This window comes from Chlamydotis macqueenii, chromosome 13 (genome assembly GCF_036417535.1).
Source record: "Chlamydotis macqueenii isolate bChlMac1 chromosome 13, bChlMac1.mat, whole genome shotgun sequence".
NCBI lineage: Eukaryota > Metazoa > Chordata > Aves > Otidiformes > Otididae > Chlamydotis > Chlamydotis macqueenii.
This window is the reverse complement of record NC_141568.1, coordinates 4,105,915-4,178,003: the sequence shown is the minus strand read 5'-3', so window position 1 is coordinate 4,178,003 and position 72,089 is coordinate 4,105,915.

The window sequence follows — 72,089 nt, the reverse complement described above, 5'->3', positions numbered from 1 at the left end:
AGTCCCAAGTGGAAAAAGTATTTAATGGTGGTTAAATATTGTACTGTTGTATATACTACCTGAAAAATGAGCATCACTAACATAGCAGTCAGAGCCCTTTGAAAATGTCTTTCCGGGCAGAATTGTGCAGGTTTACTGACATATATTTTGTCATGCCAGCTCTAATTAAGCCTGTCTAATCACTTCTCCTACAAGAGTTTCAGACTGAGCATATAAGTCCTTGAGGACATTATCTGCTGTAGGTGTATAAATGTCCTGTATAATAGCTGGGAAGAAAGGTCTGTAGGGAAAGTTAATAGTTTTTCTTAGACTATATGACATAATTGGGAAAACAGACAAGCTTTTGGACACATAGGACTTTTGCTAAATATAAATGAAAAATTATTTTACTGTACATCAAAAAAAAAAAAAGTCCATTTTTTTTCTTACTCACCTGTCTCAGTTGGTCAGATAAAAGTATTACAAACCTTTCCCATCCTACGCCCTTCTATCTTTGAAATCGTTGCTACATCTAAAGCATATCCAATAAAGAAAAGTAGCTATCTGATGAACAGAATTCTCTTTGGTTGGATCTACAGCAAATGAAAAAGGAACTAAAGGAAATTAAACAGCTTCTACTCACATAACATTTTGCCCTGGGAAATCTTCAGTTCTTTTCTGCAGGATGTGACAGCTCTGGCAAGCAATACATCTCCCCAAAATTGCCATAAATTGGTGATGAGGGCACATTGCTGTGAAACGCTAGATGTTAGGTGCTAGATGCTTATATACTCCTAAAAAAAAAAGAAAGAAACAGTGTTTATTTTTTTTCACTTTGAATCACCCTCTCCTTTATCCACTGGTATTTTTTATACTGTTTCACCTATAGGTATGCTCTGAGGACACCTGCAATTCAGCTCTTGCTCAGCCTTGCCAAGAATGATGGTCTTCCAGGCACATCTTAAAACCAAAACAAAACAAAAAAAAAAAAAAAAAAAACCAAAACTGTCAGTGCTTGGGGAATATTAACCCATAAAGAGGTGGCAGCTGAAGACTGCAGCAGTTGAGAAGTATCTGTCTTTACTGTCTTCACATACCTTGGGTTCAGGTATATAACAGCTATGAAAATATGACATCACTTTCCATGGATCTGCACAAGATGACAGAATTATCCTCTATGGAACCCTGCTTTTAAGTGCAAGTGGTATTGAGTTTGAGGTACAAGTTATGAAGAATAAGCTTATTATCTTTTACTTGCTGTTTTTCACAGTAATGCTGCCACCACGCCTCACCATCTCACCAAGTCTAGAATTCCAATTTGCATTCATTTGATCAGTTGAAGTGGTCAAACCAGCGTTAAAAGTACAGTACTTAATGTAAGAAATATGGGGAGGAGGAACCAGGGTCCAAAATAAACTCCACTTTACAAATTTACATGCTAATTTGAAAAAGGCCATAACCCTATTCTCAAGGGTTCGATTGGGAACAAGACTGGGCTGCAGGTAGAACTTAATTACCATGTGGCTTTAAACAATTATTGCTTGAAAGGTTGGTGCCAGAATCACAGTTAGGTTCCTACATTATACTAAAAAAAAAAAAAAAAAAAAACCAAAAACAAAAAAAACACCCCAAAAACTAACACACACAAAACCACCACAAAATCCTCCACACAAAAAAAAACCAGAACACAAAAAATCCCCACCAAAACCCACACACAAAGAACTACAATAATGTCTGTAAAATGCACACATTTTCTAGCAAAAGGCTTTTGTTGTACACAGTTACTATAATTTAGTCTGTGTCACTACTTGAATGTAGCCATTGTAACCGTTTTGCTGTGGCCTTGCCTTTTCTAATTTAAATACCTTTGTTGGAACTTTAATTTGTCGGGGAAAAAAATAGAATATTTGCAAAATACAGAGTATTCTGATCAAACAGACAACAAAGCCAAAGCTTACGAATTCTAATCATATTCAGCATTGGTGTTCCTTTGTTTTAAATGTAGAAACATAACGAAACAATTCCATAACATAAAGCTTGATGAAAGTGGCAATTAAAAAGGAATCAATCTGATACATCCTGTTCTTTACATTTCCATGCTCTGTAAAATGTGAATCTCTATCTCCACTGCTAAAGCTTTCCTTTCCCATCCTGATTAGGCAAATATTGAAAACAATAACCATTTTTCACTAAAGTGAGCCTTTGGTATGGAGTATAAAGAGTGCACTATGGATACTACATTTTCCACAGAAGACTGGCTTCCATGGGAGTTTTTGCCATTAGCGTATTTCATGTCACTCCATCATACTGTCTTTCACTCAAATCCTACATTTGTTGGAGCAGATGGAAAGTTAGTTTAAATTAATTGAAAGCATGCTGTGCACAGCTTGTGGTACCAAGAACATATAAAGAAGAAAGGAAGATACATCAATTTCCTTTCTAACATACCTATTATTGTGATAAGAGATCTCTCAAGAAATCATCAAGATACTACGCTTCTTTTTTTTCCTTTTTTTTTTTTTTGAGAAAGCAATATTGCTTTGATTTTAACAAGAGGAGGAGGATGTAGTGAAATTAGCTAGATATACATCAGTTAAAAAATAAATTCTGCCTGAGATGGATCATAACAACATGACACAGAGAAAGCTAGTACTAATTGTTCTGTTTCTAGAAATATTGGCAAGTTTGAAGGCTAATTACCTCCTCAGCTATTTCAGTTAATACTGCTTCTTGTATCTGGATCCTCCGCTTTTCTTCTGTCATCACTGGAAATCCAATTGTCTTCTCTGTTCTCTGAACAAACAGCCAAATACATTATTAATGCCTGCATCATTTGTTTACCTGAAACTGAGATGGGCAAACTCATTTGCTTCCTTAGTGTCCAGTCTTCAGTGCCTTTACAGGTAAAACCAGCTTCAAAACTATCACAGTATAAATCATTCAATGAGCAGTGGCTTTTTGACCAAGCAATAATGGAAAGTTTTATTAATTTGGTCTTGTTTCGGTTTTTTGTTGTTTTGTTTTTGGGTTGTTTTTTTTTTTTAACAAAGTATTCCAAGTACTTGTTTCACAGTGGTGTAAAAAGTGAGGGTGGGAGGGAGCAGGTACCGGGAGGGGGAAATGTTTCTAAGACAGATGGCATCTGTTTGGTTTGTATGCTATGTTCTGCTAAAAAGGCTGCAGTGGGGCAGATGGGAGGAAGGCTTTGTATTTACATCTACGTGGCCCCAGCCAAGGTGAGACCCTTTGGCATGAACAGGAGTTGTTACATCTTATAAAGCAACTGAAAGTGCAGAAATCAATAAGGAAAAGCAGATTCTGGAGCATAAGGTGAAAAAAAACAGGCAGAAAACAAAAAACCTACCACATGAGTCTCTTGGTCTTCGCAGTGAGCAGATACAGAGCCAAGCTCTAGAAGTGATGGAAAGAAGGGCCATGTCCCATAGGGACTTGAAGTAGAACTGGCTGCAAACAAGAAATGCACTGAAATTTGTTGGACTGAGAAAGACCTCAAGGGTCCTGCACTAAAATGACAGATCTCTCTCCATTTTTACCTGTCTTGCAGAGTTTTCTGTTTCAAACACTGCTTTGTTCTTAGTTTGCATTCAGATAAGACTTGGCTGTTGAGTTTTAGATCCCTTTTGCTAACCTTCGTGTCTCAATGCTGACCACAGTTTCCTTCTCTTCTCCAAAAAGGTCAAAAGGGAAGAAGAGGAGGGAAAACATTCTTTCCATTTGCTCTTTCAGTCTTGAAGAACTCCAAGGCTGAAGTGGAGCATAATTAAAACAATACATTTAGCTTTTAGAAAAGGCAAACGTTTCTCTGGAAAAGTTCAAAGAAACCAAATACATTTTTGCCCAAATTAGTAAGGTTATTTTATATTTACCTTTAGGGGAAAGGTTATCTTATATTGGGGCATTTCTCCCCTCCCCATTCTGACTATAAATATTTAAACTTGTATTGTTGGGGACCTTATTTCTGCTATTCACTGAACACATTTGACCATCTCTAGTCCTTACAGATCAAATAAAAAAAGATAAAATAATGCAAACCTTTCCCAATCCTACCTGTCTGGCTTCATCTTCCTTCATTCCAGGGAGCCTTCAGACATTGCAGCTGAGCCTATCTTCCTTTTATCGTGAACTGATGACATCGCTTATCCTCCATAAGTGTTTACTTCTTGTATTAGATGTCCCTGAAATTGAATTACTCTCTTGTAAGACTTCAGAATTTTTTTGCCTTATTTGCTTTATTTCTTCCACAATTATCTCTATACCTCCTTGCTCTTCCAGAGACTTTTATTTAAATCCTTTTCTTATTATTTTTATCCACTTCCAGTTTTGTCCTTTAAACCACAGTGCCTGCAGAATTTGCTTTTCACTTTTTTTTTCCCTACATTGTACAGATTCTTTATGACCACCCAAACCAGCATCTCTTCCTTTGTTCCTAAAAGGCCTTATCCCAAGCTGTATTGCAAGTCTTTCTTTGTCCTATTTAATTCACAGCAAAATTATGCTTCTTCCTACATCCCAGACTCCTTGATTCATAAGCAAGTTGCATAAGCGTAACGCAAGGGAAAATTTGGCTCTGAGCTCTCTGAAGCACATGACAGATGTCTTAGTTCATATTAACAAAGCTCTTTGGAAATTCAGAGGATTGTACAGGTGATCTTTGTTTGGTTAATAATTTACAATACCAACAGGACAGAAATGAAAATTGGAGAATGACAATCTCAAGGCAGCTGTATGCCTGTCAAATACGTAAATTTTTTACCCTTCTTTCTCTGTTTGGGCACTACTTAACCCCATGCTGAGTTGCCTTTCTAGAACACAACCCCTACAACGTTCATGAATAATTAGATAGTCATAAAGAAACAAGGAAGGAGTGAGAATTAACTTCCCACCTCCTAGTGTCACTTGAAGATTAATTTCCCTAGAAACTAATTAGCTGACATACCACAAGCACAGAACCCCAGATGAAATGGACGGAAAAAAAACCAACCCAAACCTTAAAAAAGAAATTTTCCATCTTAGAATCTATATACAAGCAAGCTTAGTGCTTCTGGAAAGTCTACTGGATTACATCCCCAAAATTGTACTTTTTTTCTAAACAGTAAATGAAACCATGATGCAAGCTGGGATGAAATCCTTCAGCCCTTTCACTGACATCTGCAAGAAAAGTACACGTCATAACTTGAAACTTCTTTCTGAAGATAAAAGTGTAATCTATTTTGAATATTACAGGGGTTTAGATAGCTGTGGGCATGTGGAGCCGTTTCACTGAGTTTACCACTTAATGCCAGGGAGAGCTTAATAGCAGCCAAGTCATTAGTTAGCGCTAGTTATTAGGAAGAGTAAGTGAAGTCAGCAGCTCTATCACAAAGCCAATGACATAATTAACACCTTAGTTTGGAGGCAATTCTTTCCCCATCAGGGAGAGAAAAATTAGGCAACAGGGAAGTTCCTGCATAGAAGGGTTTATTCCTAAGGCTATGAACCAGTGCTGGGCACAAATGCCAAATTTGCTGAAAGTTGAAAGGAAAGAAGAACGAGGAGAATCCAAAACACTAATTAGGAGAATCAGAGTTTTATGGCTGGCTGAGTTTTTAATAGTTATTGGAGGGTAAGCCAAGACTAACAGTCTAAGATAGACCCTAGTTAAGTGGTGGTGAGTGATTCTGACATTTCTCAATATAAATTCATCAAATCTTTTAATAAGAAAACCTCTGTATTACCACTCCTGCGTTGACTCAAATAATTATATGTCAACCATCCACAATAAAGGAAGCGCAGTCTTTCCTTGAACAGTCCAAAAAGACAGAGAATCTAGAGCTTCCTTATGTACAGTGTTTGTCCTATGGTTAAAAATTTTTATTTTATTTCTAATTTCTCTGTGTTTAACTAGCAGCTAGTTCCTCTTATCTCTTTTCTTATCAAAAGCACCTTTTTGTACCTGCTGAGATTTTCCCCCACTAAATTATTTCTACATGGTAACTGAACTTGTGGTTAGTCATCTTTACATGCTACTTATCAATTCTATTTCTCTCCAGACCTCAAAAATCATTTTATAGCATCTTTTTTTTTCCTGCTATCTCTAAACTTGTCACAAACCTAAAGAAACAGTAAAGACACCAGAACTAAACTGGATTCTTTGATTTTAATCTCAGCAGTGCTGAATTCCAGAGACAATCCAGCTCCATCCAAGGCAGAATTCCCCATATACAGCTATGCAAAGATGACTTTGTTGTGGTCAAGTGCAGCCAAGCCTCCAAATTCAAAGAGTGAACCTATGAGAGAACAAGCTCAGTAATAGCAAATTAGATATTTACCATTGATTTTATTTTTCTCTGGAGCTATTAGGAGAACATGTAATGTGTTTAGGTGCCTTCTGGTAAAATATTAACAGTGGAAACACAGGGAGTGAACTGCCATCTTGCAGCCAGTTGGCACTCAACAGCCCACCAGTAGTCCATGGAGTGAAATTTTGGAACCTCTGTTCTGTACAATGGCTGTTATGTGTTAGCTCTATGGTCATGTGAGGTCTTTCCAGCAGAGAAGAGGCTGATGCAATTCAACATCAGAACTACAGTAAGGTGAATGATGAAAATCTATAAATGCTGCTGCCTTACCCAAAGAGATCAGAGATTTCAAATCCTGTCAAATTTTGCAGTTGCCAGGGTAACAGGTTTGTGTTTCTAATTGCCCCTGAGAGCCTGGGAGATTGTACAATATGCAATCATCTTCCACTCTCTCCCTAAACCATCTAGTTCTGGATCCACGCAACTGGTGTCATCTGTGAAATCAGCGGGACTTCCTGCCAAATACGGTAAGAATTTTCATGTCAGACGTCCATAAGTAAAGTTAAGAACAAATGTTCAGTTAAATAATGCATTAAGTCCTTCTCTTTGGATATGAGCCCTGCACAAATGATTTATCTTTCTGTTTATTAAAAAATGCTGGAAGCTTTAGCATGCATCCCCTGTGTGTGGGGCTCAAACATTACGAGCTTTGTCTGCATATTATGTTAATTGAATCTATCTCATCTTTATGAACTATACCACATGCATCCAAGGACAGGTGCAATCAGCAATTTTAAATTTCCTTTTTTAAAAAAAGAAAAATAATAATAAAAGAGAACAACATAAAAGAGGAAAGACTGCTGTGAAACTGCCACTAATGAAACAAAGGTGAGACTACTACAATGGGAAGCTATCACGAAAATATATTTACCTACTTCTTTGAAGGCAGTTACCTTCCTGTTTTTCCTCAAGAAAATTACAGCAACTTGCTGTCAGTGAGGTTGTTATATCTGAACAAACTTGGCAAAATCACGAGCAGAGATAAGCTTCTCCCTTTTCACAGATGAAACTCTTTTCTTTCTCTATCTGTCGCTCTTTCTCTCTCAGTTTTTTATTATTTTTTTCCTCAAAAAGAAATTCAGAGAATTAAAAACATTTTCGGAGACCTGAACTCTGGAAAGGGACCGTGTTGCCTTGCAGGTTCAATGCTACCCAGATCAGCCTGTACCTAACCACAAAAGAGATCTAGCTGAACAGTCAGTCCACAGCCTGGACAGGACAGGACACCAAAGCCTCAGATGACCACATCATCATCGACGGTAAAATGGCATCATGAAAAGACTTACCATAAAAACAGAGATGTTACAGACTACTCCTACATATCATTGAATTTCTGCAAACATAGAGCATTCTTGAGGACTTCAACAAATATTCTCCACAGACATTTTCTCTCTTTGAACCTCTTATATTTGTCTTCCTGTAAACAGGTAGCTGAGTGTTAGAAAGATCATTGCAAACAAAGGGTCACGTTCTGGAAAAAATTCACCTCTTGCCTGTTTTGTGTTTTGTTTCTATCAGCTTTAAAAAGTAAAAGTAATAAAAAGGGAATAGAAATGCTCTGAGAGCAATGGGCACTTCAGTTTGTTGGTATAAACTAAATTTCACCTTCAAGATGAAAAATAAAGGGTACAAAACATGAGATCTTATGAATCACCTTTAGCCATTTTGGGAGGAAAAATAACAACAGGTGATTGAGCATCCAGTCGAAATAATTTGAAACTGGAGTGCCATGTGCCTATAACAGCTCACTCATAAATGACCTGCAAATCAAAATTTACCAGCAAAAAATAATAGCTAATAGTTCGAGTATTTAAAGTATCTAACCCAACTAAAGTCTGTCTTTGGATCTGCCACTAACTCATGTGTGCAACGTTATTCTAGTTTCATTATTAAATAGATCTTTTTTTCTTAAAAAAAAAAAATCTCAACCAATTTACACACAGAGGGAGAAGAAGGGGAAGTAAAGTTGTTTAATATATCATTCATTAGAAATTACTCCAACAGCTTTATATTCAGCCTAGTAGTATCTTTGCTTCAGGCAGAGATAGCCTTCACTAAGTCTTTCCAAATTAGGGGTGATATAATACCTTCTCTGATATTGGCGATACAGTCCTGCACGGCACATGCAAATGAAAATGGCGCAGTGCTACACAAGGTACTCTATAAAAATCCAACGTACGGAAATAAGGCTAGAGCACTTATCTTCCAGGAACAGAGACTAATCTTTGGGGGAATTATCTCAGGCCATTGCAGTCAGGGTGCTCTGCTGCTGAGTTACGTCAGTAACAATAATTCATTTTTTAATGGCTGGAGACCTACACTGTAATTCCGCACTCAAGTCTATCCTAAAATTTATTAAGGAAGTTTCAGCGTGTTGGAGCTATATATCTAGATGAGATCTAATCTTCATTAACTCTTAGGAGGTGTAGCTGCAGGAGTGCATTGATGCTAAACCCTCAAAGCACTGGAGGAGACTCACTCCACGCGTGCACTTACCTGGCCCGGCGTCCTTATCCTGCCACACGCGTTGGTGTCAAACTTCAGACAATTGAGGAGAAACTGCAGAGGCACGGTGGACATACTCAGGCCTTTCAAGGACAAGCTCTATCCCACTCCTATCAGAAGACAGCTCATGGTTATAAATGAACATTAAAAGGAAATATATAAATATATTTATTATATTATATATATAGTATAATATTATATATATAAAATATATAATTTTATATATATAATAACACCTCTCTTTACTGAGGTGCTCAGAAAAGCCTCATAAACCCTAACCACTTCTAGGTGAGTTCATGCAAGCTCGTTAAAAAGAGATGGTACATGTTTGCAGTAGCAGGAGACATTAAAGAAGGACTCAGGAAAGCCCTTCTAGTTGTTACATTCAAAAACTTGCTATGGGCAAAAAGGAAAAACACTTCCTACAAGGATGCAAGAATACAGTAATTTATTGCTATGCCAATTAAAATCAAGAAAAAGACATTATTAGCCCAGTTAAAATGTCACCTGCACAACAATACAAGCTGTTCAATTAAAGGAGAAAGAATTAGTCATGTAATTAAAATTGTAATACGTACAGTATGCTACCTAACACTTGTCCCTGTTATTTGAGGTTCCCCCCGCTCAGGGGTTACCACCCACGGTTTCCCAGTGCTGCTAGACACACATGCCTCGGGGACGAATTTGGGGTTGAGATGTGGTGTTAGCACCCCACGCTCCTGCCAGGAGGTCAGTGTTGATGGTGCTGCTTTGGGGTTGGCTGATAGTAATTTTGATTTTGTAAACTGACAACATTTTTCTCTCCTGATAATCAGCAATTTCGTGTTATACCACAATTTTTTGCTCACTGGAGGCTCTTTGCTAGGCTTTTGCCACGTGTGTATCACTCAGCGTTACCAGACATGCTGTAGGTAAGCATTACATCACAAAATTCAAAGAAACAAGTCCAAATAACTGCAAGGATGAAGGTTAGCGAACAAGACGCATTGTTAAGCAATAACCATGTCACCTTTTGTTTTTGCTACTAGACTTTAGCTACCCAACTGCTCTGCAGCTAAGGCAAGCAAGTCCTTGGGCTAAAATGAAGCAGCACAGCATATAATCTGTCACTACCAGCAATAACGCCATATATAATGGGCTACAAGGATACAGAGCATGGTGCCACCAGCCTCTTCGGTTCATTTTGTCTATCTGATCTCAGACTACAAGGCCTAGCATCCCCCTCCCTGCCAGTCCTGTACGCGGATTTGGCCTCAGCAACAGGTCTACAAAAGACCAAATGTCAGGGGTGTCTGTCACTACCATCTCCAACTGAAAAAAAAAACAAACTGCAGACTGCAAACAGCCTAACCCACCTAATTTTAAGTACAGTCTAACGCAAACGCTAATTTACACACGCTAATGACAAAACAGCCTTTCCAATTTTAATAATGCTATTTTGACGCTCTTACCTGACTCGGAGAGGGGCAGCCCGAGGATAACTTTATCACAAAGGAGCAGATGGTGGTTAATGATGGGGCTCAGACTCTGGGTTCAAGGTGAATAAAACGTGGTATTTCCCAGCAGCGATTAATGAGGTAAAACGCACCTAATTTGGAGATGCTGCAGACAAGAGTGGCTAAAACTCGAGCCTGACAGAGGGCAAGCACCACTGCAAGCAGCCTTGTCTCTATCTCCAAAATGCTGTTAGGCCTTGAAAAAGAACCAACCCTTGTGTCTAGAGGCACCCAAGATGACTATTTACTTATTTTTACATTTGGCTACGTAACTTGCTATCCATGCTGTCATCCCCTACAGTTACACATTTTACATGTCGATGTGTGCATTAGTCTGTTTGGGTTTATAAAGGATGCATAAGTGCAGGTAAAAATGGTTCAGCAATTACCTGCCAGCACTTAAACACTTAAGCCACAGAATCTCACAACTTGCTTAACATGTTAGCACTATTTTCCAGTGAACGTGGATAATCAACGGAGAGCTGTTATTATAAGCCTTTCTATGCCTCTGGTCCCTTTCAGAAAAGTATCTAAGAGGCATTCATCACAGCTTAACTTCAAAAACTAAAAACTCAGAATTTAATCTAAGCTAATTATCTGGTCTTCCTTTCCAGTCAGTGTGAGTCACTTCATCTAATTTATTTTAGGACAGGACAAACTTCCCTTTGGAGTGGCCAGTTTCTTACTGTTGACTATATTAGACTAGCTGCCCAGCTTATTGATGGCTATAGCAAAAATATTTCCAGAAGAAATACATCCCATCACTGCAAAATGTTAGATCATTGCTCTCTGCATCCATTACCACCTGCTGCAACACGGGAAATCTCCTTAGCAGTGTCTATGTACTTTGTGGAAACACTTCAACGTACCATCTAACCTCTTGTGTTAATGTTGGCAACCAAACACTATACCCTTCATGATATTAACTGGAATATTTTCTACCTGTGTGGGAATCACAAGTGAACCAGACCCCAATTCTGCTGCTGTATGTAAGACAGAAGGGCAGGAAAACCCCAGTGTTACCACAGCCAAACCAGACACAATGACATACCAGGTACTGAAATAATCACAGCTTAGCTACAATTCAAGGGATGAAACAAACCAACATCAATGCTGTGAAACTAGGTTGAAAAACATCTCAAATATTTGTAGCTCTTGAATTCCTTTAATATCTTGAGAGTCCTCACACCAGTTACCTCACCCTAATCTCATCTGTCCAGTAATATGCTTGTCATCATATCTCCTCGCTGTTCTGATTGTCTCCATTAAAAAATAATAATTAAATTTAAAAAAAAATATATATCAGTCATTAAATTTTACTGTCCTTTTGTCAAAGAGTAGCCCAACGTGTTTGGGCAAGATTATCAGACAGAAAATGTTTTTCATAAGACTGATTTTTCAGAATAGTACTCTGGGGTAAAGGAAAGCTCCTCTAGTGTCTCCCAAAAGTAGCGAAGGGTTTCTGCATGCTTCTGCGGGCTGAGCCCACTGTTTATGGCAGCCCACTGAATAACCTTGTTGGGCTCTGCACTAACAGTAATTTAGATAATCTACACCAACAGCTTACACAGGGAAAACTTTGCCCCCCTCCATGTTTCTTTTTATTGCATCACTGTGCATAATTTTGATGGGAAAACATCTTCTTTCCATTATTAAGCATTTATACGTATTTACAGATGTATGGTTTTTAAAAGACAACAGCTATTGTCTGTGTTTACTTTCTAGAAAACTTCAAGAGAAAATTCTCTGTTCCTATCTCCCTGGCTTTCAAACTGGAGATGCCCAGAAAAAAAAAAAAAAAAAAAAAAAAAAACAAAAAAAACCAAACACACACACACAAACAAACATTTGCTTCAAAGCCTTGCTTGGTGTCTCAGTACCAACACCTGCAGCTGGTGACTGTATGTAGCTAACATGCTCCAATTTCTTCAGAACTTGCAGTTATTCTGCTATCAGAGGATTCCAAAGCTGGACGACTGATGTCTTCATTTTAACCATCTATTTCTGTGAGATGGATACTGCTTTTGCTCCTCTTAATGTAATATGATGCAACTGTTAAGTGCATTTTAAAATCTAGCAAGGTTTCTTTGAATTCTCTTCAGAAGCAGAATTTTCTGTATGTTTATTCAAATTTTTATAGGATATTTGTTATGCATGACTGATTAATAGGCCCCAAGCTATACTCAACTTGCTACCCACAGTAAATTGTTCTTTCTGTTGTCTGTGTCATTTTCTTTAGAATATCAAGCTGGTTTATAATTAAAAAGAGTCCCTTGAAGGTCTTGTTTCAATAAACAATCATTTCTTCCACTGTGTGAAGTTCCTGTGCTAATAAACAATTTATCAGCATATATTATTTTTCTTGTCTCCATAACTAATGTTTTACGGAAGACCCACTAAGGCAAAACTTAAGATGTGATGCTGACTACACATTCAGATTCAAAACTTCAGCATGTGTTGCATAGCTCAGTACTCGATCTGGCCTTAATCTGCATATTGTGAGAGTTATCGAAGATTAATTGCTCACAGTAGTGTTTAGACGCTTTCATATGTCACCCAGAAGATGGCTGAAGAGTTACTTATCTCCAGCAGCTTTATCCTTAATTACCTTTCTCTCTGATAATTCCAAATTTGGGATTCAGTGCACAGTGAAAATCTCCTGTATTAATTAGAGATTGTAACTTTGTTATACAATGTGTTTTCCATGATAAACGGCTTTTCCTTGAATACTGAGTGTTTTGTGAAAATGGCAACATTTTTCATAGTTTTGCAATGCTGCCAGAAACTTTTTCCAGATTTTTAACTTTGCAGAGCATAGTACAGTGACACTGGGACTTACGCATGAGTATATGTCTATTTTTTCAGTCACTGATAACACTGATTATAATTTCATTTTTCTGGGGAAAAAAAAAGCGCAATTTATTAAAAATATTTACTTAAAGTGATAAAATATACTTTAAAATGTGCAAAAGTAGGAAATCATATCAATTTCAGATCCTGAACAGTGTCTATGAAAGTTTTTTAATCACTATTTTAATGAGCCACCTTTGGCAGTAAGACTAAATTTCTAATTATTTGATCATAACAGTTCTTTGATTTGGGTGTGTTTGTATTCCAGGATGTCTTATTTTTCTTTTCAGATGTACTTTCAGTACGATTTTAGACAGATTGTTTACCTGATAGAGGATGTCATAGATCTTCTGAAGCACTGGAGGTACAGCGATTTATATCAGATGTGAATTTGCCCCAAATACATCAGTTTTTTCACAGTTAAGAGTTTTCTCTAAGTAAAAAAAAAATACATTTAGATATTACAATCCTCATATCAGTACTTTTTCAAATTACTTTGGATACTTACCTGTTGTCACCTATAAATGCCACACACTTCCTATTTTCTACTGGTAACCATACTCTTTGTTGATGTAATTCTTTGTTGTAAAATTCTGCACTTGCTACATTTTCACTTTCTTCAACTACATTAAGCAACCAACAATTCTGTGGCCTACTTCAATATAAATAGTCATACGATAAATTTTTTTTAGTTCCATATGCATGTATACTTTCCAGACATATCAAAGAGATAACACAGAACTATGAGTGTTAAAAAATATCCTTCAAAGAGCACATGTGAATGCTCCATCACCTACAAAATTATTTTGTTCATTTCATCCTCCTCTGCCTTCACAACTCTGATTTTTTACAGTGACATGTTGGCTTTTCATTTCACAGAAATCACAGAAGCGTAGAATGGTTTGGGTTGGAAGGGACCTTAAAGATCATCCAGTTCCAGCCCTCCTTCCCTGGGCAGGGACACTTTCCCCTAGAAGGTGGAAGCATCCTTTGGTTTGGTGCAGTTCGATAGACGGGGTGGCTTTTTTTAAACTGTTGATTCCACTTCAGAGTTGCCTTTTAGCAATCCTCATTCCTTGTATCAAGATTCACTACTTCAGAGAATCCTGTCACTCCTGCTTCAAGTTCCTAATAAAGTAAAAATGTTCTCACAAACAGCCCGAAGGCTTTCTGCAGTGTCTTTGAGAGGAGAATTAGGAGGATGATGAGAGTTAACCTGCCTGGTGACACAGGTATTGTGCAGAGCAAAACCACATAGAAGGGCAGACGGTGCTTTGATGCTGGCAAATCCTCCCCCTGCTCCAGATTTCGGTTACTTTATTTTACTCTCCCCTCATTCCAAACTCATTACAAAGATACGCTGATAAATTTGCACCTAATTTCCTGAAAAGCTTATCCACTCATTCTCTGGCCTTTTTTATTACAGCTTGATTTTGTTCATAATAGAGCAGCCTTTTCATAAATTCCCTAGTCCACAGCCAGCATCTGAAAGCATATGCAATGCTATAACACACTCACCTCTGATCACCTGGTATATATTTTAGCAGCTGCTGAACACATCCAATAGGATAATGGGATTTTGTTTTTCCCCCTCCCAGGAGTTGCATAATTATATTCCTCCTCTCTACACCTTTAATGACACTCAGTTTTCACTGTGTTTCAGTGTAACGTGCAACTTTCATCTTTTTTTTTTTTTTTGTGAACCAGATCACATTAGAATTGTTATCCATTTTCCATCTCCACCCAGGAGATGCTATAGCACTTCCTCCAAGGGTACGAGTTGCCTTAAAATATTTGGCACTACCCCACTAGTTAATAACCAGACCTCACTCTTTCAGGTATTGTTGCCTTTAGAGCCATAATCACGTAATTCATATCTGTGCCCACAGTGTGACATGCTGTCATCAACCCTTTATTTTCTCCTTTTTGATTTGCAGGTTGGTTCCTTGCCTTGTTTTTCACCAGAGGGCTTTGGCAGTAAGACTAAATTTCTAATTATTTGATCATAACAGTTCTTTGATTTGGGTGTGTTTGTATACCAGGATGTCTTATTTTTCTTTTCAAATGTACTTTCAGTACGATTTTAGACAGATTGTTTACCTGATAGAGGATGTCATAGATCTTCTGAAGCACTGGAGGTACAGCGATTTATATCAGATGTGAATTTGCCCCAAATACATCAGGTTTTTTTCACAGTTTTCACAGTTAAGAGCTTTCTCTAAGTAAAAAAAAATATATTTAGATATTACAATCCTCATATCAGTACTTTTTCAAATTACTTTGGATACTTACCTGTTGTCACCTATAAATGCCACACACTTCCTATTTTCTATTGGTAACCATACTCTTTGTTGATGTAATTCTTTGTTATAAAATTCTGCACTTGCTACATTTTAACTTTCTTCGATTACACTAAACAGCCAACAATTCTGACATGTACAAAGGAGGGCATCTGGTATGGAGGCATGGATTGTCTTCTCTACTGACAGCGGTTAAATAAGGCAGGGCTTTTCAGATTAGTAACACAAGATGCGTGACAGGAGCACACAGAAATGCAGATGGTTCAGGAAAGTTGAATAGAAGACAATTGTTCTTTCTGGGACCCCAAGAAATAGAGGGAACCTTAGCAAACACAATGCTCAGACCGCAAACATTGCTCTGCCCTGGACAGTGATCCCCCACCACTGGGGAAGGGCCACCCGCTCCACGGCCATGTCGGCAGAGCACAGCTTGGACTAGACATCATGCTCCTCTGATTCAGCCCAGCAGCACCACCAGCCTCTCCCTTTTGTCCGACCAGGTGACATGCTTCAACTTCTGCATTTTTTTACTCTACAGTCCTGCTCTACCTAAGAAGGAATAGCCCCTTCTTGCAAACTCTAACACAAATCTCCAGTGGGAGGCTGCATTTCTGGGACTTGTGTGCTGCGTTCAACTCTGCCTGGTGCCCTCCTTCGTCCACCAGATCACTTATTCCAAAACACATAGACCTTTGACATGACATCTCTCCTTCCTGTGCTCATCTCATATTAGCCACCTTTCCTAAAAAGCTCACCACAACCACTCCTGATCTTTCAGTGGTGTTCATCCATGCCAACCCCAAAAGGGCATGCTATTAGCATGATAAACATGTCCCTGCAAACAAGCCAGAAGCATCATGCAAATACAAGTGCAGAGTTCAGACAATGCGAGTCTCCAAAGCTGAGCTTTTCTTGTTAGAAGACGTATGATGCATATTTCTAGAGTAAATCTGGGAGGATGCTCTTAGATGGTCCTCTACTCTGCTAACAGTAAAACCATACGTGATGTCATGAAGTAGAAGAACAGAAACACTTGACATAACTAAATTAATCCCTTCTGCATTTAAACAAAAAATCAATAGGAGACCATAGGTAAGAGAGTAAGTGGACAATTTAGATACATTGCTCTCTTCTTCCAAAATTCTTTTGAAGGTTACCTCTTTTTTTTTTTTTTAATAGGGATTTTTGAAGATATATAGTATATTCCCTCTAAACCACAGTGGCCTTCAACTGATAAATGCAGTGTACTGTAAGTGAAAAAAAAAAAAAAAAAAAAAAAAGAAGAGAATAGCAAAGGTCTTAGAATTCTTAACAGCTATCAAAAAAAAAAACAATAAAAACCTAAAAACCAACCAGCTATGTTTTAGAAGAATGAGTCTGTCTACTGCACCTACATGAAACAGGTTGGAAAATAGAGAGCAGCTATTTACTTCACCTTGTCTAGAAAGTGAGTCATAAAAAAAACCCCAAAAAACCACCACCACCAAAAAAAAACCCCACACAAAACCAAAAAAAACAAACACCAAAATCAAAACAAAACCCATCCAAATCAGTAGTTTAGTGTTCTCAGTGTAAGAACAAAGCAGAATTTCAGTGGTAAATTCACTAGAATGTATTTGGGTTACAAATACACTAGCTACAGAATTATTTTCTTCCTCTGAATCACAGAGAGCCAAATCACTTATCACAGAGTGTTATATTACGTAAGAGACGAGGACTGAAAAACCTGGCAATTTCTGGTCTCTGGTCTGATGCTGAGTACATTGGCAGCCATCTTCCAACTAGAATATTAAAGGAGATTTATAACAACACGCTGCCAAAGAAGGGTTGTACCAGCTGTCCAGTGCAAAGCTCTAATGAATTTTTCTTTCAGTGACTAAACTACAACTCAGGAACATTGAGAGCTCACGTGCAGTCAACTGCCATGAGCTACAGCAGTATCCCAAGTAAAATCTGTTTCTACATAGATTGCAGTCTTCGCACCATCATAAGCAACTCTCAATTTTGGTAAGTGTGCACATATACATATTTATTTTTTTAAAAAATACACATATATGCAGGCATAAGCAACACACACTTTGATGCCCTGGTAGAAGGAAATCCCAATGTTAGTATTTTTTAGCAACTTCACACAGTAAAACTTCCTTTTTCTGTTTAAGACAAAAAAAAAAAAAAAAAAAAAGAGGGAGAGACAGTTCAACTAACATAAAAATTACCTTAAAAAAAAAAAAAAAAAATCAGTGATTTAAATCAAGAGATCGACTTCTTATTACTCTTTCACACTTTAGGTTGTGGGTTTTTTTTTTTTTTCTTTCTCACCCCTCCCTTTAATTTTTCACCTTTGTTCTCAGGTTCTTTGTTCTCTTTTAATTATAATCCTGCTAAGCCTGGACATCTCTGTCTACTCTGCTCCAGTCACCCCTTGAATGCTAAGGAGGAAAAGAGAGCAAGCAGTTTGTCTCATATGCTCTCAAATGCTAATATCAGAGAAGTGCTGAACCAAATGCCAATATCAGACAAGTGCTGAATCAAATGCCAGTCATGCCACAGCAGTAACTCTAAGCCCAAATGGGATGATTAACTCGGTTCCTATAAGCAGGTTTGCTTTCAAAGAAGAGGGGAGGCCCCAGAAGGGTAAGAAGGGCAAATATCATACCTAACTTCACAAAGAGGTGAAAAGGAAGATAGACAACTGGGGATGAGCTAGTTTGACTTCAGTGCCCAGAAAAATACTAGAACAAATTATCAGAGAATTAATTTGTCAGTGCCTGGTGAATAAATAAGTGACAACGAATGGCTGACATTCTATCATGTCAAACTTAACTGGTTTCCATCTCTGGCAAGGTAACTTGCCTAATGGATCGAGCAGTAGATGTCATACATCTTAAATTTAGTAAGGCTGGTGATCAATAACTCCTACACAGCAGCACAGATTACTGAAGCTGTTGTTGAAGGGTTTATGCTGTAAATATTGCTTGATGTGCACCTGGACATGCCACTGTTCAGCATCCAGGTGCCACCTTCACCAGGTGCCTGCAAGAGGAGCTCCTCAGGGAAGAGCGCTTTAGGGGAACACACAGAGCACCAAACTCTTCTGGTGGGCCATAGATGGCCCATATGTATTTTCCCATCCCACATTCAGTAACTACGAGGAAGGAGGATGTTAGCTGGAGTTGTCCTCCAAGAGCAGCCACATGTTAAGTGAGCCATACAGGGCCTATCTGGGTATAAACTGTAAAAAATGACACAAAGTTAGACAGGCAACTAATAAGAACTAGGGAGAAAACGGTTATCAGTGAGTTAATGAAATAGAAAAATACTCCAAAGTTTATCAAATTTGTAAAAAAGACGAAAGCAAATAGCTTCATTTTGGAAGGAAAATTCAAACGCATAACACAAGAAGTTGAGTAGGCAGGAGAAATTCAGGAAAGGATGTCAGAGAGGGCCACAAGCAGAACAAATTCATACTGTGCTGTAATTTTCACTCCTCAGGGTCAATGCTCTGAGAGGATCTGGAGCCACGCTCTTTTCCTACATCATGCCCCTAGTCCTCCAGCCCAGAATGACAACTTTTACTTATGGATCATTTACTGAGGAAAATGTAATTGCTGGCTGTCAGGATGCAGATGAACAGTAGTTTCGACAACCTGAAGTTCTGGACTTTCTTTCCTGCAGGAGCAATAATGGGGAATTTGGCACCTCAGACCTCAGTTGCTCCTATTTAATGAAACACTTCTCCTGTAATCCTGGGAAAAAGGGTTTTCCCTCTGTGATAATTTGAACATCTACTATAGAGGCTTTGGGAGACTTGATTCAGAATTATATAAATAAATTAATTCGTTTGCTTAGTTAGGTATACCATGTTGAATGTTATGCCATAAGTACCACCTCAGTAGTCTACCTTTCCTTCTGTTGTTTTATAGCAGACTATAAACTACTTGAGGCGGGGCCCGACTCATGATCTGATGTTGCTATGTCTGTCACTGTGGAACACTGCCCATGACTAGCACATTAAGTTGCTACTCCAATACAAACAATAAAGTAACTATCATAATTTGTCTACCAAAACGCTTTCAGCCATTAGACAGAAGAGCTGATGCAACACAACACTGATGAATCTAAATGAGGCATTTTTGTAATCACCTTGCTGCTATAACTCTCGCAGATTAAGCTCAGTACTGCCATATTTAATTCCCAACAATGAAAGGAAAAACTAAAATCCCAAATACTGCTGTCATTGGAACAAAACAAATCACTCACTCTTATTAAAGTTCTTCAAACTATTCCCAAAGTTAAACTGAGCACGGCCGTTGTGCTAAGAGAAGGATTTGACTCACGGCATGGTATGATGCCAGCGTATTTATGCATTCATTTCCAGAGTGTAGCAGGTTTTGTGATTTGTAAGCTTTTTATTCCCCATAAAGATGCAACTTAATGTGCCTCTGTAATGCTTTTCACTTAACTTATACTGAGATAGCTCAGAGTGTATCTAAAATGTTACATAAGCATTTCCAAGTTCTTATTCTATTCCCTCCCCTTGGCATTTAGCAAATGGCATTTTTGTTTATGTGAGTCACATTCTTCCTAACTACAGAGTCTTTTCACAAAAATCAAATTAATCTTATACAAAAATCAGATTCTTAGTATGAATATGTCCAACTTCATTGAACTTTTTATTGCTTTATGCTCATAGGGCAAGACAGTGAAATATAACTGAAATGTCAAATGAAATGTATGGCAAAGCTATTAGGAAGAAACTTTTAGCATTTGTTACAGATTAATATGTTAATTACAGTACGTATTGTGGGAAAAGATTAAGTATCAGCAAAGTAAATTTATTTTTAACCAGCTTTGTTCCTCACACTTCATAAATTAACCAGTGGAATACGTAATCGAGAAGAATTCAGACACTGAGATCGCTAGAAATTATGCAAAACTCCAAAGCATACAAGGTTGCAATACAGATAACGTCTTCACTTTAAAATAAGCACTTCATCAAAGAGAATTATGCTTCCTCTCAAATACCTGCTTTCATACACTACATGCAGGTACCTCTAAAGTACTTTGCCACAATGACAATGCCAAAACTGATCCAAATTTTAAACTCTATTTTTGTCATGCAACATGTTAAGAAAGACTCAATGTTAATTCTAAGCAAAACAATGCAGACGCCCATCTGACATTTAAAAAAAAATTGCTGAGAGAAATAGCTGTGCTTGTAAAAAAATAACAAAAGACTACAACGTAATTCAACACTGAATCTTTAAACAGAAGAGCCCATGCCGTGAGATGTTGATGGTGCATGAACTCCTCATTCATTCTTGAATTGGTATCTATATGCAAGCTGAAAAGAACTTCCAAAACAGGTCCACCCGTCAAGAATAATCCTACGTTGATTGATATTATTAGTGTTCAGGTAACAAACCAATAGCAAATTCCAAACTCATTAATCCCATGATTGATAATTACTCTTGTGAAAAATGATGCCCCTATCATTCTGAGGGTTCAGAAGACCACTTGTAACCTTTTTGTGAAAAGCTCCTCATTAGATTCCCTGTAAAAGATTAATTCTGCTTTATTTTGGGGACAAACTTGTAACCGAAACTTGCAGGTCTGATATCTGTAGGCATACCAAGATGATGAGACTAGACAGGAATATTGTTTTACTACTACTTGGGATCAAAATCAGTAATCTGAGTTCTAAGATGCTACTAGGTCATCCCTCTCTCAGTAAGGCCTTCCATATGCAAAGTGGGTATATTGTCACTACTTTTGTTAATTCTACTAACTGTTTGTTAGATCTCTGGGTAGAATCAGGATCCCTTCGCGCTCTGTGCTGTTTTAGCACATAAAACAACCATCACAATTTTAACAAAATAGAAGAATCTTTCCCCATTTTACAAAAAAAAAACAAAAAAAAAAACCAAAAAAAAAAACCCAAAAAAAAGAACAGAAAAGTCCAAGAGACATTCTGCTTCATCTTGTCTGTTCCTGCGAAAGATGCAGAAAGAGACAAACATTGCTGATAAGTAATGTTATTGCAATTGCAACTCAAGAGGTGCAACTGTCCCTTGATAGGAAAATAGGTAATGGCTTTAAACTGAAAGAGAGTAGCTTTAGATTACACGTAAGGCAGAAATTCTTTACTGTGAGAGTGGTGAGACACTTGAACAGGTTGTCCGGAGAAGTTGTGGATGCCTCCTCCCTGGAAGTGTTCAAGGCCAGGCTGGATGGGGGTCTGAGCAACCTGGTCTAGCAGAAGGTGTCCCTGCCCACAGCAGGAAGGTTGGAACGAGACGATCTTTAAGGTTTCTTCCGACTCAAACCATTCTATGATCCTATTAATTACCATTCATTAAAGCATTGTTAGACCATCATAAAAGAGAGAAGACATCTGGTTTAATATTCATTAAATTAATAGGAAAGAGTCAAAAACTTAAAAAAAAAAAAACCACAACTTTAGTGCAGGCTCACAGAAGTCTTGCCGATGGCACTCCCTTTGGTACATCATCTCCCCACTGCTTTGCTTCTCTTCAGATAGCCCCTTTGTAACACGCTGCTCTCACAAATGATCTATATCCTCATTGGACTTCTGCAAGGCTGACAATCAAATCTGTTCTTGGCTGCTTCAGCTGCAGCCTCTGGAGTTTCAAATTGCTGAATAACTCTCAACGTATCTCAAAAACCATTAAAGATCAGCCCCCTTTGCTTATTGCAAGCATATCAGGAGTTACTCATTCTTAAAGTCTATAAACCTAATGGTTTTCTCAGACACACGGCTAGTCTCTACTGCACCTGTAGGAATTGAGATGTATGGTGGTCATTCTCTACAGTTGGCCCTTTCATAAAGTGTTATGAGAAAATTCAAGTCGCTCTATGTGGAATGTAAGCAAGGGCAAGCAGGTTGTTAAGAAGTAGGACTGCCAAGTGCAGTTGGAAGAGCAACTGTTACATCTTCATTAAAACATATTTTCAGCTTTCATTTCCAACTCACTCATGTGTTTAAGGAGCCTTTGACTGATCCTCCCTTCCACTGAAAGCAGGCAAGACTACAAACAACTTCCGTAAGTTGCTCATATCCTCATAGATTTTTAATTGAAATGCAACTCCCACAGCTCCTCATTAGTTCACTGAATGTTGTATTAGTTTAATTTACTGAAGGGGTTTTTTTTGCACCTGCCTCACACATTTACCCCATTAAGCATGTGCAGATTATGAGATAACTGCTCAATTAAACTAAACTATTGTTCAAATTGAATATTTCATTATATTAACAAGGTAAAAAGCTACTTGGCATGTATTAGCAAATACGTCTTGCTTCACTGAAACATTTTCAGATTAAACTGTGACACTCGGATACTTCAGTCTGCTACAGTCAATGGAAAAAAAAACTCCAATCCACTCCAACAGCCTTTGGATAAACTTTTAAATTAGGTGACGTTTCTGTAAGAGTACTTCTCTAAGGAAAGCTTGTTAAAGAATGGATTCATATTAATCTGGTAACCTTTGTCTTTGCCTGGTTTCCTATACCCAAAGCTCTACAGATGCACCCAAAATTCAAAGCAGAACTCATCAAAACTGAAGAGTTTTGCCCTGTTTCATTCCTTGGGTTTTGTTTGAAACTCAGCACCACTTTGTCGACTTTAATGAACCTTTTGGTTCAGAGGCAAACTCAGGTTGACTCACCCATTACATGCTTCAGCTAGAGTATCTCCGAGCGCGCTATTCTTGGCAAGAAGGGAAGCTCATTTTCCTGCAGGAAAGCGGGAAAGTGGTAGGGAGTATAGTTTAAATTGTGGTAGATTTTTCTTATTCTCTGATGGTTAAATTCTGTCATCCTCATTCACACTGAACAGTGGCTTAATTTGAACTTAGCCAGGTGATTCAATTGGGAAGCATTTGCAAGTAAAATATTATTCTATACAATTACTGTATTGCAGCAAGGTCAGGAAGCCTCATCACGAACAGCTCCCCAGTACAGTAATTCCAGTCCTAGAGAGTTTTAAAAGACAACAGCTGAACAAAGAAGTTAGAGGTATGCATATAGTCATCGTGCAACACGCAACCTCACTCAGCTCCTACGCTCATCTACGCAGCCAACAACTCAATCAGACATCGTGTAGTTATCCCACAGCTGAGTCAGAGCAAAAGCTGATGTTCAGCATAATGGGTACCTGCCATGGCACACCAGATGCCACATTTCTGTAGAGACTGGGAGGAAATCTGTCCTATAAGCATTATTTCCTCGATGCTGCCTCACTCCTGGTTGGCCTATGAGGCTGGATTATATTTCATCACCATCTAATAGTACATCCTAAACCTTAGACCCTCATTACGCACTCTCACTTAAGTTGACATTATTTAATCATCTGTCTTGTTTTAAAAGGTACTTCACTAAATCAGTGCAAAAATCCTATGTAGCCCATTATGGTTTCACGAGGTGCCATACAGCAGTTATGAAACAGGTACATCTTCTTCACTGATTATCCCATATAACTTTGCACTCGCACAGGATGAATGAATGACACAGGGGAACAGAGTAACCCACCTCACTGTAGCTTCATTTAATTCCTCAGCAAAGCAGATCTGCACCCCAGCCTTTTACTTTTTGGATACTCCTATCCAACCCAGCACAAACCACAGTAGGGTAGAAGCAGAGATACACTGGCTAATGAGTCCACTCTAAAGGTGGGGGGGGTGGGGAGGGGGAACCACACACCACAATAAAAAACCGAACTCTGTTTTGATAAAGCAAACAAACAAGCTAAATCACTATCTCAATTAAATATTTTGCCAAATCTGACATAGAATGCACATCATGCACCAAATGTTGATCCAACATCATGCACCAAATCTGACTGGTTCTTAGGAAAAAAAAAAAAAAAAACAGGATTCACCAGTCTGTAGAAAGGACCCTTCTTCAGCTGCCTGATGCAGTGCCTTCTCTCACACTATTTGCTCTTGTTGCCAAGTGACTAGCATTACCAGCTAGCTTGCAGCAACAGATTTAAGATCGTCTTGATTTTACGGTTTTGCTGGATTGCTGAAAATTAATTGTAAGAATTACAGGGTAAATTAAATACATCAATATGAAAGTTTACTGGTAAAATGAGAGAGACACTGTAACGTGCTACTGTACTTAACTAAATGGAATAAGGTCTGAATAGCTGTTGCTATCTTTCTCTTGGTGAAACAAAAAAAACTTCCCAATTATTATCAACAGAATGTGTCCCATTAAAGACAAGGAGGCTATCAGCATAGACAAAATTAGCAGGATTTGTCTCCCAAACGACAGGCTGATTAAAGAGCTTTCCCTTGAGGGACGGCAGTGTACAATTTTATCTATCTATCAGCAGACCTGTGAAGGGGCATAACTAGTTAGTGGGCTGAAATAATTGAACGCGGTGATGCGCTAGTTACAAAAAAGCCTCTCTTCTGCACTGACAAAACCAAACTTACAAAGCCCTTCTTCATTCAAGCATCATGACTAAAGCCTTACACAGGCACATATCTGCTCTTGTCCATAAATCCACAACAATTCCGGTGCCGCTGAGGTTACAGACATGGCAGCTTGGGGAGCTGTCCTCAAGGAACTGCTTCAGTAAGCCTCTGCAGCTGAATACACTGGTTTAATGTACTGCTGGTCCAAAATTATTACACTATCACTGCAGATTTTCCTTAGCCTCTGATGATCCATGAGCACACCTGAAAGCAGGTAATTAAGAATCTAAATTGGAATTTTTATTTCTGACAGTTAATTTCAGTCCAAGTTGATATAGGATGTGTTGGAGAGCTAAAAATTAAAAATAAACAGTCCTTGTGAGTGAGCTAGCAGAAAATCTCTAACTGAATTTTTGAGGATGGCATTGTTGCAACTTGTACAGAAATCCCTGTTAAAACTGCTAAAAAAATAAAACAAAAAAAAAAAAACAAAGGAAAAAAGTCAGACCTAGCATTAGCAATGCTAAAAATGCAATTATTACTCAACAAGCATGTCTGTTCATGTTACTATTCTTCACCTTGGCCTTCCTCTTTATTAATCCATCTCTTCTTATCACTGTCACACTGCAAAGTCTGCAAGTCACTTATCGTATGTTTGTCCAGAACATAACGAAGTGAACTGCAGATCTGTCATCTTCCAGTAATGTAATGCAGACAATAGAAGTAATAAGGAATAAAATTCCATCAGGAGTGACTGCAGTACACAATTAGAGACACAACAACATATCCCCTTGCACCAAAGTTACCTGCAGTAACACAGAAACCACCAGCAAATTTCATTGCTGGATATACGCTTTGTATATACGGAGAATATCCCTGAGGTTACTGCCAATAAACCTTGCCATTCAAATAAGTATGATGTTTTAACTGTGATAACATTAAGAATTAATTCAGCCACAGCTCAGAAGCAAGTATAAAACTTACCAAAAGAAAAAAATGCTTCTTTTTAAAAATGGACTATATTATTGCAAATCACCAAAGAGAATAATATATTGAAATTCATGTACCCAAAATACATTGAAGTAGTGCTAGAAAAGTGTTAACGTGGAATCCTCCTACTTAAGTAATTTTTTTTTTTTTAACCTAGAAATGGCATTTTTTCTTTGAAACCTGACTATTGCCACTGTCTTAGCCAGTGGGTCTTGTGGGAAAGAAAGCATGAAGCAGTGGCCAAGGGCCCTTCAGATTTAGAAAGAATAAAACCAGAAGAAACAGGATTTATCATTTTAAAGTTAAAGATGCTTCACAGTCTTTTCTTTGCAAAAATTTTAAACTTATGACAACCAAGGAGAGCTTGCAAAATTGCACCCCTTGCTGCAGTTCAGCTGGCATCAGGACAAAAAGATATAGGGAACTGGACCCCAGTTTCTACAGCTCAAAGAAAAAAGAGCCGTAAGACTTTGGTCTCAAAGACACAAAGTCAGACCTAGACATGAATGCACAAGCACACAACCCTTCTGGAGTAAGGATCGATACAATGGATATACGAAAGTAACCATAACACATGGCTTTTGATGGAAGCTAGGAATTTATCGATTGAGTGCTTCCTTCAAAATTCACTCACACAGCTCCTGTACTGTTTTTGTGGTCTGAACCCATTGTGGTTTAGGAATCTGGGTCTCAAAATGCATTTTTCAGCCTACAGTGCAGAAGTGGGCTCTAGAATCAGGTCCCTGACAAACAAGGCCAGAGAAACTCCCAAATGCAAAACCACCTCAGTTTCATACTTGCATATAATTAACTGCTTTCTCAGATCTATGTTTGTCTGGCGTTTCACCACATGCAACACGATCTGTTAACTGCTGATTTTTTTTTTTTTTTTTTTTTTTTTTTTTACACAAGCAAAATATTTGACCTTTAGTATAACATTTTTAGTGTTAATGGATCTTGGTAAATTTTTTTCAAACCATTTAAGAAAGCAAGCTGGTTTTGGGATGTCAGCATCCCAAGCCCCTCATTTACATGCATTTGTTTTATAAGAACACTCTCATCACCTACGGATCCACAACTCTGATCTTGTGGATCTTTCAGAAATGGGGAACAAAGGTTTGTTACTATTCAGAGTGGGCCAAATCTGGGTAAATCTTTCAGTTTCACACTGTAATACGAAAATTCCCAGGGGACTTGGTTATCAGCTTCAGAGAGAGCAACATGAGGCGTTTGGACAGGTCTTACACCCAAGTTGTATACCAGGACTTACCATGGTAGCCTTACAGCTATAAAATACATTACCACACACGTGATGTCCTACATACAAGATAGATATAATACAGTCATCAGAACTGTTTTATAAAGCACAGAGATGCAGTGTGAAAGATAGTAGGGACAACTCGCTGGGTTTTTTTTGTTTGGTTGTGGGGTTTTTTTTAAGTATCTAACTTCACTAAACTGAGAAGCTTAATAACAAACTTAGCTAATAAAAAAACTATTTTGGAATTCAGCGAACAGAAAAGCCTTCAAAGGTAAATGCTATTTTCAAATGTTTACAAGTTCTTCGGAAAATACTTTCTCCCTCCCGCTGTTTCAAGAACACGTGTACGTCCAGCTCCCACAGACAAATACCACACGAGGTTCAGAATATTCATGATGAGATAAGGATATTTTTGTACTTTCTTAAAAGGATGTTCCTTTCTAACACTTAGATTTCTACTACCTTGTCAATTCCTCTGTATTTTACCACAGAAGAGAGTGGCGGCAAACAACAAAAAAAGGCAGGATCAACACAAAGAAAGCCAGGTGCATGGGACTAGGAATCTCATTAAGACAACCAGAGTCAAGGGAAGAAACAGAGAGCAATTAAATTAACACCACATACTTATAATACAGTACTTTGTAAGAATGCTAGCCAGGACCTGTGTTTTGTCCAACCTAAAATTATAGACATGGCAGGAGGAGATCACATTCTGCTCTGGTCTCCATGAGATACAAAATTGGCCTAAAAAGATGAAAAGCCTTGCAAACAGAAAGAAAAGCGGACATTTTATTGCTGTTACTGAGATCTAAAAGGCAACAGCTGTTCCTCCTTTCTATGCGCTTCTCTATCAACTCTTCCAAGCTGGAATCAGAAAACGAAGGGCCACATTCCTTGGAGACTAAATGCTTCTGTCCATTTCAGTTGTCTCTAGTGTGCCACTCGTCTTTACTACTGATGCCTTTCCAGGGGCACATCTGGGCCAAAGCAGGTAGTAGCAAAAAATCTCATAAGAAAGCTGGGAGCTTCTTGCAAGTTTTCCAGCCCAGTCTGGCAGATGAAAGATGATTATCGGAAACTCAAAAGAGTTGGATGCTTTCTGAAGCTTATCTGAGCCAAACAGAACCTCAGGCCCTTCTGAGGTTTGTCCTGCGTTGGTTTGAATAGGCTTCAGGCAGTCATTGTATCGTATTTTGAAAGTGATTTTCTTTGTTGTGCTCAGAGCGGCAGCCAACGGAGTAAGGAGACGGCACTTCTACGCCATATCACCCATGCTCATATGTTTCCATTTGCAGCCTCTGCTGCGTGATCCTCTGCAATGGAATCCATACAGATACGAAAATTAGATGTGACACTGGGGAATATATTCAAATAAAACAGAGGCTACTAGAGAAATTATTAGAAGAGTACCAGAGATAGGATTTCTCTGCTAAAGGCTAAATAATGTTAATTTCCTAGAAACTGATCCAACCTTTATACTCAGTGGCTCAGCACTGCAGGCAGCCCATCTGTTTGCTGCGTGAAGGTCCTGGGTTTGGGAAGGACTTGGCATTCTTCCTTGTGTGGTCAGCAGGGTGTCTAGAAACTGATGCTTCGCTTCATGTGGCAAACCACAGGGTTCCAAGAATAATGATGTCTGAAATACTATCCAGAGAATAAACAAATAAATTTTTACTTTCTTCCCCCTTGTGACAAACCCTAACCTGCAAAATTTAGGATGGCTCTTTTATGATTTATAGATTCTAGCCTGGTATCTTATCAGAAAATAAGATATATGAGTGTGTGTACAACTTGCTTTTTCTTCCATCAAATAGTTTTTAAGTGTGCCCATCAAGTTTCAATCAAATTTGATGGGAGAAAGGTCTCAAAGACACAAAATTCCTGCAAGCTTTATGAAAAGAGGAAGCACATAAAGAAGGAGAGAGGTTGTGTAGGTTATCCATTGAGAAAAAGGCTTCACTATGAGACAGACCTTTACTGGATGCTAGGCTTCTCTCACCACCAATGAGAGGAAAACCTTGACAGCACCATTCAAAAGACCCCAAGACTGCTCAAAGTGGGCTCTGCTGGCTGATCTGGGGTGCAGCCACAATGCAAGCTTTTTTAAATAAATAAATAAATAAGAATTCTACACCAATGACCCGTAGACTCAGACACATGGAAATACAGGCTTCATTAACTTCTCTACCCACAGGGTTACCTACTAAAGTTACTTGGACCAAACTTTTGCAAACAGCAATTTGAGTAATAAAGTGTGGAATGCTGGCTCTCAGCCTCTGCCAGCACATCACTTCCCAGAGCTTCTCTTTCTCTCGTCCTATTTACTGAAGACAGCATTGAAGTGACTGCTCTAAGGGACTGAGTAGTAGATGAATTCCCATTTCTCAAATAGATGGTGTCTTGGATAAAGTTTTGATTTTATGCAACTTCACTAGATACATAAAAGCCACCAATCCCTCATAAGCTCTCTTAGACACGTAGATGCTGCCCAGTGAAGTTCTGATTCATCTTTCATCACGTTAGCAATATCCTACAGCTATACTCTTGCTCCATCTCAATGTATAAACATTGGAAAAGTTATACAAAAGCATCAGTTCAACAAAAAAGGATGAGTTGCTCTGTGAAAGCTAGTAGGTCCAGCTCATAGTGCCAGATGCTGGGTGTTCTGGCTCTGTGTTGTAGCTTACGCTGTGGGAATAGGTAAGGCTGATAGGATTCAGCCTAACTGGTAATCTTGCCCTCTTCTCTGTCCTGTATTCCCCGCTTGAACCCAGTCCTCGTTGTTCCCTGCCTTGTACAGAACAGCCTGTCAGGCACGCTAACGAAATATTTGATATTTCTTGGAGCAAGCTACTCTGTGCCACATAGCCAGAAAGCAGCAGAGCAGCATCAGACCTGCTGATTCTAGCTAGCAAGGTAAAAAAAAAAAAAAATGCCTTTTTACCTTTTGCCAAAAATGTCTTTTTGGCATGCCTATCCTCATTCTTAAATCAGCCCTTCTGAAGGAATAATTGGAGTCTGAGAAACAGAGCATGGACCCATGCAAAGGCTGGCAGGCTATTTTGAAATCCCCCTGAGCAGGGCAGACCAGCTGCCTTTAGTACAGAAACCTCAATCAACTAGGTTTCTCTTGAAATGGAGCCAAATAATAACAGTGATACAGCAGCCTCTCCTCATCTTTTTTTATCAATGCCAAAATAACTGAGAGGGAGAGAAAAGTTACATAACAGTGAATAAAAATGGATTTTCTTTTTAGCCATATTCTCCATTAATGTGGGAGGCTGGAGCCAAAGTTCAGAGGGCAAAGATACAATTCCTTCTGCTTCTTTAACAAATGCAGTTAGAAAAACGAATAGAACAGGGAAAATGCATTCCCAGTCTGGAACGTGGGTAGATCCTCTCTCTGCTCAGCAGGAGGGCTGCTAACGCTTGGACAGAAGCCCTGATCGGCTAAAGGAAGCCAACTGCCACAATCATTAACCTTCACTCACTTAAGAAGATGGCACAAAATCCAGCCCTCTCCATTCAAGGTCTGTCATCCTCCAGTTGAAAGACAGGTTGTCAGCATAAAAGGGAGGGTGTGTGCATCTTGAAAGAAAGTGAATTTCTGTTATTGCAAGAGCCCAGAAGGCTGAGAAAGAGAAGGCTAGATGAAGCTCAGACAGCATCCAACCGGCATCCCTATTGCTGTCCCCTGCCCCGTGCCACAGCTGCATTGGATCATATGGAAGATTTGGAGATTGAAAGCTTGAAATGGGACATGATGGGAGAAAGACTGAGTAGCAGTTTCCTTGAGAAGTCTGACTGTTTAAGTATACAAAACATACTATATACTCTGGCATCTTCTACTGATAAGTGGTTACAAGGACAGTGACGACCATATCTGTAAAAGGCACGAGACTTGTCAGCTGTCAGTGTATAGTATTTGTGCTATTATTTCCTCCTCATATCAAGTAGCTAGGAGGCAACTATTTGATTGTGGTCACTATTTACAGAAGTGTGTGAAATGGAGGTAGGATGTAACAGAATTTTCAGTTCACTATCCATTCCCAAAGCCCAGCCAGTTAAAAACAACTTTATTTTTACACTACCCTGACATCTAGTTCCCTAGCACAGCACATACGTTACTCCGGCAAGAAGCTGATAGGAAATTTGTACACCGGTGCATGAAATGAAGATGAAACAAGGCTGAAATTCATCCAGCAAAACAGGATTCAACTCAAGGGCTCATGGATACACGTAAAGGTGGATTTGGCGCTTTGGCTCACAGAGAAACATAGATCACACGTAATTAAAATCTGCACAAGTGAATTTATGCCTGTCAACACCAAAGCATCACCATCACCAGATTCTCCACTTCTTTGAAGAGAACAAAAGGTTCCCTTTGACTAAAGCTTCCCTGGAGCAGTGGCTGTTGTGTTGAAAGCTTGTGTAACACTGGCTGCTATGAAGCACATCATCGGTTTTAAAAGGTATTGAGTTTGGGTATTTTTATATAACAGTTAAAGCACAACTATAGTCAGTGTCTCTGGTTGTAATTGCTATTATCACTGAGAATACTAGGATCAGAGATCATGAGTAGATGAAAGGAAATCGTAAAGTCTTGGTGGAAGCTTCTGAAACCCTGCAAGGACTTGCTAGGTTACCGCTGCTGGCTGTACACGGGCCAAGAATTGCTCTTCAGAACTGAAATGGACCATTCAGCACAGAGGCACTGGAGGCACTACACACAAGCAGTACTCCTAGCAGCAACTAACATCAGAGGCTACGTACAATTGGAGCTTGCAGAATAATTTTTTTGAAAGAAAAGTTCATTTCAGACTGATAATCAATAATATATTTGTTGTGCTTTTTTAAATTCCATCACTTTGGTTTTCATAATATGTTAAGTGTGCTTTGACCTTTCTACTTACTTTGTTCTGTTTGTGGGCATCTGAACAGTCAGTGCTATCAAAAGCAGCTTTTGCAAGGGTCATGTTCAGAAATAAAATCACAAAGTTTTGGAGAATGATAGGCTTTACTACCTCTGTGCCACCACCCCACAGCAATTTATCCATCTTCCTGTCTTATCCTAGCTCCTGAAATACATGAAGCACAGCCTAGAATTGCATTTTAGCAGCAGGTTGGAGTAATAGATACTACAAGGAATAGTGACATTCCTGATGCGTGATGTGCTGTGCACCACAGGGAGTTGAAATCTCACTTTGTATGCCTTATGGCAAGCCATAAATTCCTGATTTTATGTGCTGATGTAAAAACGTGTTTAACAAATCCATTGGAGCAGACTGCCTGGATCAATGTTATGACAGGCACAGAGAATCCCAGTGGCATTCCTGTGAGAAAATATCTGAACTTCTTGATTCAGAGGTATATATTAATGTAATATGTTCATGAGAACACGTTAGAATAAAGGAATTTCTGTTTCCGTCTGCAGCGACTCAGTATTGTAGCCATACAGAAGCTGAACTCAGCTCTAAAAGGGCACATGCTGTTTCCATCACAGTGCCCTGAACACAGTTGTGGGCAGCTAGTGACATGTAACAGCACTCTCCTCAAACTCATTATGTTCTATATAATTACTGTTATTTTTTGTGTTGGTCTTGCCACATGACAGCATACTTCTAAAAGTGGAAGTCATCACTGTTCTTGGATGCTCAGAGAGACAAGGAAAAAAATATAGGTGAAATATATTGATAGTTGAGACACAACTAAGCAGGAATCATCTTGAATCATAACTAAGTAGCGCACTAGAATTTTACCATCTCATGTACAAAGAAATATTATGAAAATCATTTCACTATGGTGAATTCAAATGTACGCATCACTGCATGCACCAAAGCGGGTCTTTGTCATCAAGGGCCTTAGAAAGATAAGGAAAACATGAGGAATAGACATGCAATGATAGCTACACGTACCGAATATGTATATTATTGTATCACTTGATGGAGGATATTATTAAAACGTAGTTAGCTACAGTCCAAGTATTCAGGCCTCATTCCATAAATTTTACAATTCCTTTCTGTTCACAAACTTCAACTGACAGCTGATAATCTAAAGTACACAAGGATACTGCAAAAATTATCAGCTTTGAGATATTCGAAGGAAACATACACAGTATTAATCATTAATCACTCAACAACCAGCCCACAGAAACATGTAGCTTAGACAAGAACAACAAAAACTACTCAAATTAGCTCAGTATTACAGAGGTTGTAGGAAAGTGATGGGAGTTGGAGGACAGTCCCAAATGCATGCAGGGCATCTGTGAATTAAATACACATGCCTTTTTGCAGTCGCTGCAATGGAAAGTAGTATGATCTTTATCCGAGTGTTCAACATTTCTCAGCTTAGAAAAATCTTGAAAGCTCTGGTTTTATGGTGGATTTAGCTCTCAGGAAAGAGGCTCGGAGAGAACTTTCATCTTTGACGGAAATCCTGCAATGATGTGACCTTGCCATTTATAAAGGCACAGAGCACGTTAGAAGGAGAACTGCCATTCCTGTAGAAGAGGCTATGAGCATGGAACGGAACAAGCCTCTCAAAGGTTTGAGTGCAGGAGGTAAAAGTATTTCCTCAGAGTAGATCATCTTGACCAAAAGCAATGCAAAGTTAAAAGGCGTGACTTTTGTCAACCGTATGAAAGTCAGGTAGGATTTTCTGCCTGAGAGAGCATTCACATCATCCAAGCAACTTTCAGATGTATTGCATTTACTACCAGGAGATTACCCATCTGAGCAAGCAGTTCCTTGTTTCAGACGTCATTTGGCTCAGCACATAAAACATTAAGTGAGGCCAAGACTCAACATAGAAATTAATGTACAATCCAGGGATAATCGTGTGCTGATGGCTTGCAATGAAATCTGTTACTAACTGAGAACATTGGTATTATCGATGAAACAAAATGCTCTCCCCAACATTATTTAACCATTCTCCCCAACACCAGCCAAGCTCATCCTTCGCCTGACAAGAATTAACATCTTAAATTAATCCAAATCTTTGCCCAATTATACTGTTGCTTGAATCATTAGGGTTCTGATGAACTGGAAAACTGCACTCTGGAAGCCTAAAGTTTCCCAACTGCAGGCTCTCAAACACCTCAACAGGAGTAGGAATAAAAAAAAAAAAAAAAAAAAAAAGACATTAAAAGTTATGTATGGCAGTAATACAGTGCATTGCAGTTTGGAAGCTTCCGGTCAGCAGATCTCCTCCAGAAACAAAGATAGATAGCTGTGATAAACAAATTTCTCTCCTGCTTTGCTGTCTTCAAGTACAGGAGATGAATCCACGTGCACAACTTGCTTAACGATACCTGCCAGTCTACCAAACAGAACAGACAACTTCCAGTGCTTTTATTTTGTGCTAATGTATTCCCATTTCTCTCGCAAAGCAATTTATTCAGCATGAACAATTTGAATAATATTCAGTACGTGTTCTGTGCTACACAAGCCTTTTCATATGTAATCAATGTTTTATTAATTTTTTAACATTAAATTACTTTTCTTGTGAAATAAAATATTATATTTTCCAGTTCATGGATGCAAATCTACATATAAATAATGTAAATAATGTTAAAAAAAATCAACAAATACCAGTTTACCACAAAATAAATTACTTATTTCCCTAGAGAATGTTTAATCTCAATTATTGCTCATGGAAAGCACATATCACTAACAAGCAAGCCAAGAACAATCTCCTTTACAAACACATTTTGATAACTAAACTGCACTCCAATCCTGCTCCCAGGAATAGGGAATTCTCAAAGCTGTTCAGCTCCTTCATTTAAACTATTTCTATGTTGCCAAGAGGAAGACAGGTACCTCAGTAAGCATCCGAGTGAATACTGCAAGTCTTGTACTTATAGTAATCGTCAGAGCTTACAAACATCACAGTTTGTCACCTGGCTTCTCAACCGCGAGATTTCCTAAGCTCCTGTAACACAATTGGAGGTGCTTCAAAACTCAAATATGGGCAGGATAAGGATACGCTCAGCTGACAGCTATTGCATTCACCTCTCTACATAGTATGGTAGAAGTAGCAGATAATTTTTTGACAGCTACCTTACAGGTAAATCACTCATCAACTCTCAAAGAATGGAAACAGGGTTCTAGGCCTTCCTTACCCAAAATGGGAATGACTTCACCAGATCTACAGCCCAGAAAAGTTCTGTAACCATTTAACTAATAGACTTTCATCTTTTAATGATGAAAATCTGATCAGTATATTGGTGGAGCTTCTCACACACACTCAAAGCTAAGAAAATGCTCTGACACTGTAGCTTTATGTCCAGCTGGCCAACCAAGTTTGAGAGCAATGCCAGCCAAAGCACACCGTAAGTCTCCTGGTAGAATAGGTGCTGTCATCAGCTTTATCACTGCTCCACAGCTCAACACAGAAGTGATAAGACAACTGAACACTTCAGGATTATGGTGGAATGAACGCAGCCTAATGGTATCTGATAGCGTTGGTCGCTTTGTTCTATACGTGCAACAGGATAGAAAAACAGAGCATTGCCTGTCACCAAATGAGAAAATTAGTACCGACTCAGAACAAGTGCCAGGTCTATAATGACTGTGCACAGATGTTACTAGAGTAAACTTGAGGAAAATATGATAAAGGCTGAACAATCAGCCATCCCCCATTGGGTGAAAATATTCAGAGTAACTGGTTGAGTGGGAACATGTGCAAAATGAATGAATCGTGTACGGACCCCAGATGCATGAGAATATCTGTGATGATGATGCTGGCATTGAGAACTACTTGCATATTCATGCCATCATTATCACTCCTGCTTCTGTGCAGCTCCTTATTGCACGGAAGAGCTACAACTCACATCTACATCTGAGATCATAGGGATATCCAGTTAACAGCAGCACACTCATTTTTGGTCAAAGTAAAACAAATTACAACACAAGCAGACAACACACTTAGCAATTCCAGCATTGCATCCACACAAACCTCTTGGTGGCCATCTTGGTTGCCATTTCTAATCATCTTTCCCTCACACTGCAGTAGAAAACGTTGGACTTCAGGATCTTCACAAGCTGTCACTAGCTACATTTCTCCAAGTGTAAAAGAGTTTATTTATTGGTGTAGTGTGTTGGACAAGGTCATTTATAGTCATGTTCAAAGCTCCCCTGTGCTTCCAGAGTAGCGTTAAAGGTGTCTACCCATAAACAAATCAAACTCTTCATCTTTGCCGTTGCAGCAAGTGAATTGGACTGAGTGTAAGTATCTATATGAGACTGAACACATTCAGTGCTGCACAAGGTCAGGCCCCTTGACTATGAGCTCCAGGGGATGAGCATTTGTCCTAATGGCCATTTAAGCCTGCACCACAAATAAATGCAATCAATCAGAAAAAATAAACCACCATGTGATATGGAGAGAGAGCAGATCACAAAAACCATTGTAGAGTTTGCCTGGAAATAAACTCATCATCTCTCATGTTCTTGTTATAGATGTAACTATTGCTTCCCCAGTGTTTTTTGCCTTCCACTGCTTATTAATATTTGTGCAGGCTGTTTAGAACTTGTGCTATTTGTATGAAAGAAATAATAGGATGAAGCCCATTCCCACTGTTTGTGTGGCTATCATTTGCAGTTTCTAATATAAGTTGATATATGGTAACGAGGATGGGGAGAGTTTCTGTCTCCACCAGGTCAAAAAAAAAAAAAAAAAAAAAAAAAAAAAAAAAAAAACCAAAAAAACCAAAAAACATATCACCAGCTTTTGTGTGATACATGTCCCACAGGTACCTCCGAGCCATTGCTATTCTGTGCTGTTTCTGACCAGCATCATAGTCAAGTACATCTTTCACACACTCCTATGCTCTGAAAATTATATTAAGAAATTTTGATCAGCAAGCTCACTGCTGATGAAACAGTCACTGCATCTCCTAAATTAACCTTCATTTGCTCTGGCCATAACACTTTACACATATCGCACAAAGCGGCCGCCAAATGGACATGCTGATAAACTGGAAAGGAAATTAAGAACCAAAGTGTAACCTTTTAGTAAGTAAACAATCTATATAAAAGCAGAGGTATGATCCTCCCTGTCTGATATAGAAGGCTGAGTCACTAAACAAAGTCTGTGTTGGAGGACAGAATGCAGACTGACTAATTTTTATTGAGTAACCTTCTTTCCCCCAAAACTCAAGAGATAAAAACATGTATTACACAATTATTTTCTTTTCCTTAAAACTAATCTGTGAGATAGGTAGCCAGTGCATATATGAAAGCGTGCACATAATTTCGGTTTGTTACACCGTGGTATAAACTGGAGTGTAAGCAGAACCGTATCAGGTAGTTAATACGGGTATTAATGCAACTTTAAGCCGATTTACATGGTTCTGATCTTTCTGTATTTGACATCATTTCTGAAAGTCAGATCAACCCTGATCCAAACAAAAGCGTAGCGTTTCCACCCCTTCTCTGGAGCTGCCTTTCTGCAATGCCTCAGACAGTTTGAGAGCATCTGAGCAGCCAGGCACCGACACCACTGCCCATCAGGCTAACCACAGCTCCTTTCCCCACCATTTGCCTTTACTGATGCACTGTTCCTTCTCTTATATGTAGGAAGTCTTTGCACATACCACCCACCCAACCCAACCACTCAATGAGTGAGGTTCCTAGCACACTCACAAAAAAAAAAAAATTGGAAAGAAGAAAAAAAAAAAGTATATCATGGTGCTAGTAGCTTAAAGAGCACTAATTTTAGAAACTTCATTGAAACATGGGACTATTTTACAGTAATTCCTACAATATAACATAGGCCTTGTTAAACTACACCTTAAAATATTTCCCTGACTATTTCAGATCCATTACTAATATTGTGATTTGCTGAATACCGATGCTTTTGCTGCCTACTGTAATATTTGTTTAGTTTGGGGTTTCCACAGGAAGTTTTTCCTCTTCTTACCCAAATGCTGCTCTTTTATTATTTGCCACCAGGAACTCAGTTAATGAAAATGTTACATACCTAAACACAGAAGACATCCAACCTCAAAAGAGTAAAACTGCAGTGCACCGATCAGCACAGGGGACCACATCCTGCACCAACTGTCAGCTTTATCAGTACCCACTGTGCAGAGCTGAATTTTGCCAGGCGCTATATCACAATTCACAGGATCTATAGCTATCCAGGAAAAAATTCACATTGTGTCAGCTGCAGGCAGACTTGACAAATTGGAGGCTCCAAAGCTGCTTTTTCCCCATTTTTTCTTCCCCTTGCTTCTGCAGCTTGATGCAGAGAGAGCCCCAAGCCGCCCTCGTCGGCGTGAGCAAACCATACTGTCCAGGGGCCACGTCGTTAGCTGGCACAGGCTGCCTGATGCTCGGGCCAGGCACCATCCTCTTCAGGTGCTTTTTTTATGTCAGTGGATTATATATGGGGAAACAGCATCGCTTGATAAACACGACAATGTTTGGGATGCAAGACAAACGGACTCCATACCTCTTCTCCAAACGGCTTTGGGCAAGTCACTTGGCTTCTTAGCATTTCCTCTTGAGTAATAAAGGTAGGGGCAGATCTACTTCACTGAGATCTACTGATGGAAAAAAATGCTAAGAATTAGTCGCTTTAGTACCAAATTCTAATGTCTGTATTCTGTTGGATTAATCTCACCTGAGCACAGTCTGCACAGAAGGGAGAAAGAAAAAAAAAAGCAGCAAGATGACAACATTCAATGCCTGATCAAACTAAGCTGCTCCTAATTTGTTTCAATACATCTCTCAAGCTACAGCTTGTCAGAGTCACCTGAATAATCCTGGTACAATCCCGATCCATATTTCTGCCTAAAAAAAATTGAAAATCTTTAGCATGCAATTAATAGAGCTGGCAATGACACAGCACATCCATCTGCCCTCTTGCACCAGAGGAGGTTTAATAACCAACATGCCCGATGGGCTCAAATAATTTAGAGCCCCTATTTGTTCTCAAGAGTGGCTCTTGCTGGCTAAAGGTTTCACCACTTCCTCATAAATTTAAGGACTGAATGCGTGTGGGGTGGGGGGAGAGTTGCACAGAGGAAGAGATTTGTGGGAGAAATTATGTGTATGTGGGTGACAGTTTATAAAGACAGCTTCTCCTAAGGAAAAGTTGCTTTTGTGCAGTCATTTTGAAGTATTAAATTTTGATAAGTCTTTAATCACTGCAGTTTAATGAGATAGAGGCAGCAGGTGAAGGGGGAATCCATCATGTCAGTTCGAGTACCTGGCACTCTTCCTGCTGCCCACAGGAACACAACACAGTAGTCTGAGGCTCTCCTTTTGCAGCCACGGTTCAGAGAAGGGATTTTGTAGTCTTCCAAGAACATTTGATTTCCCTGATGAAACCTCTTTATGTGATCAAAAGCCATCTTTCCATTTTCAAGGAAAAAAAAATAAAAAATGTTGCTTAAAAAAGTGCAAAGCACCTCGACTTAAACGTAAAGCTTTTTCATTATAAAATTAGCCAAGACAGATCATTTTATCCTGTGAAATTGTTTGTTGCAAGCATCACTGCAGACCTTTGTTTGATGCAGTGCTTAGTTTTTAATTCACACTTCATAAATGTTAGCTAATAAAATCAAAAGTCTCCAGTGATATTTGTGACCTCTCAGATATTATTTTTATTACAAAGTTCTTTTATTTTATCCCACAGAATCTCCAAACATATAAACAAACAAATTGCTTCCTGAAAGTGAGAGAGAGTTGGATGAGGAGCCCGAATTCACAGACCTTATGATCCAATCTTAAACCACAGGCACACTGTTATTCATGTAGGTAACGCACATCGCTCGAAAGTTTGAGGCACTGAGGCCCACAGGGAGGAAAGGAATAACACCACACCTTATTTTACAACAGCTAGCAGAAATCACTTGGGCTGTTTTCAGTAGATACACTTGCATAAGCCAAATGCAATTCCTGGTGTAACCTCAGTGAGAGCTGCTCCTTTCCTTTTACATAAGATATATTGCTTGGCTGCTTCTGTTCACATTGAAGCCCAGAAAGCTTATTCCATGTGGAAAGCTTCCTGTCAAGACAATATCAGAACAGCTATAGCTTGCACCTTTCTCCAATACCAATTTGCTTCTTTGGGACCGTGGATCTGGACACGGTCTTTGGTGTTGGGAAAGTGAGCTCTTCGAGATCATGCCCATACAGCCAAGAAATCTTCAGCCAGTTCTCACCACTCACCCCTTCCATCAGTGCCTAAATTCTTCATTTATTAATTTGATATTAAATTGCCCCAATAATCCTTTGCTATGATCCAAGATACAGAAAAGGCATCATAAAATTTCTAGGAGTAATTGCCTTCCCCTTTGTCCTGTCAGATAGGATGTTAGCAGCCTGCCAAACATAAATCACAACACGACCAAGATCTTCCCTCCACTTAAGGAAATACAATTAAATTTAAGGTTTCACAGTTTTCATCATCTAATAATTCTTAACCTGTTCTGTCACTAATAGCCTTTGAAAAATTGGTATCTATTTACAAGAACAGGGAGACAAACACTATGACAGTTGAACTACAATGTTAGGGCCACTGCTATTGAAGGGGTCCTGTTATGAAGCCAGATTACTTTCTAAATTACTATTCTGATGTCAATCAAAAAATCACTCTGAAGCAACCAAATTGCGAGTGCCTTGTAACACCTCCTCTCAAACTGCTTATATCCACTACCACAATGCAGATGGTCACTACCTGTTCAAACACGCATACATTGGAGTGAATTCAACCAATTATTCTTTCTCCTTTATCCATTTCCTGCAGGAATTGGTGCAAAGCACTTCACATCTCTCAGCACTTGAAACTAAGAGGGAAAGCAGCCACAAGGAGACCCAGGCAGCACGCCAAGGGGTTCAAGAGCAGAAGAACTGGGATGGGAGACTTTCCCCTTAAAATCCTCACCTCTACAGCTAGTAGACACACCCTACATTTTAACAACCATGGTTTTCAAGACCAAAGTCTATGCCAATTGGTACTGTAAGTGACAATGTTAGCGTCAACTTCCCTCCTTCTCTGACATAGCAGACTCATTTGTTGCTATCTACTACATCGTCTGCATCAGGCCACTGTTGCTTCCTTCCTCCTTCTTAAGCCTTATTACAAAATTTAAGTTTCCGAAAAATAAATCCCTTTCAGAATGAGATTCTGCAAAACAAAAATTGGAGAAATTGCACACCAATTTCTTTTTATATCTTGAAAAATTCAAGAATGTGACTGCATAATTTTCCTTTCTTCTTCCTCAGCTTTCTTTCTCTTTCCAGCTACTGATAAACCCCTAGTAACACACATGACTGCCACTAGCTGAGCGGATACAACTCTGCTTAAGAAGTCATTAGAAGTGTAATTTTAACCATCTAATTGTCAGCCTTCCCTCGCTTGGAACAAACATCTTAATTTTTCAGAGGCAAAACCTTTTTATTGTTTTATCTCAACGATTCAAAAGAAAAAAAACATCCCTTCATTTAAAGTCAAATTTTCAAAGTCACTCTAAATACAAAAGTGATCACCCTTTTCTTGTCTTTTATCTGTATAGTTTCTCATTTTTTCTGTTTTGACACAAGCAGAAAAATTCAGCTTCCTTCCCTTTATATGCAAAACTTCACAAACAATATCTCTAAAACCAATTAGAACTCCGGCTTGTCATTTTCAATCCACTAACAGAAAAAGAAAGCAAGCAAGCAACACCACAGAGTAATGACACCTATTTTAACACTGATGACTTTTTTGGAGAGAGGTTGAAGTGCCATTTAGAATACATATGCTCGCTTGCCTTTATTTTGCACAGAATTGGTTTTAAAATGGATAAAGCCTCTTGGGTTCTCAGAAAAGAATGATTCTTTTTCTTCCTCCCTTCTCACAAATAGCAGTGAGTTCAGTATTGTTTTTCTGTGAAGTAAGTTCTGCTTAACAACAACAACAACCCTTTCTATCTTGCCTGCTCTTAAGGCCACCCTTCTCCTCTTTTTATGTATTTCTCAAAATTACTGGTCCCTCACACAATCTTTCACCTTCACACCCCTTCACAAATCAATTCCAGGCTTTCTAAAAACCTCTCCAGCTCCCACCTCAAAGATTCAGATCAACAGAAAGGTACCGAGACAGGATATACTGAATATATTCAATTTCCCACCATTGTGAATTATGGCAGAAAGAAGCACCATTAATTCCCTTCTCTACATAAAGTCCAGTCTTCATCAATGCCCGAATTCATACCTCTGTTTCCATCATTCCTCTCCATCTTACCCCAAAGCCTTTCAAGAAAGCCCGTAAGGCAGCACTTTTCTCAAAACAAACCATAACCATCCCTATGAGCTGGCTATCTCCCAGGGATGATTACAGTTAGAAACAATCCCCAGGAAGAAATAAGAATGTCACCTTAGGTCAGATCTGTCGTTCTCTAATGGTTTTATGGAATATGACTCTATCCTAGACAATATTTAGTACTAACTTTCTCCAAAGGCCAGGGTTTCTTGATGTCAGTGCCGCATGGGCACTAACACAGCACTTACCAGGAGCAACGTGAGCAGGCTGTGAAGACTAGAAGGTCTCACATTGTTTAAAACACCTGTGCAAATGAAGTGATGACATTTCCTTCCAACTTCTACTTTCTTTCATTTTGTTTGCTTGGAGATATTAGGATTTAAAGTTCTTGACTTCTGGTTCTTATCAGAAGTATACATTTGCCTTGGATAGCTTTTACTAAAAGTTATTATTAGGCAACTTTTCACTTTTATCTCTTATCACCTTCCACTCCAGAAAACCTTATCATTCCGTTCACTAAGTGTATGATAATTGGAGCTTTGCAATTACAGGTACAACACACACAGATTTAATGGACCAATTTGACAAGCTAAAAGAATTCTAGTTTCCTTATCTATTTAGCATTTTAATAGTGCTTCTTCCTAATTAGTCTGTAGTTATAGTTACCAAAGCAATTGTCAGTGACTATATCCATAAATAAAGCAGACCTGTCAGAGCTAGCCTGATCCTACAGTGGATCAGGGTCTTTTCTGAGGAATGAGTAAATACACTGCAAGGTTTCAGTCACAGGCAAGTGTTAAGAGCTGGATTAATAAACAATTAGATACCTATTTCCAGTGCCTTTCAAGCCATATTTAGAACAGAAAGATACTACAAAGACTGAGTTATAGTGGGATACGAAACCAAGACCACTTCTGTGAGCATTCCCCTGCTAGACCGTGCTGCCCAGGTCAGTTCCCACACGTGCAGGCTGTACAGTGCACGTAGGATGCACGTCACTCTCCTTTGGGCATGAAGGAAGAACCAACCAAACACCACGGGGCTTCACTGCTGATCTCCTCCTGCTTCCTCCTTCTGCTGCCGCTCCCCCTCTACACCAACACAAGTGGTGACCGAACGTCCTTTTCCCTATTGTACAGGCACATACGCCTTGCAATCACTGAATACAAAGGAATCTTGCAAGAAATTTATACCGTGTCCAGTCTTTTGCCACCCAACCTGGAGACATAGGATCTTTTGAGAACACATAATAGAGCTGGACTTAATCCAAATAAAAATGCACAAAATGTTAAAATATAGGTTAAGTAGCTGTGACTTCCTATGTACTGCACCAAGCAGTTCTGTCCTAAGCAACACTGAAAACATCTGAAAGAAGTTGGTTTTCTCTACGTACCATTCTGCTTGCACATTTGTGCCTGAATCCTCATGCCATGGTTTAAATCTCTACACACAAGTTCTCACGAGAGCTTAGGAAATGTCATTTTGTTCTGTGACAGAGGTAGCTGCTGGCCTCACAAAAGCTCACCAAAGGTTAGAAAGGTAGTGTAAGAAACAATGGGAAAATAAATTGCAAGGAGACATTAAGTTTTTATCCTCCCCTTTGAAGTTCGATCCAATGGTAAAAAAATTAAAATATTTCCTTCTTACTAGATAAGAAACATTTGTTCTGTTGTCCTTAAAGATCTAAACCTACGCTCAATTAAAAACAATCACAGGAATTTTTTTTTCCCCTTCGCAGGATACTTTTGTTCTCAGAGGGGATGAATAAGTAGAATTCGACTGTAAAATATTAGTAAAAACTGCAAACTTGGAGCAGGTGAACAAAAGAGCAGTTCTGTCTACATATATAGTGCCTGTATTTAATTCTTTAAATTTCTAATTCTTTAATGCCTGTGAAAACATCTATTTCAAGAAAGGAAAAACAATGTGATAAACAGAATTTAACAAACAAGAGGAAAAAAACAACCAAACAAAAAAGTATAGGACATAGCAAACGTAACAGTAGTGGTACATGTGTATGTCTCCTAATCAAACAGGCTCTGGAAGCTTGATTTAATAAACCAGGGACTGACAGGCAATGTTTCTGCTTCCATGGGACAAAATCGCAATTAGCTCTAATTGGTTCAAGCCCCCCTTCACAGCCCTCTGCAAAAAGCCACCAGTTGCTGATTCAATACTAAATGAACTAACATGTTTCCTTGGAGAGGACAATATTTCAGGTAAGCCGAGTGATGGGGCATCTCCAAACTTGTGGGAATAAAAATGTTCTTCGCAAGTGCTGGCACAAAAGCAGAAACATTGTTTTTTTAGCAATGCAGAATCCAGACACCAGAGCCATGGATTTATTTGACCAGCACATGTTACTCAAGGGCAGCCAGATACGTGTACTTAGCCCAATCAGATACTTTCTTGAATGACTTGGTCTAAAGGAAGGTGTCCCTGCCCAAGGGGAACGGGAACTAGACGATCTTTAAGGTCCCTTCCAACCCAACCCAAACCATTCCATGATTCTAAGATTCTCTTGCCTCATCCTTAGGTTCATTTCTCTGAAGTGAATGCTCTAAAAGAATCATGCATCTCGCAGACAAACCTTTATCCATCTTCCTGCTCTTCATGCTTTGCAAATTACCCAATTCTAATCACGACCGTACTGAATACGTTCAATTATACACAATTATTTGGATATTACTTATGTGAATAATTTCCAAATGATTTCAATTGCAAATGCCACAGGATGTGTAACTCGTTCCCCAGCACAGGCAGTGAACTTTAACCAGACCACCGCAAACTTCGTTATCATTTGTTACTGCTTTTGCTGTACTGTCAAACGCAAGATCCAAATCAGGAACCAGAAACTGAATAATCTCATTCAAATGCAGCACTTTATCTCAGGTCCTGAATGCAGACCCTGCCATCCTATAGCCAATTCATTGAGAGTGAAGATTTGAAAACTCAGTCTAAAAAAAAGTCATTTCCCTCATATAAGAAAAACTTTCCTACTTGTATATAGATTATAAAAAATATCTCCCTCCATCACCATGAAAAGTAGAGACAGTGAATTTTTATAATTTTCTCCTCAGCATTTTCAGAAAATAAGGCCATCTCTTATTGAAGGGAAAAAAAGAAAAATGAAGCTATGCTAAAATACAGAAGAATTGGCCTTTTTTAGTATTCTAGCTTTGAAAAATATATTTTCCAAATACTTTTTCCCCAGTCTTCTATAGAAACACAAAGGAAAGCTTGTCAACTAGCTTCATGCAAATACTCATAGCAAGGAACTTGTGCACTTGGCTTGCAGTCCTGACGAGGCTGAATATTTAGCAAGACTTGCCACCACCCTACGCTTCCTATATGAAGACGAGTAAGAGCTTTCCAACAACATACTGCTCCAGCTCTGCAGTCTGGTTTAGCTTCCTATTAAAATTTTGTTGCTTTTACACTTAGGCAAAATCTCTCCCACTATTTTTTTTCTATATCTGCTTTACTGCCTCCTTCTATCAGATAAATGTTCTGGCAAAACTACGAAGTCATATATTTTCAAGCATTTCTTTTCCTGAAGACACAAAGTCCAGTGATCAGCAGTAATAGTCAGGTATTAATTCTTTCTACCTCGCTGCTCTGAAAAGAAGTTGTCTTATTTACCTCATAAAAGTTGCGTAGATCTGGGTGTTTGAAATATAGAGCTTAAAGAAATTAAGTATTGGGTATATACATAAGCCACACAAAACAAAACAAACAACTCAATGCATAGCAGCAGACTAAATTTGTAAGTCTGAAGAAATAAAAATCCCTCTTTTACTTTAATGAAAATTTGCTTGCTTAAGGCTTGTGGGATCATGCATGGAAGACTATAATTAAGGCCCACTGGGAATCTACACAGTGACTGAATTCCTAACTAAATATTCAATTACCCACTTTGTCCCTCAGCTGCAGAAACTCTTCTCCTCAATGAAATCCTTTTCCATCTAGGACTGCAGGACTTGGAAAAGTCTTTGATTTTGCATACAAAACCAAAACTTTTTCTTTCCTGTATTCATTAAAGCTTTAGACTTCAGTGGAGATGCAGAAATTCCCTGTGAAGCTGCATATTATTTTAAGTATGTGTATGTCTTCAGAGTAGAAAAGAGTAAAGTAAAGTAAAGTAAGCCTTAAAGTAAAGCCTTACACAAGTTCAGAAGATGAAGTAAGACCAGAACAATCATCTATACTAACTTCCAAATGAGGCTCAGAGGTCTCAAAAACAGATCCCACCATTCCTCAGATGACAAACATGGCTGTGAAGCCTGAAGAAGAAAAAAGAAAAGAGTAAAATTATAGTGATTTTAAATACATAAAAGTTGGAGGGAAACAAAACTGGAAAAAAAAAAGGAAAAATCATATTAGATAATAAGAAATACTTTCTCGGACTAAGCAGTGTACTGAAACAGTCTGCCTCTGGAAGCTGCAGAGTCTGATAGATCTTGAAAGTATGCTTGACCCTGTGGGGAATTAGATTGGACAGCACGACCTTTGGAGATCTACTCTAGGTCTCAATTTTTCAGAAATGTTCTCAACCTGTTTCCTATCAAGACTGACACACTTGTACAGACTCAACATCAATTTTATTACCTACATGTGCAACCTAAATAAATAAATAAAACCACAACATGATTTCTCTCATAAAAAAAAAGGCTGCAATAATCTCTCAAACATTCTTTCTTTCTACCTTCTGAAGCTTCTACAGATGTTGTTGCTAGTTTGGTTAGAATGGTTTCCCATTTGAGATTAACCCAGTCCTGCTCATATAACCTTTTTGGTTTTGGTATCAGAATTCATACTGTACTGGATGTGGTCTCCGGCGGTGACTATACACACATATGAACCCCGGAAATACGGCTCTTTCTTAAGTAACCTTGCTCTGTCAAAGAGACAGAAGTGACAATCAAATACTAAGACGGGTATTTCCAGCTCGTTTTCACTGTGAGAAAACTGCAATGGTGGATATACTCTCTAGTGCATAACCTCACCATTTTTGTTCACTCTCCCTCCACTGCTTCCATTTTCTCTAACCTTTAGCACTCTGCTTTGCAGCTGCAATCCACAATAGCTGTAATCCAAGGGCTAGCTGGTGCCAAGAGACAGCTAGCCCCTGCCTTCCGGCTAGTGCTCTGCTTCCACTCCACCCCTGTGCCTGCACCCGACTCATGCCAAGTCATAGGACCTCCTGGCAATTCACAACAGAGTTTACATGGCCGTTACTCATTTTAGCTTCCATTTTGTCATCATTATTGGGTCAGTGTTCAGCCAGATCATTTCCACTGCTTGTGTGCAACCATGTGGCCAGTGACAGCACAAGGAAGGAAGCAGCTTGTCTCACCCCTGTACTTGTCTAACAGTTTCTGTCCACCTCTAGACACCCTAAAAATAGATAACGCAAAACCAAGAAAAACTGCTCAAATTTAACCTCCTAACACAGCGTGGATGAATTGTTTTATAACTGGTGTTTTCAAAGGGCGCTAAAAGCATTTAAGTACTTGAAACAGTGAAATTCAGCATCTCTCTAAGAAACATGAAAAATTTCACGATGCAAAGAACATCCTTACCTTCTAATTACAGGTATTTAAGGAACATGAGTTTGAGGATAGCATGAAGAGGATAAACCTTTCTGTTTCTACTACACGCATACATTATTTGCATTTCTGTATAGCTTGGGCCAGTTAGAGCCTATATAGACACAAAAGAAAAAGATGGACAATGCCAAAAATCTAACACATGGGAAAACAGATGAATTTAGACAGATAAAGGAACAGAAATAAACAGCAATCCAGTAGTAAAATCCACATCATATGCCAATGGTCTGTCTCAGCAACAGCAGGTAACCACTCCTGTTTTGAAGGCACTGTAACAAAACAGAGTTTTAGGAGAGGAATTTGTTTTAAAAGAGGAATTTGAAAGAGAAACAAGATGTGGCTCTGCTGTGAGCATGGGAATCTTTTCCCAAGGATGAGGGAGCTGAGGGAGAAGAATAAAGCTGCTTGCTCATAATATTTAACAACTAGGACACAGGGGCTGGCATCTGAGGCTGATCAGATATGGAAGACAACTTTTGATACCAGCCTTGAGATAAGGGGTTAAGGCAAAAAGAGGCTGCAAATAGCTTTAAAAGTCAACCCGAGAGATTCGTTTTGACGTGATAAAGAAAAAGGCAAAGAAAAGAGAGCAGTGATGTGGTCCAAGGGGAAGATAAGGAAAAAGATCTTCGCAGAAGAATGGATTCAAGCATAAGCATCAAGAGAAGAGAAAGGGATGGTGCTGCAACTTATGTATGAACCTGATTGAGTGTTAGCTGCAACGATGGTTAGGAAAGGCTGTATATTCCAGAGACATTATAGAGAAAGAATCTGAGCATTCAAGCTAAGTACAAATATAAGAACTTGGGAAAAATATTTTTAAAAAACTATAAAACATTCATTTTTGCAAACAGCACTATCTCCAGCCTCCTCCTCTCCCTTTTCCATTAAGTCACAGTTAGATCTGAATCTGTACCTGTTGCCTTGGGACAGAGTGTTGCATTCACATGAAGAAAATTTGTTAAATAAAGTTGGGTTTTCGTTTCAGTTTGAAGAATTATGCACACAGCACAAGTGAGGTACAATAAACTCTTTTCCCTAGAGAACATGAGCAAATAAAAACAGCTTTTGTTGTGTGATGACTATTCCTTCACTGCATCATCAAGGAAGAAAGAAGCTGGTAGCTACATTTTCATTCATCTCCAAAGGAAATTTCTATTTGAAAATGAGAAACTCCTTACTAGATGTTAAAGAGGCAGTAAGCAATGTTCCCACACTCAAAATAGTAGTACAAGTGCCCCAGGGAGAAGGGAGATTATTTTATTCACACAACTCGGTCAAGTCACTCGCTGGACACCTCACATGTACAGCAAGGACAACACAAGGACAACAGGCAACAAGCAGGACCCGAGGTAATGGCCACAAGTTGTACCAGAGGAGGTTTAGATTGGACGTGAGGAAAAACTTTTTCTCCCAAAGAGTGGTCAGGCACTGGAACGGCCTGCCCTGGGAGGTGGTGGAGTCGCCGTCCCTGGCAGTGTTCAAGAGGCGGCTTGATGAGAAGCTACAAGATATGGTTTAGTACCTGTGGCAGCAATGGTAGTGGGAAGACGGTTGGACTAGATGATCTTACAGGTCCCATCCAACCATGTGATTCTATGATTCTGTGCTCCCTGGGCTTCAGCCTTCCAACCACCCCACGCTGCCTCTCCCATCTGCAAAACAACCAGGGCAGCAGGAGCAGCAAGGCGTCTCACAGATTGTGCTGACATTGAAGTGCTGCATCATCCTTTGGCAGAATAAAGCAAGGACAAGAAAGCAGCAAAGTACAGATCGTTCTGCGTGCAGTGCTTTGGGTACCGCCGCGTCCCCCTGCAGCCACTAATTATTCCCCTGGCGAGAAAGCAAAGAGGGTTTTTCAGGGGAAGTGTTAAAGTCAGTAACGGGGTTTATCTACGTGAAGCCATGTATAGCGAGTACATATGCTCAGAATAAAAACAGACTTCCTCCAATGACCGCCTCTCCAGAGACAGAATTTCCACAGCCTTAACCCAGATCATCTTTGTCATGCAAGAGGCAGTTTTTGTAAAACAAGCACCAACAAAACACAGACAAAGCACTCCAGGGCCTCTGCTGCCTTTAGCATCTCAATGAAGCCAAAACCAAAGAACAAACCAACGCATAACAAACAAATAAAAAACCTAGAATTCTGCTCAAAATAAAAGGACCGAATTTTTTTTATATTTCAAATCCCCAGAAAAACCGTGTTGTCCATATCATCTGCTAAAACGCTGGTTGTACAAACTCATACTTAAAGGAACACTAAGTAATATTTCACAGTTGTTTCCAGGCATAGTAGAGTTTAAAAGGAGTTTTAAAAGCCTGTTAAGGACTCAAAAATGAATTTTTCTTCCATGCTAGAGTTTCCCTTTGAAAATGGATTTGCACTTTTTCTCCCCATGATCTAAAACACAAGAATTTAAGCTCTATCTGAAAAAATTGTTTAAGCTTCAAAGATGATTTCTTGAAAAGTAAAAATCAAATAGGAACAATGAATTGGAAATGAAAATTTTTTTAAAAGCAAAAACATTGCATTATGAAAATCCTGCAAGAGAACACTTACAGTTTATTGAAATTTTTGTTCTATATTTCTGAATGAGACATTTTAAAGAGTACATTAGAGATTCCTCTAGTTCCAAAAACCAACAATTGATTTCATTAGGCTAAAGTTAGAGCTTAATTTTTACGATGTTCAAACATGGACTTTAACATTGTCAGTACTGTTCCCAAGATACAATTTTTTTTTTTTTCTAAAAAGCTAAGCTACAATTTAAGCATTCAAAAAATGAACAAAATCTGAGAAACTCCAGATGCTTTCACAGATAGACCATGTCCCAAGCGTCCTTGCTGTGTTGATATATTCTGAAAATTGGGCAACTTTGGTTTTCAAATAGGAGATGAGATCTTTTGACAACACAGCCTCAAGGAGATTTCTCCTGTGACATCTGCGAGGTGGAAAAACATGTGAAGGAGGAATTTGACCCTGTTATGTATAAGAAATATTGCCATCAGCTTTGTTGCAAACAAACAAAACCATCACAGAAGTGATGCTTTTCATTGCATTTCCTTAAGGAAACAATTCATTACTTAAGTTTGAAAGCTGCGACCAACTGAAATACAAAAGTTAAGAGGAGTTCTTCAGGAAAACATGTATTAGCTTTATGTACCAACAACATGTCATAATGACATCTAGCATAATAATAAACTATATTTAAAAATAAAATGTAAAAGGTGTGTAAACAGTAGGTCAGAACAATGGCTTATTTCTGCTTTCTTCCCCTTCAGTTCTGCACAAAGTAAACAAAAGGATGCAACTCACAATTAAATTACTTCAGTTAGAGAAAGTTGCTTTTTGCAGTGGTCAAGGTGGAGGTCCTCGCTGCAATCTATCGAGCGGGTCCATGTGTGAGCACCATTGACATCCATCAAGCCAACTGATGGTCTATTGATGAGTAGACATTCAGTGTCTACTGAATGTCAAAATACTGTTATTCAGTATTGAATGTCTACTCAATGTCAAAACTACAACTTGCTTTATTTTTTTCCCACTGACCTTTTTAAATCATTAGGATATTTAAAAAAAAAAGTGGTTGGACATGCAAAAGACATCACTGCAAAAGCAACCATCTCTAACTGAAGTAATTTAATTGTATATTGCTTAAATGTGCAACAGGAGGAAATACAATTTGGGGAGATGTCTCTTGCCTTTTGCTGTACTAATTTTATTCCAGGGCTGCACAAATCGCAAATAGCTCCACCAGAATGATCTGGCACAAACATGACATTATGACTAAGTGCAGCAAAGCACAGTCCATGCACCAGGCCAGAACACTGTCTGCAGGCAGTACTAAGAGCAGCATACGCTCGGCATCTGCTGACCAGCCTGCAACGTTTTCTTGATGCACAGTATGAGTTATTCTCTCCATTCTTCTGGTCTGTTCCTGGTAACATCACCCATCTTTCCAGTGGCCTTTTTGTGTTCCGCTGTGTTGACAAGGATGGTGGTAGCATTAACCTTTTACAAGAAGTAAAGAAATTGTTTCACTAAGAAATGGCTTAGCTGTTTTTGTCTCCTGCCCTTTCTTCATGAGTTATGATTTTGGACATCGTTCATGCTGTGATGGTTGAAGAGCCCATGCATATGCTATTCTTTTCAGCCACACCATTCTACTTGCTCTAATCTTCCTTAAACTTGAAGTGAAATTTGAAAACTGTATTTAAGTTAACTTGTAGCATGCCTGACAAGGTCTGACAGAACTTTGAAAAGGCTTGTAAAAACACCACTGTTATTTCTGGAAGGGACTCATTTTTCCTTTGTATTAATCCATTATTACTATTTTCAGAAAGCCAAGGGCTCACGGGAAGCCTAGACACATTTTCAGCACTACTGAAATTCAAATAAAATAAAAAACACCAAATATTCATTACTTTGAAATAAAGCAGAAAATGTAATTAAAGACTTCAATTACAATTGGTGTTTCTGATTCAGTTGCTGTAGGAAGCCATCTTGCCAATATTGGCAGAGCAAGACTCCATAGAGAGAGACTCGGAGCTACATTCAAGAGCACTTTATTAATAATTTTATCATCATCACCAAAAGAGCTCTATTTAAACTCAGTATTCAGTGACTAAATGCTACACATTAAGGGCCGAATATTCAACGAGATGTGGTTCAGGCTCTATTTCCGCGCATGCAACTTTCTATACGCACATTTCACTTCCAGTTCTGTTGCACTGAATTAATGGAATGGCTTGCATGCATTCACATTTGAATACTAAGGTCAAGACTAATTGCTGCAAAAGACAAGATTTTAGCCCTCTTTCTGCATATTGGAAAGCCCATTGGTGCTTTATTTGCAAAATTACAAATCAGTTCATGTAACGTGGAACCTGGCATTTACGTGCACAAAAATCATCACGCATCTACAGAGAATCCATTCTGAAACTTCATTTCGGGCTCTTACTAGCCAACTTTATGTTGCACTGAAAAGAATAGAACATGATTTACATTTTCTTCCTTTGTGGGTATGACGCTACAGAGAATGCGTGACTTCTTTTTCAGAGAGTACTAGAGTCAGAATGGATAAAAGACTGGGGAAAACTACTGTGCTATACAACCGGGCTTTGTAAAGAATGAAGCTTAGATGTTACTGATACCAAGAATAAGTACGTATGTCATGAGGTTTTGTGCCTATGTGTATCTAACTATCGCTCTCAGGTACCTAGATGCTATCACAATAGAAGCCGTGCAAGTACTTCACAACCTTTACTGTAGTTAACTTCACATCTCTGCCAGCTCTCTATTATCCAGGGCAGTGAGGGAGGGAAGAGTTAGGACAAAGGGTTAGACAAAGGGAAAACACCGACAATGCAATAATTTGAGTACAAAGAGATGCAGGGAGGACATAGTGAGGAAAAAGGAGAAGATAAAGATCAGCATTCACCGCTGAGTCTGGCCAAGTGCAATTCCCACATCATCATTGACCTGAGCATCTACGTTTATATGGCAAATAACACACGGCACATAAGAAGCAGTGTTACTTCCCAAGAAAAATTGGCTCCTAAAGATTCAGCACTGGTATTTCTGTATCCAACCTCTGCAGTTAATCCACAGCCTAACATCCCAGAGACGACGTTATGCTCAGTTTACAGAGAAAAGTCTGAAATGTAGTGCAGTAGGGAATCTGTCCAACATCACACAGAAGATTTGTAGCAAAATAGGAACTGAATCCACGAGCCCAGAGCCTTGGGCTGCTCCTCTGCAGAACCACAGCTATTGCTCCTTAAAACACTGAACTGATTTACTCCAAGCTTTCTTCACTGATCTTAAGAGTATAGGAGGAACTCTTTCAGCCCTCTACCTAGACGCAGCTCCAGAATCTTCAGCCAACTTCTGCATCAGGCACTTCACTTCTGGAGCTTTAATGCACCCTTTAGAAAGTCATCCATTCTGAAATATGTCTGATTTTATCTGCTTCCAGCCCCAGTCACGGGACCTCGTCATACCTGTTCCAGCAAAGATTAATGAACTGTCTACTGTCGGGTATCTCTTCCCCGGATGTTTCTTCATAAACGAGAGACTGAACATTAGGACTAAGTCAGAGTCCTACTGGAACCCAATAAAATGCTTGTGAGCAGTACTAGTTCACAAAGTAGACATTATGTGGCTTTTTGATATTTGAGTCATTATAAAACAGGCATCTTTGCATAGCAAGTTCTTATTTGTACTGCTTTTTATCTTTCAGAAGTTCAAAGTTTATTATGAAAAATTGCCTGTAATTGTTTTTTTCTTGGTGGAAATGTAAGTAACATGAGTTCCTTTCATTTTGGCTTAGTATTGAGTTTTGAGAGTTTAAAACAAACAAAAAAAATCCAACCAAAAATGTTTAAGAAATACCACAAAAACAAAAACACAAGCTTATTTCGTTTTCTTTTCTGCCTATCATTCTCCTAAATAAGCATCTACTGCTGCTAATAACAAACGAATCAGATGAGAAATGCAAAAGCACTTGGAGTTCTCTCCTCCCATAGAACTTGTGACAAGAAAACAACATCTCACAAAGGGCTGCTGACAGCAAACAGAACAGTACCATAATCTGACAAAGCAGAGTTAATCAGAGGGCATGCTGTAAAATTTTACAAAGAGGGAGAAAGATCCTTTAAGGCCAAAAACTCCAATTCTTAAGTCAATGGGACATGTTAGCAGCCATTTTAGCCCATCACATTGGTTTCTTGTGTGACCAATATTTCATTAACCCTGGAATACGGAATTTGAACAAAGAGCCCAAACACGGTTACCTGAACACAGATTTCCAGGAACTCTGAGCAGATAGCGAGTTCATGTCTATTAAACTCCCAAACTATATGTGAAACTCATCATGGTCAGAGCCTCCTTAACCTCCCTAGGTAAAAATTTGGTGGGTTCTGAGCTGCACATTAAGAACAATAGCTCCACATTCATCTTTTCCCCAAACTAGCACCAAAAAGTAGAAAGAGATCAAGCAAATCCTCAAAGACTATGTGAGAGAACCTTACACAGACACGGTGGCAAAAATCAGCTAACAGAATGGTCAGTGATCACATGGAAAAGTGTGTTATCCTATACTTCATCTAAAAGATATTCTAATGTTCAGGTAAAAAAAAAAAATAATTCTGAAGAGCCTATTTAGCATTTTTTTGGAACTGATATAGACAAAGTTATCTCAATAGTTCCTTTGGGTTTAGCAGCCTAGGAAAGCAGTAGCTCCTTAGGTATTAACTGACATCTGGTGGCATTTTCTCATAGATTAGGCTTTGAAAATTTAAGAAGGTTCAAAAATGAAAGGAAGGATTTATTCTGAGCTTTTCATGGGGTTTTTTTTGGTATTAGAAGAGGAAATACACACATTTCATCCATTTTCTGGTATTTCCACATCTAGACCTGCTCATCAGGCACAATTCCAGTTATGAAGGTTTACTAGTAGTGTTACGTGTGCACGAGTTACCATACATCAAAATAAACAAAGGAACAATTTATAATAGTAAAATTTTTAATATTACTAACCAATTGAGCTTTCCCAGTCCATTTATTCCCCAAAAATCCATATTTTGTGTTTTATGTGACATAAAATGATAGCTACACCCCCATACAGCTGATAAATTGGCAACTTTTTTTTTATGACTGTAACAGTATTACAGGCATGCAAACAATTTGAAGTGACTTTTTCAAGGCTAGCACAGCGTTTAAACATGCTTCAGTGTGTCAACCACCTGCCAAAACTTTAGCTGAATCAAGCAGTTCCAGATCATTGGAACTCTAATTATTATAAGCACAAGTGGCTCTTGGAACAGCAGTGAGCTCTACACGACAGTGTTGGCAAGCACTCCACAGGCAAATGAATTAAACCCCACTTGCTGATTCTGATTGCTAGATCATTCACTATTTTCTGATCATTTGGTTTCACAGGAAATTAGTGTCAGTGCTGACTGTTTCCAACATAATAGGAGGTGTATTTTTTTTTTATTTTTAAAAAAGAAAAGCTTGTAAATGCATAAGGCTTTTCTCTTCCCTCTATTTATGCACATGTAGTAACGAGAAACTAAGCTCATGCCCTTAAAGATGCTATACTTTGTCATGATGCAATAAGCAATCTTTATTGCATATTCCTTGCCTATTACAAATGCAAAGTAGGATGCATTAGCTGAAAATACCTTTGGTAGTTACGGTCCCCTCTCTATTAACACCATCTACATGATGTGACAGGAAAGCAACTGTAACATAAACACTTCATTTTTCGCTTCCCCACTGTGATTAAGTCTTTATTCTAACGTCAGGTGTTTTCCGGCCATGACAGCATGTTGGGTCGTCACCTATCTTGCCTGCTGAACCTGACACATCAGCAAGATGGAAGATAATTTTCAAAGTATGTCAGGATGAAGATGATATGGAATCATTATTCCAGAGACATTTTCAACCATTATTTGTAATTTCATTTGAGAAATTACATATACACACACCAAATATATCTGAAGATTTTGCAACATGAGATGTTATTACAGAGATTTTTAGTTATATTTCAGGGTCCATAATTTTGTTCAACAAGGATCACTACAAAAGGATCTAAAGTTTGTTTAGAATGAAAAACAAAGAGCAGATAAAGTTCAGGATAACGTTTGCAACACTAGACTTCTTCCACTGCAATTAGCTAGTCAACAGCATAGAATCACAGACCATCTCAAGTTGGAATGGACCCATAAGGATCACCAAGCCCAACCCCCTGCTCCTCACAGGACCAATGAAGTATAAATCCTGTGTTTCTTTTAGCAGGTGAAGAACACTACTTTTACACAGGACTGTCAGTGGTCACACAGCTACAAAGGAAATTGTCAATCTTACTAGAGTTTTGTTTCACTGATAAGTTAAAATGCTGCACACCAAGTATTGTGTTGCTCTGGGTTTATTCTTGAGAAGACTAGTAAAAAGTTTTTCTTCTCCCCTGGAATTCTGTTGCTATCACAAACCTCTCAGTAACTTTCAGTTCTCAGACTGTTATACAGAGTGAGGGTCATTAACTAGATGAAATCAAGTCTATTCTTAAAACAGTTCTGTACTGCAAATTAAGCATCAAAAATAGCACCCTCTGTTGCTCAAATAGCCTTCCAGCACAGTATAAGAACTGCAAAGCAAGGTTTTAAGTTGTTTCTCATTTTGGGCACCCAATTTTAAAGCATGAAGGTGTTACAGGGCAGACAGCAAAATTACAACATATTTTCCTTTATATCAGAGTATGATTAAATAATCAGACTACGGGCCCAGCATTCTCCAGGAGACTAAACCCTGTGTGCTATGCAGTAACAAGTGATCCAGTTCTACATTCAGCCTTACAGAAAAAGCAATGCAGTATTTCGTAATCCATGTGCAGAACAGTGTCAAATAAAAAGGAAATGAACAGCAGAATTAGAAAGTTATCAACTTGTTCTGACGCAAGGAACCGGCACGCAGACCGACTAGCAGAGCATATTTGTAGGTTACAGAGGATATGCCAGTCCCTGAATTTCTCTCTGCTAAGTGTTCACCTTCTCTACCTTTCTCTTTTGTATGTTTCCTTTGCTTCTTAGTGTATTATCTAACACGATTCAAACTCCACGCTGAGAATCCACCCATAGGCAAACTACATCTACTGAAAATGCACAGACACCCTCTAATTTACAGCATCATATGTCAAGGGGCTGTCCTTCTTGTAGGAAAGCTCCAGTTTCTTGGTATGCATTTGAAAATAATTATTTCTCTTTGTAAACCACAAGGATAAAGACACATTAAAGGGTACCACTGAAAAGTAGGAGAGTCAGAGGGAAAATGCCACGCTATGCCTACATAGCAGAAGTAGACACACATCCAGGGTACAACTTTGGGTACAGATGATGAAAAGTCATTTTTCCCAAGTAGCTCAGGTACGCTGGTCTATAGCTCACTGCATCAACAAATCCCCAAGGATGTCAGCAGGAATTGGCCAGAGAAGCAGCAAATGTTTCCCAAGTTAAGTTTGCTTGCTCAGTGGAAAGCAACAGAGGCACGATGACCCAGACTTCTGATTAAGGTTACTTTTTTGGACTACCTATCCAAGCCACACTGCTATGAAGCACCACTTCTGTTGCTCAGCAGGCCAGATGACAGATTGTGTGCCTCCCTGTACAATCGCTCCTCTGACTGTAATACAGACACCACTTTAGTCATTCCCAAGTGTTCCTCAAACTGTTCTGAAGTTGGATAGCAGTGAAAAAATTATATCCAGTTCTGAAGCAGAGAGGATGGCACAAACCACATTTCATCTACACAAACATGCTTTATTCATGCATCTTTCTTTCTGTGCTTTGTGTCTTCTGTGACAAAATAGCCTGACATCCATCTGGTGAGAGATAGCTCGGTGCAGTTTCACTGTACCGTAATAAACTTCCACTGTGCTAATCCCTGAGGAATGCAGCAATTATCTCCTACCAGACAGGTGTTAAATGCTGCCTTCCAAGAGATTATCCCATCCTCTCTCATTCCCTTCTGCCCTAACTGTACAAGGGACAACAGTAAATAGAGTATGCCGCTATCTCAGCGGGTAAAGAAGAGTCATTAGCTCCTGATCTCATGGCAGGGATTCTGAGTAAAGCAAGGATGAGCCAACTTCATACTAGCTCAGTCCCTTAGTTGCAGCAAGACAAAAAAAAAAAAAAAAAAAAATTTTTCCATGGAAAGCTTTTGAAGTGTCTCATTTTCAAGATTTGTGCTATTTTCCGTTCCTTTATTTCTCCTGCCATGTATCAAAATGGAAAATGAGAAGAGAGGATGGAATGAACCCACACATGCACCCAAAAGAAGGAAAGAGTTGCAGAAACAGAATTTGTTTCCATTTTTATGAGAAGGGTCTTCTCCTAAATAGTTGCTTAGAAGATTCATATAACTGTGGAAATTCCTTCCATTACCAGCAAATGGTAGCTGTAATCTCCCATTCAGAAATCTAACAAAATTATCAAATTAATAGTCACATTATTCTTACCGATGCTCCCTGCAATGGGAGAGAGATTTGAAATATTCTTCCCTGCCCTCCCCTTCCAACAGTTGACCTTAAGCAAACATCTCCAGAGCAGAGTTTGCAGAGTCCCAAAAACAAGCACCCAACCCACACCCCACCTTTAACAGCACTTGCTCTATATCCTATTGCAGACCTGTGCCCTAGGACTCAACCAGTTAGTACTGCAATTCAGAATTTTAAATTAATTCCCTTACATGCTGTTTGACCTCATCATTTTTCAGGACCAGAACATACCTGCATTACTCACTGTACACAAATCCACACACAAATTCAGCTGCTGTTTAATGCAAGAGCAACATCACATCAGTTACAAGCTTCATATAAAAGAAAGATCAACAGTAAAATCAAATGAGAAATCAGCCTTGATAAAACAGTCTTAACTTCAAGCAGTAAGACAGCTGAAATATCTTGTTAGCTATCAGATTACTTTGGAAGAAAATATGGAAATCTGTGTGGAAGTACTGGTCTTTTTCCACACATTTATTTTGGAGATTAAGACTAACTTATGGCAATAGTAAAAAAAATAAGGCAGAGATTTTCAGTGCAGGTGTCTTAGATGTACTTTTCTGTTTATATTCTCAGGCCTTTTTCTTTTGTTTGTTTTCTTTTGTTTGGTTGGTTTTGTTATTTTTGTTGGGGTGGTTGTTTGGGGTTTTTTTTAAGAAAAAAAAGTCTAGGATTATATTTCTTTATGATTAGTTCTAAAAGCTTTTTGGGAGGGGAAATACACTTTTTTTTTTTTTAAGTACCAAAAGCTCTGTTCTTTTAGAGTGGAAAGCTGTAGTGAAGGTGAAAAATCTAAATTCATCTCAGTTAATAGACAGGCCCTGCTTTAGCTTTAGGTTGTGTCTGTCATGTAGTGCCAAAAAGACTACAGGAGATATTCAGCCTCCAGAACTCAGAACTTCCTTACCAGTATGACTCTATTAATCCCAGTTCCTTGTGGCTAAGTCTTTTCACAGAGTGGCTGTTTGTCAACACCTATCACTCAAGGATGATAAAAGGAAAGGATTAAGGTAGTAATCTGGAATCTGAGCATGTGTCAGGAAAAGAATCCTTGATGTTAACACAGGCTTCATGAGAAAGAAGATATCAAAATAAATATTTGAGTGCTGCCATGCAGTCACCTGTCATTAAAGTGAGAAAAATACGTAAGAATCAGGGCAACAGCATGGTTCCAACAAACGTGCTTTTGTAATATTTGTATGACATTAACATTGACTTCACCCACTCTGTACAGCAGGCTAAGCTAGAGGGAGTAAGAATGCCGATGCTGCCAATTTGCTGCTCTCTAGCTCAGGCACAACGTCACATCACTACCAAACCTCTGCTTTAGTGCTCAGGAAGTCTGCAGCAATCTAGCAGAAAAAAAAAAAAAACCAACAAACATAAAGGGAGAAGAGAGACAGTACAGACCTAATCAGTTACAAACAACACTAACAGCTCCTTTGGTGGATTGCTGGTAAACCCACCTTTCACTTAATTAGCATCCCCCCAAGAAGTCCCTCAGAGTAAGGAAGTCCTCCCCCAACAAAACCTGCAAGAGCCAACATTCCAACTCAACAAGGGATCGCCAACGCAGAGGTAGCTCCAGAGCACCCTTCCTGCCAAGCCCAGAGGGCTATACAGTAGACTTTGAAGCTCCTCTGGCCCCATCAAGATGAAGTTTTGTCTTACTCACCATCTGGACCTGTCAAAAACAGCACGGGTTATGCAGTAGCAGTTGTTCTAAACATTAAAAATTACCACTTGAGGGAAGTTAGAGAACAGAAGATAGACAGGGATACTGGTGGATTGACTCTCTCTCACTTACGCATACTAAACTGAAGTCATTGGCATTTATAGGGAAGTAACAGTAAGTTTTCGTTCAAGCCTCACCAAAACTTAAAAAAAGAACAAAGGAAAGATAGTTTGGGTTTATAACTCCGGGAAAAAAAAGGCTTCTTACTGTTCAAAACACACCTCTAACTCTTTCACTCTAAGGAAGCAGCTGTTTATGGGCCAGGTGCATAATCACAAGGTATGTCTCCTGCAACTCCTACTCCCTTTGCACAGCCCTTACCTGCAGACTGTAATGAGATGATTTTTCAATAAGCAAGATGCAATGTAAGACTTCCAGCAGTTATCCCGCTCATGTCATTTCCTGATGTGATGTCTATGAAATACATAAAATAAGAGCATCAGCATCATATTTGTACCCAATTATATTTAGTAGTATCTTTTCCACTAGCGCAGAGTCACAATTTCCTTACATACCTTACATCCTCTTCCAGTGTTTATCTGGAATTCATATGCTTTCCAAACCACATCTTCCCTGGGGACACGCATTCAATCGTAGGTATATGTTTACTCCTTTTTGACCAGAACCTACTTTTGAATTTGCTGTGGCTATTTTTCCTGGCACTACATACTACTGCTCGAAGGATTCCCCATGGAAGTGTCCTACTCATCTCTGCTTTGCCTCCTGGTGAGAAGTTTTATGTCCCTTAGCCACTCAAACTTTTCTCTTCTTTTTATTGAGGCCACTTCTTGTAAAATTAAAATGTCTTTCCTACAACAAAAAGCGAGGATTGAATTATCACCAATTTTGCCCCTGCCCCCCGCACCTCCACTGCCTGGACCTTCTATCACCATGAGCACAACATTAAGAAGGATACTGAAGTATTCCTTTTTTATGCCTAGCTTTCATCTTTTAGTGACCTGGAATAAATAAATAACAGTTTTCATGAGAAAAAGATGAGCATGTAGGCAGAGCTTGGACTGGGGAAAAGGACTGAAGCGAGGGAGTATAGCTGACCTTTAAGAGACCTGTGGCTGGGCAAGGCGTCAAGGCGAAAGCATAACCATGCTGAATTCTCAGATGTGCAACAGAAGATAGTGCATAGCACACACGACCCCATGAACACCCGAACTTTTTTGTCAGGTGAGTGGTGTGAGACTTAACCTCTTCTTTTGGAGAGAGCAGACTGAAGAATGGACAAACATCTATTAAAATGAGGCTGTATCCACATTGAAACTGTCAAGTTCTGCAATTCCTCGTGTTTTCTTAAAAATCAGAGATATCAGGTAACTACAAGGATGAGTCAGTATATGGTTTTCTGTGAAGACTAAAAAAGTTAAAACCAGGAGAAAGTTGACTAGTACCTTAATATTTTCAAAATACATGAAGCCATTTATACTTGTTAGACTTTCTGAAATACCTCAGCTTTGGTCATACCATTTTTCAAAATTTTCCTTACAAGCATAGCAGCAAGGGATTTACTGCCATTTTTAACAACAAACCAAAACTCTTAAGAATAACTCTCAAGAGACATCAATGTGTTTTTTCAAGTGAAACTGAATCAGTTGCCAAATCCTGGTTGCAGTCAAATTCCTTTTAAACAAAGATTCTCTCTCTGCTTCCCTTACTCACAACTCTCATGCCTTGTTTTAGGCTACACTAAAGCCACAGCTTTGGGTTTCCACCTTTACCAGCCTGGTGTGACACTTGCCAAACCTGTCATTGCCACCACTATGACTGAGCCTTTGATTAAGAACCTTTGAACTTTTGACATTTATCTTCAGCTGCTCTAGGACACAATTAAATACATAGATTGGGTTTTTTACTTCATTACTAAACGCTGAAGAGCACTGATCCTGTAAGCAAGTAAGATATTTCTGCAGGTAGCCAAGGAGAATCAATACAAACTGCTAGAGAGTGGTCAGAGAAAAAGACCGCTGTGCAGAATTACAAAGTCAATGGACATCCTGCCATGTCCAGCTATAACGCTTTTCTTCAGATCCTCTGCTCTTTGTGAATTTGAGGCATGCTGCTTCCCCCCTGCATAGCTTCATCAGCATCAACTCTTCTGTCGCCTCCACAAATTATCTATTGCCTTTCAATTGCCCAGGAACAAGTACCTTCTATTCTTTTTTTTTTTCAGTACAATGACAAACAAAAATAGTTCAGAGGCTTCATCTTTTTGCAAGTAACACAATAACAACTTTTCAGCATACTTATTACTATATGGATTTTTCTCTCCAAGCCAGCAACTACCCCTACAGCAAGGCAATATACTCTTTTCCTTGCCAGAGGCTTCCATGACCTGAGCTAGCGTTTGCACATGTTTTATTAATGCTCAGAGATCCACTATCCACCCACCAGCATCCAGATTTTGCTGTTCCTATTCCCACTGAAGTAAGAAAACCAAGTTGTTAGGTACAAACAATTTTGGTTGGACAGTTTGTGGGGAAACATACACTGATGGTGTCATAGTGACAGAAATGGAACACAATGGGGACAGCGAGGCAACCACAAGTGATCCAGAAAAAGCCTCTTGGCTATTTAGGAAGAGGAAATAGCATTTGAATAATGGGACAGCATATACTCTTCTCTCTCACCTTACGGATTAGTCACATTCATTAGAGTGTTTAATCTCTCCCCAGCTCTAAAGGGTTGTCCTGCTAATGAAAGATGGCACAGCACGAGATGCCACTGCTGCTCAGCAAGATGAAACCAGGCACGCAGTACCTCTGATCCTCTCAGAGGCTCCTCGCTTTTCCTTCACCACGGAAAGCAGAGGAACGATATATCCGTACAGTTACATACCACCACGCACATTAGTTGGCATCAGCACACATCGGGTTTTGTTACATTTGGATTTAGTGGATCATTTTTCTTGAGCTTGCCGTCTACCATGCAAATAAGCATACTGTCCAGGCCTAACTGCTGATCGCTTCCCAAGAGATACATCTTTGGTAGACACGTTGGAGCATAGGAAATACTATTCACAGCTAGTGTTTCAGCAAAAGCACTTAACTTTTAAGTGACACCATTAAAATAAAATCATACGAAACAATAGCAACTCCTTCCTATGACAGAAGCACACATAATTTTATTATCAAAAGTAGCCTACAGTCTGCTTAGGAGAAAAAAATTCTCACAGGCCTTGATCATAGCTTTGCTTATTTTTTCCATAATTTCAGCATGATTATATTAGGAACAGCTGGTATTAAAATATTTTGAGGAAAATTAATTGGGGGGGGGGCAGGGGAGAAGATGATGAAGGGGGAGAAGAACAATTAAACCTCAAGAACGCTGTCAGTCTTGTGGCATATCCCTGACTCAGGCCGATGTCAACCTCTGCTTCTGTCTCAGGAAGACTGAATCCTATGAAAGCCAACTTCTCCAGTTCAACACAACCAGAAAAGGCACTCAGCAGAGACTAAAACTGTAAGGTCTACTTACAACTTATTGTCAAATATCATATTAGAAATTTAATAGCAATGTCCTTAGTTTAGTAATTTCAGTAAACAAATACTGGATGACATGTTATGTTATAAAATATTTGTCTAGAATCAATTTTTATAAACTATTGTTCCCTCTGCCCTGCCCACGACAAAGATGTATCACAGGCACTCTGCATGTTTTTCAAATCATTACTAGAAACGAAAGGTGAACCGGATAGGGTTTGCGTTCTGACTTACACAGTATTTAATGTTTGATTAGCAAGTCATTAAATCTAATGAGGTAACCCGTTCAGAACAGAGGTTGATAAAGTGCATGCTGCAGCATGAAAGCACTCAAGAAATGCAGGCAGAAGGAAAGAGCAGCCACTTCAGACTAAGCAGGAGTATTAAACTACATTAACTTTCATAAAGGACTCTTGCTTTTAGCTTCCTCATTTCTATGGTTTGAAATAAGGTTGATCTTGGAATCTCAGTTGCATTTCCATCCCAGACCATGGAAGGGAGTTGCAGTCATCTTATGCAAGAAACTAGTGCTTGCTAGTTCAGGATCGCTGGTCAAGCAGGGGAAGCTGGGAGAAACATCTTCCAGATAATCCAGTAGGCCCCTGACCACATTTCTTAGTGTCAGACAATAGTCCTAAAACTAAGGTCAGTAAGGAGCTTTAAAGATTTCTAAATGAATAAATGCAGTTTCCTAATCTCAAGGATTTGCCTTCTGCTTTGGATCGAGGTTTTAGAAGTAGCTAACACAGATCCTTTCAGGAACTCCGGCATGTATTCTGCAAGTACAGACTCCCATGCAGGATCAAGGAGAAACTGCAGAAATAAGGCATTAAGTTTAAGCAAGGACTTATTCAAGGATGAGTAGGAGGAACATGACGCTCCGTGTGTGCCATATGCACAGCATATTAAGAGGGATTTTCAACATTGGCATTTGCATTAAAGACTTCAAACACCTATGACGAGCACTTTTCAAAAATCCCATACTGCGGATGAAATCCTGGCCTCAGCAAAAGGAAAGCTTTGCATTCGTCCTCAGCTGATCAAGGATTGCATGCTGTCTGCTTAAAACAGAGAAATCATTCTTTATAAATTACTTTGAATTTCTCAGACCTTTAGAGCTTCTAACAACCTGTATTAGAATGCCTTTGAACTGCAGCTGAAGAATTCATTTTACTGCAACTAACTTTGCTGGATCAGTTGAATCAAGATGATCGCTACAGTTTTGTGATCTGTGGATTGATCAGCAACAAGTATCAACGAACTAATTCAAGGAGATCTGGAAACAAACAGCTATTCAGAATGACCACAGGCCAACTGTGGTCGCTCGGTATTTGACAGATGCAAGTGAAAGAATACGGTGAGGTCCATTATTTGAACTACAGAGAAGTTACTATGTCGTTCAATAGACAGTAATGCACATTAAATACAGATACTAAGATCTGCCAAGAACAGATATATATATATCCGTGTGTGTCTGCGTGCCTGTCTACACACACGGGTATGTAGGTCCTGTCCTCTCTCCAGTAACTCGTTCACACTAATACCTTTAACAGGAAATTCAGGTAGTAAAGAAGTCTGAAACAGGATAAGAAAAAAAAAAAAAACTTCATATATTCCCAGATGTCATTTTAACAGCTGCTGATATATTACAATTGTATGCACTTTTTAACTGCAAGTAAAATAGCCATTACACTTGTAACATTTTATGTGCAATGTTATTGGAGAGAAAACGGCTTTGACAATATATATTTGAAAAATTGTTGCTCTTATTCACAATTCATGAATGCAGCCTTCCTGCAATATATCAACTCTATAGCCAGGCTTCCATCACATCCCCTTTTAGGCAACAGCTAAACTGATGGGTTTCTGTTCTATAAACCACAGACTAAGAAATACCCTGTGGGGTGGGGGGGCACAGTTAATTTGTCTGGTGGTAAAAAGAGGGATTTAATTAAAATTTTCTAGCTGCTTTTCTTGAAGCGCCAAGACTAGGGATATTGTGACTAGCCTGAACACAGTCATTGCCACAAGTAAAGCACGAAATCCAGAGAATGTGAATGTATTAACTGCAAAGGATGAAAAATGAAATGTAACTGCCCAATTTCCATTTTGTTCAGCTGTTATTACTCTTTGCCTGGTCAAAAAAAAAAAAAATAAATAAAATCCACAGGCATCAATAGAGAACAATAACCAGGGAATAGAAACCCTCACACAGACGCACTGTGGTAATGCAACTAACTTAAAATGCAAGAAACCCTTTTGCAAAGGGTTCATTAGATAATTGTTAATTGCATATTTCTTTAAAGGCAAAATTAAGGGTGAGAGGGGGAAAACAAAGGTACTGCTACATAATTTTAGGTCCTCCAAATCATTATCATGTGAGAGTAAAGGGGACTAATGACGGACTTGTTTACAGGTTCATTACTCTCTTACTGCTTTAAATGTAGCCCCCATTGATTCTTTTTTATGCGTTAGCATAAACATGAAGAGTTTGGTAGCGGGGACTCCTGCTCCCAAGAGAACAGGCTGCTTTGATTTACTGGAAGACCACAATCAAACCTTATCTGTCCTGAGAAGTTGTTACAGCAAATAGAGTTATCTAACCTTTCTGTACATGGTACATACTTTAATTTTCATCTTACCTTGGCAAACCATCAGAGAAGCAGCTGAGCAGACAGACAGGATGGCAGGGTTTACTGCTCGGTGTGTGACAGCTATTAAAGATGGGCTCCGAAGTGTCCTCTACCCACAAACCAGGAAGAAGAGTTCCCATAAAGACAAACAGCTAGATGGTTCCAGCTTGATCCCCACTCGTATAATTCGGCATCAGTGACACTACTGAGAAAGTACATCTAGGTAACGTAGGTGAGACAAAATCTAAAGTATTTTCTGTCTTTTATTCAAAGTGTCATTCTGCTATTTGACTGTACAGTGTACATCATTTGGCTTCTGTATTAAAATTCCCTGGTTTTCCCTTTGCCTATACCTATTTAACCAGGGACTTTTATGCTAGACATTAAAAAAAAAAAAAGTATTATCTCACCCCCTTGCCCATTAGAGTAACTACATTATCTTTTTACTGTGATACTGCATCTATCACTCAAAAAGAGCACTGTGAACCCAGATACCTCCAGTGTCTACCCAAAGCATATCTCTGAACATATACATATATATATATATATATATATACACACATGCACAAAATGCACATACAGGATTTGGAAGCAGTGCTCCCCATTTTAGTGATCATTTAACGTGTAGTTCCCCAGAAAATATAACATTAAGCACAACCTGTGTTAGCACATCACAGAAAGAGCTGGAGCATTTGAATGGAGACACTGACCTCAGGTCCAGAGGAAAGGGATGTTCAGGTCTGTGACCTTGATTTAAATGTACCATCGACTGCAGTTACCTACAGAAAGCTCACGGGAATTTTCCAGATACATCCAAAGCATAATTCCCACAGATAGCAAAGACTTTATTCCTTTCTGCTGGCCATGATACGTGTCACGACAACAGCACTGCCAGGGGAGGCTGAAGGAGATATTGAGTTAAATTTAACTCAAATTGACAGATTTATGTGTACTGTTACTTCTAGCTACACACACGGAAAGGTGCACACACACCCAAACACACATCCCATTATCACTAGCAGCTGTTGTCCCACTTTCAAAGGAAAGCAAAATAAATTCTGGCTAGTCTCAATTAGAGTAGGTAGTGGCAGTAACACTTTAAAAACAACAGGGAAAAAAGTTTCAAAATATGTGCTCCATAAATAAAATATACAAGTAGAAGCTGCAAGTGCAGCATTGATCCCAGTTGTAAGTTGAGATGTAGAGAACTGCAGAGCTGGCACTCACACTCTTCTGAATCGGCAATAAATCCCTGGTTTGCCAGTATCCAAATTACTATTCTGCACCTCTTCAGTTGGAAAGAAGTCATTAATTAGGTTGGCTTCCTTACTCAGGAGGTAGGGTGAAGGTAGAATTATTCCACAATGCCCCATGGCCTGCTCTTTATTTACAACTTGTGTGGGACCTTCTGCAAACTGATGGGTAAAAATCATCTCTCAGTAAATGCAATGCAGTACTGCAAAGCAGTGCCAAAGAAAGAGAAAGGTAAAATGGTCTGGTAAATTTGTGATGCAACTGATTACTAATATTGGAAAAATTAATACTGCAAAGCTCTGTGGTGAGGGCTTTTGTACAGTAAATTTGAAATTGTTTTCCACTTAGTCAAGAAGAGTTATTCAAATGTTGCACCGAAGGAACAGAGCTACAGGTGTTTTCCTGTGTATTTTCTAGTATGCGTCACTATAAGGAGATTGTGAGGAAGTCTGCCTGCCCTATGAACTCAGCTGGGAGAGGGGCAAACCTAACATTAGATCCTTCAGATATCCTTGAAAATAATAGCTTGGCTGATGCATGTGTGGTGTAGAGACAGATTGCCAACTTCCCCCTCCCCCCAGGAAATTGTTTTTCTTAATTTCTATCCTGAATATATATTTATTTCTACTCTGTTACAGTATCACAGTCAGAGAACCACCTTAGGTAGCTCTGTTATGCATTTATAGTTTGCCATCTCTCTTTGAAACCATTCTTAGACAAAGGAGATGCTGACTTGTAGGACATAGTTAACAATTCTGTAATTTTGAAAGTAAAGAAATCAACATTCAGAAGACAACTTTATAATCCAACTCAGTCTAAAACAAAGTTCGGCAACTTTTCATGACAGAATTTGTTTTGTTTTGATGCAACTTCATTTTTGCCATGTTTCTTATCCCCCAGCAAAACACCTACAGATAAGCAGTCTGATGAAGAACCTAAACTGGGGGAAAAAATAGACATGCAGAACAGTTCACTAGTTAGACTGCTAGATTTGCACTATAAATTCTGGCATAGCTGACACGTCCCACAGTAACATTTATTTCCATTCTGTCAAAATTTCACTGAGTCCCACTAAAACATCACCTACACCTCATGGTGGAGAGGTAGCTCTTAAAGGTAATCACCATCAAACCCAATTAGCTATCCTTCTAATGAGGTAGTAGACACAGCTATAGTATAAGTCAAGTTCACATAAAAATTACAGCCTTACTATTTTCTGATATGATATAATGCTGTGGGGAGGGAAGTATTTGCTTTCTTGGAGGTAAATTAGCTACAGATTGGTTCCAAACATTACCAGAAAATACATCAGCTTGCCTTGACCCAACTCTGATGTTATTGTACAGAAAGCAAATTCAGACCTTCTTTAGCCCAAGCCCTAGTGAAAGAATGAATTATCCATCAGACAGATTCTCTGTGTTCTATGGGATTGCAGAGGTAGTTTTACAGCACACAAATTTTCTAAGCACCACAGTCAATATTAACAGCTCACTGATGGGGAGCTTTTGCTCACAAAGCCTACACTCAAGATCAAAAGCTGTTTTGGAGTTGGTGGTTTGGTTACACTTCTTTTTTAAAAGTTCAGTATTAAACATCTCTGATTTTATTCTTAGACAAGCTTATACTTTAAAGGTGTCATAGAAGGTCAGAGTCAGAATCATGGTGAATCTCTTCTCAAAACAGTTATGCTGACCACTGATTCTGAAGGGTCACCAAAGGTTAAGGACATAAATATGAATGAGTATGTTCTTCAACATGTCTCTTTTCTATCCAGGAATATCACCAGGCTCGAGCTTTTGCAAATCAAGAGGAAAGCCTACTTAACAGCTGAAGCTTCTTAACAGGAATACCATTGTTCCTCCACTTAGGGCAAAACCACTAGTAAACCACATCTCTCTACCTATTGCAATGCTTGCAATACAACAGGAGAGAAGTTTCTAGTAGCGCAGTCTCAACGCATACAGGACGTTACATTTCAAAAGCAGCAATTTTGATTTCATCTGACAGGCAATTTGTAATCAGTAAAGATGAAGACGGTACTACTGGAACTCACTGCTTTGGACTAGCCAACATATTCAAGCCTGCCCCAAGCCAGCTCCTTTTTAAGTCTCAGTAAAGCCACCTGCCCCTTATTTTCTAAAGTGAGGAGTTACTTTGCCTTAGTGACAGCAGGACAGATCAGGTCATTGCCTGGCTCAGATTTCCTTGTGTGACAATCTTTAAACACCAATTAGCATTGCCAAGCTGAAATGGTCACACTTCATACATTCAACACCTCCACCTCCTTGTGCTAGATGTGTTAGCAAAATTGTTTTTTGAATAGATATCCTTTCACAACTTTGAAAATATTTTCAAGTGGATAACACCGACTTCAACCCACACACCTACTCCAGAAGCTGGAGCCAGTTCTTAACCAGTACAAGCAAGCAGAGCTCTAGTGATCAGGGGAGGTCTATCCATTCTTGTGACTTCAAAAACTCTGTCCCAGAGATTGCTGTTAGATACCAGAACAGTTCTTATTCCCACTAACTTCTCAATCACTCAGTGACTGGAAAATTAAAAGAATAAAGCTTACAGAAATAGAAAGCAAATAAAAATCATAAATTAACATTTAAATATGCATACTGAGAAAACGTCTGTAAGGAGTTTCAGTTCTCCCATCTTTCCTAGGAAAGATTAAACTTAACTTTCTAATACTTGTTCAGGCATACCAACATGCATACAAACACCAACGGAAAACAAATACAGATAATCCTGCTGCAGACCATTAACGGAATAATGAAAAGTCATTAACATGTAAAAAGAAAAAAAAAATAATTAAAAGAGGCTAACATAGTTTGAAAATGATTGACATGTGAAATAAAAATATCTATATATTATTTGCTCATTTCATTAAATTGTTTAGAAAAATCTTAAACCTTTAATTGAAATATTCAATCTCTAGTTCATGAATTATCCATAAGTAATTTCATCATCTGTACTCCCAAGGAAAAAAAAAAAAAAAATTAAAAAGCCTTCAGAAAAAGCTGAGGGAAAGGAGAAAAAAAAAATGCAGACATTTAAACAGCTAATCAATATTTTGCCCCTCAGTGCCAACTTCAGCCTCTTAATTTTGGTGATCAACTACAGACCTGGATATATGTAAAGGTTATGAAGTTCGCATCTCACTCACCTCTAATGGAGAGCTCAGTAAGAAATCCACACCCCAAACACCTGCTTTTTCATCTGAGACCTCCCATAGCAGAAAACAGAAGCATTGAGTCCAAGAACAGCACAGACACTTCTCAAACAAAGTGTGTCTTCATCAGAAGACCTACTAACAGAGCACCTCACTCCAAACTCATAACACCTCCATCCTGCTGCAACACCCATCACCTCAAATGATTTATTCAGCCAACTGACTACACCAGAAGCACTGCCCTCCTGAAAACATTAATAGATTTCAGGTGGTTGACCCATGTGTTTTCTCTTTTCCATTAAGGGGAAAACCCTTTTTAAGAGGCCTTCATGAAAGCCTGGAAAGCATTTACACACATGGGCTGTGCTGAAAACTCTTGTGAAAGTATTGAAACCATGAGTCAGCTGAGCTTTGCATGTGGGTAGTAATCCATGTGGAAAAATAATATTTTAGACAAAATAATGTTCTTCTTTTCCTCAGGGGAAGCCTACATTTGTCTACATACATATGAATTAGATAAATGCAAAACATTTATGAGAAAAAAAAACATCCTGATGGACTTACAATACAAATGAGCTTAGGAAGGCAGTTAAAGTGTAACTAATATCAATAGGAAAAAAAAACAAACATGGAGGAAACTAGTTATATGAGATACATTCACTCATTAAATTAGCACTTCCCTTTTTCATA